The sequence below is a fragment of the Pleurodeles waltl genome, chromosome 8 (assembly GCF_031143425.1).
Source record: "Pleurodeles waltl isolate 20211129_DDA chromosome 8, aPleWal1.hap1.20221129, whole genome shotgun sequence".
In the NCBI taxonomy this organism is placed as follows: Eukaryota; Metazoa; Chordata; class Amphibia; order Caudata; family Salamandridae; genus Pleurodeles; species Pleurodeles waltl.
Genome location: NC_090447.1, coordinates 89,063,912 through 89,135,702, shown reverse-complemented (window position 1 = coordinate 89,135,702; position 71,791 = coordinate 89,063,912). Strand labels below are relative to the sequence as shown.

General features: G+C 48.2%; 1 protein-coding gene and 1 long non-coding RNA gene across 2 annotated transcripts; both read right to left on the bottom strand.

Annotated features, from left to right (window-relative positions):
• Nucleotides 1–19,023: 19,023 nt before the first annotated feature.
• Nucleotides 19,024–20,763, bottom strand: LOC138249486 (cylicin-2-like). Its single transcript, XM_069203445.1, has 2 exons — nt 20,383–20,763; nt 19,024–19,566 (listed from the first exon to the last, which is right to left on the bottom strand). Exons 1-2 carry the CDS (start codon nt 20,761–20,763, stop codon nt 19,024–19,026), a joined length of 924 nt encoding a protein of 307 aa, XP_069059546.1.
• A 15,630-nt stretch (nt 20,764–36,393) lies between these two features.
• On the bottom strand, nt 36,394–47,105 carry LOC138249066 (uncharacterized). Its single transcript, XR_011194693.1, has 3 exons — nt 46,935–47,105; nt 39,587–39,701; nt 36,394–36,638 (listed from the first exon to the last, which is right to left on the bottom strand). It is a non-coding gene; the product is annotated as an uncharacterized lncRNA (long non-coding RNA).
• Between the last annotated feature and the right edge of the window lie 24,686 nt (nt 47,106–71,791).

Sequence of the window (71,791 nt, the reverse complement as noted above, 5' to 3'; positions counted from 1 at the left end):
CAGACCTGAAAAAATGTTTTGAAGACATGTATCGATTTCTTATGTTCCCTTTGTTTGGTGTTGCAACAACGAAGCTAGCTTCATCTGCATTCCAATGTTGAGCTAAATTCTAAAACGTATGCACCTTTGAAGATGCGTGCTATTAATAAATGTATATATCTCACCATGTATTCTGAGTACATGAAGCAGTAGCATTGTTAGTTTGCTGATTTTTTTTCAATTTGAACAATTGCTTTTCATTTGAAAGCTGCACACAGCATCTCTTTGCAATTGCTGTGATAGGGTAAGTGGAAGCTCTGCACAAGTTGAAGTCTGTTAAGCAGGGCAAGTTCTAGGATTTTTGGGGTACCGGGCAGAAAGGGAATGTGCGAGGACCCTCTAATTTGTATACAGCCCTGCACATTCAGGGCCGTTTGCATCTCTGTGGATGACCCTGCTGCAGAATCTGCTCGTGTAGACGCAGTGGCGGCCGGCAGCTTTGGGAGGGGGGCAGGCGGGGCACACACACACAGACACGCACCAAATATTCAATTTAAAACATAACACACATACATACACACACACACACACACTTACCTTTAGCCTCCAGGTCCCAGGAGGGTGGGGACTGCTGCCTTCCTTAATTGGCTGACCCTAGATCAGCCAATGAGGGAAGGCAGCAGTCCCAGCCTCGTCACAGAGTGGGATGGGGTCAGTGAGACTGCTGACCCCACCCCACTCTGAGACGAAGTGTCACTGATTGACACTCGCCCTGGGCGTTTCAGGGCTTAAACTGAAACGCCCAGGGAGAGTGTCAATAGGTGACGCTTTCCTCGTCACCCAGGGGAGGGCCTCAAGGCACCTTTGCTGGGCTGAAGAGGTCACGCCCATAGGAGCTGTGATCTCCTCAGCCCAGCAAAGTTCAGCTCCGGCAGCCAGGAGTCTGCGCAAATCACGCATGTCTGCTCCTGGCTGCCTGAGCTTAACATGGAGAGTGTCTGTCAGGCTGACCTTTGTTCAGCCTGACAGACACTCTTCATGAGGGGCAAAAGGTGGGGGGGCATGGCCCCTCCGCCCTAAAGGACGGGCCGCCACTGTTAGACCTCTCCTGTGCTGTAGCTGTTCTCTCGCGGCCACCTACAAGCACCCCCTTCACAGCTCACAAAGGGCGGAAGGGGTGAGAGTTGCTTATCATCTTAGAGGGTTAAACCTGGGGAAGCTGACCTGCTGGACAATGACGCCCAGTGGTGTCTCTGCACCGGCCTGATTGCACGACAAACCTGCAGAATGTGTCTCCCTGAACTGAGACCGTAGGAGGTCCTCCCCTGCATCCCCCGACCCTGAGAGTTGCAATGAGAGCCACCTTGCTCTCAATGAGGGGGCCCGCGGGAAGCATAGAGCAACGCTCTAGTCTTCCCCGCGGGACGGTTCGGGGAAAGGAAGTGACGGCGGGACAGGGGATTGGGAGTAAGGTAAGTGGGGGTGGGTCTTAGGGGTGGGAATAAAAAGGGGTGGGGGTGGAGGGACCGGCCTCTTTCCGCGCGGACCCATCGTGCGGATAGTTTGGCCGGTCCCTGTGGGTGCATTTTTATAAAGGTAGTGTGGGGTCTCGGCGGTGCGGTCGGTGGGGCGCGCGGCAACCGGGGCTGGGCACACGCTATCCCCCGTGGGCGGGAATTAACAGGGGGCGGCAAGCGCTCCTCCGCGGGCGGCCGTTCCCCCTTTCCAGGCTGCACGTGTGGTTTGGCAGCCGGCCAGGCCGCGCCGCGGCTCCGCGGCCGGGAAAAAAGATCGGGTTGCGGTAGCAACCAGAATTAGACAGAAATAACCGGGACCAGAAAGGAACCGGTCGGGCACTACTATTAAAAAAAAAAAAAAAAAAAAAAAAAAAAAAAAAATATACATAAATATATATGTATTTCTTTTAAATAACTGGGAACACAACTTAGAAGGACACACACAGGGCAGAGAGTTTTTTCCCCCCGCACTCGGTAGGGGAGCCCCCCCCCCCCCCCAAAAAAAATAAATAAAAAAATAAATAAATAAATAAATAGATATTTATATAGTTAAAAATAATAAGGGATTTTTAACATAGAGCCCTTGTCTTCGTTTCCCACCGAGTACAGGAGGCCCGGACACAAAAAAAAAAAAAAAAAAAAAGGGGAGGCCCGCCCCTGCGCCATGGCAGCCAGCCACGGCGCGGAGGCGGTACGGGCCGCGCTTCGCGTACTTGGCGAAGCGGGTCGGGCTGACCTCCTCAGGCCTGGGGTTTTAGAACAGGCTTGGGTGGGTATGGTGCGGCCGACGCGTGCCGCGTCAAGCGGAGTAGCGGCGGCCGTAGCCGCATGCACATCCCCCGAGAGGCCCAAGAAACCCAAAAAAGCGGCGGTGGAAAGGGCGCATGGCGTACCCTCTCCCACCAGCCAATCAGGTGACGGGGAAGGTCCAGTGGTCGAGCCAGGCCCATCAGACGAGGGCACGGCACCAGCGCGCCAGGTGGGGGGCATAGATCCGCCCCAGGATCAGTTTTTAGAGACAGACGCCCCCGTGCAGGATGAGTTAGTGCGCGAGCATCCCGCACCCCCCACTGACCCCATGCCCATGGACCTGTCTCTGCCTAAGGGCGGGGCTAACAACAACACCAAAAAGAAAGGCAAGGGGCCCAGACTCACGGGCGGGTTGGGCAAGGGTAGGGCCGGTAAGGGGCAGTCCCATGAGACGCGAGGGCAGGCAGGGGAGTCGACGCCCCCCGGCCCCTGGCCTGGCAGGCTAGATATGGACGAGGCTTGGGACCTAGAGGCCAGGATTAAGGAACAGCGCCGCATAGTGGCAGAAACGGAGGACAGGTGGGCCCAATTGTGCTTGGAGAGGGACATGTCCGTGCCACACGGCCGGCAGCTAAAAAGACCAGCAGATAGCGTAGGCAGCACAGGAACCAGGCCGCAAGACGCCGGGAAAGGTAGTTGGGTATGGGTCCCGAGCGACAGGGGCCAGGAAACAGGGATGGATAGCGGTCTAGGCAGCGCGGTGGGTACCAGTGGCGCATGCGGCCAGACTGGGCGCGGAAGGTCAATGCCAAGGCAAGAGGTTGGCAGAAAGAAGGCGATGCCAACGGGGCGCAACACGGCCCCTGCACGTTGGTCCGAAGCGCTAGAGGGGTCTTCGGCGGCCTTCTCTACTCCGCAGGATCGGGGACAATACAGAGGTGGCGGACGCCACGAGGGCCATGAGGATAACCCTGCTAACTATATGATGATGAGCGGGAACGCTAGTAAACAGATGGATGTGTGTGAGGATGATGTGCTGGAACTGGATTATGAGGAGGAGCTGGAGGAATGGGAAGAGGGGGAGATCAGGGAGACAGAGATACTCAGCTTAAGGGGGAGGGGAAGAGGACGCAGGAGCGGCGCAACCCCCCTCTCCGTTTCTATTTTTCAGGAACGGGACTACGGCAGTGGTCCACAAGGAAAGAGGCAAGAGCAAGCACGGGGCCGAGGGGCCCGGAAGGTTTCGCGGCCTGTGGCTACACAAGGAGGAGGTAAAGGGCAATGGTGGTCGGTCTGGGGGGATGGCGGAAAAGGGGATGATGCGCCAATTTACAAGTCTGTAGGAGTAGGTGATGGTTCGATACTTGACCCAGTACCAGCTAAGGATAAACAGGGCGGGGAAAAAGGTACAGAGACACAAGCCAGAGCCACGACCGAGGGCGAGGGTGGAGACAAGGCAACAGGGGAGAAGTCAGGCGCAGAAGCAAAAGAAGGGGGTGAACACAAGAAGAGGCTACCCTATATGGGATTGGCGATGCCTTTGGGCTCACATGTGGCGGAGAAAACGAAAGCCAGAATATGGAGACACGAGTATGTGGACGTTTTTAAGTTATTACATAGGGACATACAAGCCAAGGAAGGGTCTAAGGAGGAGGAATGGGAGCTGGCCCGTAGGCCGAGGGTCCCAATCAATATGGATAACTGGACATCGGCGTTTCTGATTTTTGCGAGTATTTATTGTGAGAAATACCCTGACAGAGCTATAGCGCTATTTAAATACATGGACATTATTAGGAAAGCGCAGATGCATTTTGGGGGTTTTGCCTGGCTGAGTTACGACGAAGAGTTCAGAGCCCGAGTGAGCATTAACCCAGATAAGCCATGGGGGGATGTCGACCCAGAATTATGGATGCAATGGATGGCGTCATCGCAATCCACGGCATCAACTCATACAGCGAGTGGTTTACCGGTGATCTATAAGCCATTTCAGGCACGTCCCGCTCCGGGGGGGGCGGGTGTGGGACAGAAAACAACACCTAGCACGACAGGAGCGTGCTGGAATTTCAACAAGGGTTTCTGCTCCAGACATCCTTGTAAATTTAAACACGACTGCTCCAAGTGCGGGGGCCGTCATCCGGTCACACAATGTTTTTCACTTTCCAGCCCCTCCGAGCAATGGAGGGCCTCAAAAGGCAGAGGGACCCAGGGCGCTCCTGCTCCAAAGGGGACCTACTCCAGTTAGGGTAGATTTTATCTTGCCATGGCTTCACAGATACCCGGATGAGGCAGCTGCGTTGAAGTTAGCTGTAGGTTTTCAAGAGGGGTTCAGGGTCAGCTATCAAGGCCCGCGGGAGAGGCGCTGGGCAGACAACTTGCGGTCTGCGAAGGAACTACCTCAAGTGGTTAGGAAGAAGCTGGACAAGGAGCTGTCATTAGGTAGAATTGCGGGCCCATTCTATGAGTGGCCAAGTCAGAATTTAATGATCTCCCCATTGGGAGTCGTGCCGAAGAAGGCCCCGGGTGAGTTCAGGTTGATTCATCACCTATCATGGCCGGAGGGCACATCGGTTAACGATTTCATTGCGGCAGAAGATACCAGAGTGGAGTATGCGTCGGTGGATGATGCTATTAAATTGGTCAGGGGGTGTGGCAATGGCGCAGAACTGGCAAAATGCGACATACAATCTGCCTTCCGGTTGCTACCAATACACCCTGGGGACTTTGATTTGCTGGGGATGCAGTTTGAAGGGGCCATCTATGTGGACAGGGTTCTGCCCATGGGTTGCGCAATTTCATGCGCTTTGTTCGAAGCATTTAGCACCTTCATGCAGTGGGTGTTTGTAAAAAGTAGTGGGCACTATGCGGTGACCCATTATTTGGATGATTTCCTGTTCGTAGGGAAAAAGAATTCAGGTGAATGCCAGAGGGCCCTGACAATCTTTCAGGAGACGGCACAACAGATGGGGGTGCCTTTGGCACCCGAAAAAACTGAAGGCCCCGCAGCGGTACTAACTTTTCTGGGTATTGAGTTGGACTCCAATACTATGACGGCCAGATTACCAGCACAGAAGGTAACGGAGATACTGGTTTTCTTGGGTCTTGTGAAAGAGGCACGAAAAATCGACTTGCGGACAGCCCAGAAGCTGTTGGGGTATCTCAATTTTGCTTGCAGGGTAGTTAGGGGGGGAAGGACTTTCTGTAGGCGATTGGGTTTGTCCATGTCGGGTGCAGTTTTGCCACACCACAGAATAAGAGTGTCGACGGGACTTAGAGAAGATGTGAGAGTGTGGGAAGCATTTTTGAAACAATTCAATGGGGTATCTATGTGGTTCTGTGAAGAAGAGACAGTGTGGCAGGTGCAGATTTTTTCGGATGCGGCGGGAGCGCATGGCTTTGGGATTTTCTGGGACGGCCGGTGGTGCGCGGAGGCGTGGCCAACATTATGGTTAAAACAGGGAAGAAGTATTGCCTTTTTGGAATTTTTTCCCCTCCTGGTGGCCATGGCGGTATGGGGACAGGAATTGGCAAACAGGACAGTTTTATTCAGAATCGACAATATGGCGGTTGTCGAGCTGGTGAACAGACAGAAGGCGAGGGATGTGAGGGTGTTGCGCTTGTTGCGCCGTTTTATGTTGCAATGTTTATCTTTGAATGTGATATTTAAAGCTGTACATATTCCAGGAGTTTTCAACGAGATTGCGGATTCCCTGTCTCGTTCACAGTGGCAGCGTTTCAGCAACCTGGCGCCAGGAGCAGAACAGAACAAGACACCGGTCCCGGCAGACATTTGGGAATGGGGGGCATGATCACAGGGCTGGTGGAGATGTCCTTAGCGGAATCTACTCGGCGAAGTTACCGGCTGGCTTGGTTGGATTTTCAGTTTTTTGAACGGTTTATAGGAAGTTTTTGGGGACAAAGCAAAGGACAGTTAGAGCATCGGGCGTTGCGTTTTGTGCTGCATATGATTCAGAAAGGGCTGTCAGCAGCCACTATCGGGGGAAAATTGGCAGGGGTATCGTTTTATGGGAAATTGTTTTTTGATCACGACCCGGCAAGAAACGATCTGCTGGGAAGGATGCTGAAAGGTTGGGGCAGGATTAGATCGGTAGAGGGTAGAGCGGCCAGGGAGCCCATTGATTTTGATTTATTACTGGAGTTGTTACACGTACTGCCGGTATGTTGCGCAGACGATTACGAATTGGCACTTTTTCGACTATGCATGGTGTGGATGTTTTTTGGAGCTTTCCGAGTGTCAGAGTTGCTGGGGGTTGGCAGGGCGGTGGGGGTACGCTACAAGGATGTGTGCGCGCACGGTGGCCGTTTAGGGATTTGGCTTAGACGATCAAAAACCGATCAACTAGGCAGGGGTAAGTGGGTATGGTTAGAAAAAGGGGGCAACGTGTTGGCCTGCCCTGTTGCGGAATGGAGTAAGTGGCAATTTTCAGGCAGGTTGAAAAAAGAAGAAGGGGTTTTCACACACAGGTCAGGCTCCAAGCTCACCAGTTTTCAGTTCCTGCGAGTATTAAGGATGGCTTTAGGACGTGTGGGCCGTCAGGCCATGGATTTTGGCACGCATTCATTCAGAATTGGGGCGGCCACGGCTGCAGCGCATTTGGGTTGGGACTGGGCAAAGATTAGGGCAATAGGCCGCTGGAGATCAAGGTGTTGTGAACGATACGTTAGACCCTGAGATGTGAGGAGGGATAGCTTCAAAGTTTTTGGTTGAGGGGGGGGGGGGGTTTTGGATGTTCAAAAACACATGTTACAGTTATTTTTCCGTTGCAGGAGATGCGATTGGTCCATCGCAGGGCAAGACGGTGACATGGCTGGTCGGCCATTCATTTGTACATTGGGCAGCGAAGTTCGCCGAGAAGCAGATATATGGTCGGGCCTTGGGACTATCCAGCAGACGGCACGAGGTGCTATGGTGGGGGAAGAGCGGAATGCGGTGGGGTAACCTGCTTCCTTTCATCACTACTAACTTATCGAACTGGGGATGTCCCGATTTGTTGATCATTCATTTGGGAGAGAATGATTTGGTAAAATTATCAGGACTCACGCTACTGCAGCACATGCAGAGGGACTTGGAGATTCTCAAGGAAAAACTGCATGGTACATGCTTGGTTTGGACAGAGCTTGTTCCACGTAGAGTGTGGAGAGGGGCAGTAAAGTACGGAGCCATGGAACGGGCTCGAAGGAAACTTAACAGAGCAATGAGAGTGTTCTGCTGGGCTCAGGGGATAAAGATACTTAAGCATGAAAATATTACGGAGCAGGAGGCAGCTTTATTCAGAGATGATGGGGTCCACTTGTCCACACTAGGGAATGCGTATTATTTGACAGATCTGAGACTGCTGGTTGAAGAGTTGTGGGGAGAGAATTTGTGGATTACAAACAAGAAATGAGTAGCGCGGGGTGCAGTAGCGTGTCTGGGGGGGGGTGGGGCAGCACAACGCCAAGTGGGTTGGTGCTGGTTGGCAGTAGATGGGGGAGGGTGGTGAGCCAGATGCGGGCTTGGCCACCCTTCCAGGGAATAAACAAGCAGGTGAAGGCTCTGAGTGGGGGTACGCACGAACCAAATGGGGCATGAAAGGAAAAGGGGAGTGCGTAGGGGAATGGAAACGAAATAAGGGTTTGAAGGGGAAGGATGAGCGAGGCAGATGTTAAAGGGAGGGCGTTAATAAAGTTACGGTTTACGTTATAAAAGTTAAGGTTATTTTGCTTATGCAACCCTGTCCTAATAAATGACCTTTTACACTAAGAATACAGCTGTCACTGAGTTATTTCCCGATGAGGGGGCCCGCGGGAAGCATAGAGCAACGCTCTAGTCTTCCCCGCGGGACGGTTCGGGGAAAGGAAGTGACGGCGGGACAGGGGATTGGGAGTAAGGTAAGTGGGGGTGGGTCTTAGGGGTGGGAATAAAAAGGGGTGGGGGTGGAGGGACCGGCCTCTTTCCGCGCGGACCCATCGTGCGGATAGTTTGGCCTCCCACCCACCCGGCAATTGGAAGAAGAGTTTTGAAGGATGGAAGTTAGAGGTAGGGCAAAAAAAGGGGGAGGTTTACTTGTCAGTTAGGGCAGGTTGCAGCAGAGAGCGAGCAGTAGATGGGGGAGGGTGGTGAGCCAGATGCGGGCTTGGCCACCCTTCCAGGGAATAAACAAGCAGGTGAAGGCTCTGAGTGGGGGTACGCACGAACCAAATGGGGCATGAAAGGAAAAGGGGAGTGCGTAGGGGAATGGAAACGAAATAAGGGTTTGAAGGGGAAGGATGAGCGAGGCAGATGTTAAAGGGAGGGCGTTAATAAAGTTACGGTTTACGTTATAAAAGTTAAGGTTATTTTGCTTATGCAACCCTGTCCTAATAAATGACCTTTTACACTAAGAATACAGCTGTCACTGAGTTATTTCCCGATTAGAGGGGCGGAAGAGGACTGGTGTGCTTTGGCATACTGGTGTCCGGGGGCTACACGTTGGTGGGCTGAGTGCGGGAACCCTGGGTAGTTGTTGGCCCTGCTTATAAGTGTGTATTTAAGAAGGCCAAGAAAGAGGTCTTTGGCATAGTCCAATCTAGCGCCTACGTATGCTTGTATAACAGGAAAAAGTGCTGATTTTGTAAAGAGGGGAATATTTATTTTATTTTTTAAATGGCACACACTTCCACAGTATCTGAGGGAAAAGAGCGCCTCTCATCAGAAGTGATTTCCAGATTTCTCTCGGTGTGGACCGGTGTCCGAGAAGGTCTGGCCACCAGTGGGGAGTCCACCACGACGAAGAACCCACCGCTACTGTGCTGCGGCTTACTGTGTGTCCTGTGTGAAAATCTGCTGCTTCAGTGTTGGAACACGCCTGGCCCCCTAAAGCCACTGCCAGGCCTTTTTTAAATTACCCTAAACCACAACATGTCGGGGATCCTTTCCTGAATGGACGACATGAGAAGGGAAAATGCGGGTGTGTATGGAGAAAACAAGGTGATATGCTTCTCCAGTTCGGTCAGCAAAGCAACAAGGGATATTTTTAAAATACAATGCCAATGTTTGTTCGTTCTGGAATTTCACAATGCATGCCATTCAGATTTTTCTGGACACTAGGTCCAGCAGGTGGCAGTAGAGTGTTAGATGTGGATTGCGTTGTTTTTAGGCAGTATACTTTTGAAGGTTTGTCTCCTGTGTTCCCTTCCTTTACATATCCCAGCGATGAAAGTGCTATCCATTATAAATTGTGTGAAGCATTCAGATACTTCCGGGGGACAGTTTTGCTGTGGTTTTAGTAATTACTTCTGTTAGAATCGACAGTTCTCACATACAAACCCTTTGAATTGGGTCTAGAAAGACAATCTCTCACGTTGATAAGGCCGGCCTGCTCAACAAAGGCAAACTCTCCAAATGGATAGACCAGTATGCTTAAAAGGTAGATAAATCAACAGTCACATCTATGAGCAAGCACCGCCTCTGCAGACCAGCTGTCTCCACTCATTCATGCAAGCCTACATCACAAAAAGGTGGGGTAAAACACCTGTACATTTCTAAAGCAAGGTTTGTTTTACTGTGGCAGTAGTTTTTGTGAACACAGTTACTGGAGATTGCACAGTGCTGGATTACTCTAGCTCTGAAGGAACCTTCTGGAAAATTACTCACAGATATCGCCAAGCTTCATCTGTGCGCAGACAAAAAGGCAGTCTAAGTACAATTCTTTACCACTAACAACAGTTACTAAGCCAACCCCATCTTAAACAGGTGCTGGGTGTCTAGTGCTTGCCTAAAACTCATGCAACCCAAGTTAGAATTCCTCCAGTTGGCCAATAGAAAGAACAAACCCAAACCTGGCGTGCCAAAATGAACAAGAGCAGATCCATCCCCTGACACCAAATGCAAAAGGGCTTGAGTTCACCCAGGTTACGAAGTTCACATTCTCTCCTTTACACAACACATTACCAAGGCAATGAAGACAGCATCGTATAAATTCACTGCTGAAAAAAGTGAACTTGTCCTCCCGAAAACCGGCGTCAGATCATCAGCCCAAGCCCATGGCCTCTCATACCATGTTGTAGGCAAAGGCACCTGTCTGAACCTGGTTCTCTTTTGGCATTTTAAATGATTGTTCAAATTTACAGGTGAAACCCATTTGGTCCCACAAAAAATTACAGACTAAGCCTAAACCTCAAAGGTTTATTTTCAGATTTTTTTGTCCTACAATATATCAAATAGTATAGCCGAATCAATAGATCAGATTGTATAACTGAGTCAGAATACAAAATCAATCAGACAACTTAGTAGTTCAGGACAACAAAATAGGGAGTATAAAATGAAAGGGCAAGCCGAGAGGGATTTGCCTCCTAGGGTCAGGAAGAAAAGAGCCCTTACACCTCCAAAAATTCTGAACTTTTATAAAGTTCTGAACAAAGGATTTCACACACTCAACACAGTTGTACATGGTTCCACTGTGTGGGCCAATCAGATTTAAGCAAAGTGAAATAGTTGCAGAAGAATACATTTCAAAAGCCTCTCATAATTCTATAACATGGATCGTCTCATGAACTCTACTTGTATTAGAATAAATAAGTTTAAATTTTTATATAACTTTAGCAAGACAGTTAAGTTTAGACCTTTGACACATACAATTTTGCCGAAACAACAAATTAACTTTCTTGGTAAAATCATTGTCTTGCCTGGGAAAGATGCATTCAGCATTACTCTAGTGAGACTTGAATATTCAAATGCGGGAAGAACGGCCGGGGTAGGTGCTTATAATACGGACGGCTGTACATACAACAGCCCCAGTCTTAGGCCTCCTCTTCCCAGGGAATCTTGTCCTAAAAGTTGGGATGGGTGACCGTATGTTTAGTTGACCGGACGGACAATAGACTTCAATGTAAGTTACTTGAAAGGTAACCTAACCTTTTTTTGTCCTTTCATAGAAACCTACAGGGTTTTTCCAAATATTTCTCAGGTGAAGGTTTTTTCTCTTTTTGGGCCTGATGAAGCGTCATTGGATCCTTTCGGACCACTAGACGCGAAACATGTTGACCCTTGTCTAGAGGCCTAGTGAGAATTCTTTTGCCCTCACTTATTTTCAGAAAGTGGTTGAGCATTATATCTCACATGGACACTTTCACATTGTTTTTAATCTTGGTCTAGACCTCTGATTTCCGTTAGTAAATTACCTAGACATTGAGGTTTAGTACTAATTTTAATTTTCTCTCCTGTTTTTTGATGCGAGTCTGCCTAGACACCTTTCGCTTGGCGACCTGTACAAAAGATCTCCGGCAAAGAGCCCCCTTACTGGGGAGCCCGTCAGACATTGCAGTGCCGGTCTGACGAGGAGCATCTCCCAATGATGAAGCATGACACCCTATTGGGTGTGTGAGGGCTCTTGCTCCTGAACCCTTTGGTTCCCTGTAACCACAACCCCCCCTCCCTTCTCTGGAACAGTGCACTCTACTTGTTATTGATATTCAAATTTACCCACATAAATTAAACATTGGCAATAAATAGGTCACAGACAAGATGGAGTCTAAGGCCTATGCTCTTTAAGTTAGCATGAGTTTCAGTTTTATCAGCGCAATGCATTTAATTTTTGAAAAACTGTGACACCACATACTTGGCTAAGTAAGTGACTGTTTGAGAAGGCAGCTTCACACTAGGATATTGTCAGATTGGAAATACAAAATGCAAAGAAAAAGGGGAAAACAGACCTACATCTTCTGTCCCAGGACTTGGAATAAGATTCCCCTTAACATCATACCTGGTCCACCCTTTCTCTGATTCGGAAAGTAGCTGACAACTAACCTCTACAGTGAAGACCGCATCTCCATATGTTAGAACTCACCACCCACAAACAAGTTGCTTCAATATGAACAATCCAGTATAGCATCCCAGTGCTAAGACCTCTTCCCTCCCCTGCCCTGCTTATAAGGACACACGCAGAGGTGATTTTCAAATCAAAGAAGATTTACTTGGATGACAAACGGATCCATAAAATCATCATCATATACAAACTAAAAGCTCTCATGTGCACAAGGGATGTGATTTTCAAGTCATGATTTTGCACTTTGGGGAAACGGAAACAAATCTAAGAGGATTCTAGACTCCAGAAGTATGATGAGCTATACAGATCATAGAAATGTGGTATACAAATGCTGATAACAAACACAACTTAAAAATAAATGTAATGTTTTTGGGGGATGTCAATATGATATAATCTTTATTCGATTCATGACAAATAATCATAAAAGAGCAAAAATATACTTTAATAAAAAATACTATTATTAAATGGAACATGCAAAGATTACAAATAATAATGTGACAACTAAAAACAAAATCATTAAAAACATTAAAAATCATTTAATTCATTGGTACATTTTATGTTAAGAATAAGTCATGCTAAAAATCTGCTGTGTTTTGTGAGATGTCCCTAAAAGGTGTATTGTTGTATTTCACTTTAGCTAGTGGGGCCGCTGCCTCCGAGGTGTCATGGAAGGACGTCCTCAGGATTACAAAGCACGGTTCTTGCTGAGTGCTGACTACTGACACCATTTAATAATGCATTGTTTGGGTATGGATGAGTTGGCCGTTTTGTTTCTTGAGTTTGCTGCATTGTACTGGTGCAGAAACTTCCTTGAGTGCTTCTTCAGCCCGTGAAGTTTGGGGATGAGTGGTCCTGTAAATTACTAACGTGAAGGCCGCAAGCTACTTTAGATATGGTTTTGAGATTTGTTCTTAGACCAATTACCCATACCTGTTTCCCACCCTGTGATCACACCCAGGTCTGCCCACTGCTAACATGAGGATCTGTCTCTGGTATCTGTCTGCCAACCTCCCACATCATCCTCTCTGCTGCCTTTTCTGCTGAGAAATTAGCTAAGGAGGCACCTGAGAGGCACTGTACTCTGAACTGAATGGATCATACTGTAGGTGATGCTCTGTCTAACTGCATCCATATGTACAGCTGTAGTTCAAGCACAGGGTAATTTAGTTAGTTGTTACTAGTGAAGACAAAGAAAGTGGTGAGACTTGTGAAGCAACTTGTTCTCCCAGAATTGTGCTGCTTTCCTGAAGACTAGTAAGCAGTAGTTGTAGCCATGACACAGAAAAAAACACAGTTGGGAGGCTTTGACGTTTTCTGTGTAAATATGGATTCACTTCACTTGCCACGTATTTACCACCTGTTGCTTATTTTATAGATTTTAACAAAATAATTGTTTCTAGCTCAAAAAACAAATGTTTGTAAACTAACACATCATGCATTGTGGCAGTACTTTGTAAATAATACCGGCCACCTTTCACTTGTTGATTGCTATATTCAGGTACTAAACTGGTACCAAAGAAAGTAAACTGTTGTCCAGACCTTGTTAATGTCCCCAACTGACAGTGGAGTGTATTTTGTCTTCGTCATGAAATCATTATTTGTTGCTAATATTTTCAGTACCTTCTGTTGAATGTTTATACGTTTCTTTCTTAGGAACCTTTGTATTTTCACAGCATTGAAACAACTCTGTCAATGTGTCTAAAAATGACAAAATAGTGAGTGAACACTGAATTTGCTGTGTACTTTGCCTTTTCTTTCAGCACAATTCATGTCAATGGCTGGTCTTTTTCAAGCATACCTTACTCTGTGAGTTCTTCATTTCGAAGAATGGGAGATTCCTTTCGCCCGCCACCTTACCCACTGAAACTAGGGAAACTTCTGTCTGAAAGTGAAAGTGAAAGGAAAACACTTCTGGTGGAGGAAAAGGTTGATGGCACCGAAAGACCTTAAAACTTAAACTTAAAACTTAAAACCTAAGACCTCCAGGTGAAGGGCAGAAGAGGGTTGAATCAAGAAGAGTGATGCATGGACCATAAGTCCAGATCCCTTTTGAGCAGGCCAAGACTCAATTTTCTGCCTGATCATCTGCATATCTGCCTTGATGTAGATGCCATCTGTCCTTATCTTTCAAAGAACCTGTGAGTGTCAAATCATCTAGATAAGGACATTGCTAAGATAGCTAGTGCGACATCTGTTTGGGACAAGTGCCTTGTTATCTATATTTCAAGGTCAGGTAGTGAAAATAACAATGCAGTCTGAATTTGCAGATTTTACCATATTAGTTTATAATAGTGCATTTAAAGACTAACATATTGATGGATACAGGTTATGTCAGAAATTCCTCAGATATTCACCATGTGAGATAAGATCGGTGGTAAACAGTATAAAAAGCTCATCAAAGGGCCGACTTAGGTAGGGAGGTCCTTCACCTAGGTTATCGTACAAGATACTGCCAGAGAACCTGAAAAAGACCTCTATATTGCCGTATTGCTGCAGCATCCAATCCTACAATGAAAGCTGATATTGTGCCAACTCTGGCAGGAGAGGAGCAGAGTCCAGCTGGTTGTTTTTCTTTGGCGGGCACACACTCTGGCTACTGATAATTACAGCTTCTTGCTTTAAACAGGTATGGAGTATGCAGAATCCTAAGAAACCCTAGATGCAGGCTAAGCTACTCCAGGCTCTCATGCTATAGTGCATTGAAGTAGTCTTTAAGGTGTTAGTTTGCCAAACGACATTTACAACCATGTTTGAAATATTCATCTTATTCTCTTCGTTAGTATCATGCATCAGTGCTGTTTTAATAATGGTCTGTGTGGTTAAGCAATAGGAAGAGGCTGTTGAAATAAAACACTTTTAAATATAAAGGGCCTGATTACGATCTTGGCGGATGGGATACTCCATCACAAACGTGACGGACATCCCGCCCGCCGTTTTACAATTTCCATAGGCTATAATGGAACTTGTAATACCGCTGGCGGGATATCCGTCACGTTTATGACAAAGTATCCCATCGCCAGGGTCGTAATCAGGCCCTTTAAACTTAAAACTGTTTTATTTGTGTTTAAAATGGTTCAAGCATGCAATGGTAATTCATATGCAATTCTGTTCTTCACAATATCACACACAAGGTCTGCACAAGACACTTTGGACCTGATTACGACCTTGGCAGATGGGATACTCCATCACAAACATGATGAATATCCCTCCTGACGTTGTACAAGTTCCATAGGCTATATTGGAACTAGTAATATGGCGGGTGGGATATCCGCCACATTTGTGATGGAGAATCCCATCCGCCAAGGACATAATCATGCCCAAAGTGTCTTTTCTCTTAGTGCAGAACTTGTGTGTGATATTGTGAAAAACAGAATTGTATTTGAATACCGACTGAGTCCCTGATCATCCCTTTCATGCTCAAGCATTGGCACACCAAATTAAGTTCAGGCACCTGTGGTTGGGAAAGTCAAACCTTGTAGAGCTAATCAAAGCCTTAGTTTGCACAACAAGGGGATACAAGAGACCAGAACTAGGGAATCCTGAACTGACAAAGAGGGACAACTGGTTAACAAGCAGTAAATAATACCACTAGTAACACAGGAGTGTCCTATGAGCAATTCCTAATTACATGACATACTCTTCTGCTGGTCTACCTCCCTTATACACAAAAATGTAACCAAGAAGAGTAAGCATAGCCACAGGAAGGAGACTGGTCACTATGCTTCTTTGTAAAGCTATTGTGTGAGAGCAGGGAGACACCATCTTGGACTAGGACCCATAAATAAAATCCAATATGGCACCTGCACTGCCCTAGACACCGGAACACAGAAGGACACACCTTCCTTGCTGCCCGTTGACACCGAACAGCAGCTTTCCCGCTTGGGACAGCTGACCTGAAATGTTCCCAAGAGCAGCCTCCCTCAAACTCCAGGTGAATTCTGCACAAGCTCCCCGGTGTGCACACTTCACCCTCATTTAAAACCCGGGCGGACTACAAGTGCGGGCCATGCTTCATAATTTGATCCTCCATTGACAGGTAATTCCAGTGTCCCAGGATATAGCCAATGTTAATGGGTAATTTCTTCAGTGGAGAAACTGTAGTCGTAGAGGACAGTGTTGTTTTTTAGGCTTTTTTTGGCATTTTGGCAGTACTGCTCTTATACAAGAGGGCATTGGAAGCTAGTAAGTTAGTTCAGTGGGTTACTGAAACTATTGCATGGCACTTTCTGTAAACTTCTGTTCACAGGTTCAAATCCTGCAACAACTTATTTGATAAAACCTGGGATATACTACTAACTTGGTACAATAAAATAAGTACTGCCAGAGTTTAAGAGTGGTAGTCTCTGCTATGTACGGTGCAAGGATGCTGTCATAATGGTCGCCTGCAAAACAATAACTGATTATTTATATGAAAGGGCAAGCAGGGCTTTGGGCACCCCAAAAAACCTTACTGTTATATGTCTCCATTGAGCATCATGTTTTTTTGAGTGCCTAATACAGAGTGGATTGTATAAATGCTAAATGTGACTAACCTGGTTCAGTTTCCTTGGCATGCAGAGGTGAGTAGTGGGCTTCTAAAGCTTAATCTCTCTGTCTGACAGCAGTACATGTGACAGATTGATGTAAATGACAAGTTGGGGTTTGGGGGTCCAAACCTACATTTACTAAAAACGCAAAGGTAATATTTATCCTAAAAGTGGCAACATTTTATTTGGGGGTTGGATTTATTTATCCAAAAGAAAAGTTTGCAGCTGTTGTTTACAAAATGTGTGTATTTTCAGAGAGTTAATAGGCAGACCTTCTAGGGACAATCATTGCGCGAGTTTTAGAATATATTTAAAGCAGAGGAAATCGGAATTGACTTAGTCTGCGCTTCCTGTGTTGCTTTAGCTGCCAACTGTCTGCCTCACACGCGCTACACCAGCCTGATCTATATTGGCTCAGCGGCACCTCCTGGTCATCGGGGTCTGTTGACCGCTGGGGATCGCCGCTCCCCTCCTCCTCGGGCTGCTGCCGCCGCTGCTCAGGGCTGTCTGCCCGCTGTCGGCCTCGACTTGTGCCAGGCTTTGGGCAGGGTGCTCCTCTGTTTCTGGGCCTGGCCAGCTGCCCAGGCCCCGCAACGTCCCTGCGGTTTGGGAGTGGCAAGCCCTCGCCTGCTGCTGTGTCTTGTGGTGGTTGTTGTTGTCGGTTCTGCTTCCTCATTCACAAGATCTGTCTGTGAATGTGACGCGGCTGCAGGATTCAGGAAGTCACAGTTGGAAGTGAATAGTGCTGTGAACATAGAAGAAGGAAATTTTTTAGGTGAACTGCTCTGCTCTCTCTAATCTGGCGACCATCTTAGAAAGGCAAAGTTTCATAGTCTTTTAAAACTTTCACAGAAGATCCAAGTTTGGCAGCCCCTGGTGGGGCCAGCGAGGGCCCTGGGCAGGGTCATACATCCCACGACGGATGACGCTGGGTGGAAGCACTAAGAGAACTCCTGAGAGAATTCCTGGTTGCAGTCTATTTCGATCCTCCTAGGACTCCCAAAACTGCCCAGGACCGGAATTCATAGAGGACGGCGGCCTAAGACAAGTGCACAGCATTCTGCAAGCAGGGTCAAGGTGTTGGGGCTCCAATAAATTGAAGCTAGGCTGCAGGCAACCTGTCTTGACGGAAGCGGCTGGCGTTAGGCCAGCGCGGCTTGTCTGGACCGTGTTGCCGTGCTTCTCCTGCTCCCCCTGTCTCTCCTGCTCAATCCAACTTAACGGGTCTCTACTATTCCTTCTCTTTCACCATAAGCTACAAGTCTTCAAATGGAGTACTGACACCCCTCAAAAGGGCTACAAGCGTTTCAAGAACTTATTACGCTGAGTCACATCTCCTTTTGACCTGAGCTTTGCCAGACAAGGACTTCTGGAGTCTGCTTTAACATGAGGTCTGGTAAAGTAAGGAATGAGCACCCAAACCCTCATAAACGCAAGAAATGCCGCCGCAGTAATGCTATTTTGCATTTGCCACCGACCCCTGAAAAGTGGACTTATCCTCTTACCTACTGCAATTACAGCGGCCACTTCTCCACTGGCTGCCGATCCGTCCAACCCAGTCACTTTGAAGTCTCAACTCTCCGTTGTTCACACACCGCATCCATACCCCTCAAAACTTCGTGAATCTTTGCTTCTGGATTATTTCAAGAAAATACCTAGGCAGGAACCTCCAGTAAACACTGCGGAGAATGCACTGGTGCCAGGCTGGGGTGTCTCTTCGGAATCTGCTGTCATTGATGCCCTACCTATGGCTTGTGGTTATTCTACAACAGTGGCTCAAGAGGGAGAGACGTAGAACGCGAGCTCCATACCAGTCTGGTACCTTTCGTGCTAGCAGTCGGCGAACAGAAGATATTCCATCCGAAGCCCCTCCAACTCCCCCTGAAGAACCCATGCAGATAGATCTGGTTCGTGGGCCATTAACGGAGTGAGAAAGGGAGGAACGACGACAAAAGGGACTTTGTCTGTACTGTGGTAAGGCTGGCCACCTGATCCGTAGTTGTCCGGTACATCCCTCAAGACCTGCGGGAAACGCCAGCTCCCGTCCCCTGGAAGGAGGAAGGAGATGTGAGGAGCTCAAGTACCATCAATATGTTCCTCCAAAGAAAGCATGTCCAGCCTGTTTATCCTCTCGGTCAAGTTACAAAGTTCACAAGATCAAGAAGAACACCTTCTGGCACTCCTTGATTGTGGAGCCAGTGGACTCTATCTGGGGTAGGTCGCTTCCCCGCCACCGCAGCTCCACCTGCCCAGGCCCCTGCCACTGGTCTGGTAAGTCCTAGGCTCCTCTTCTGCTCCACTCCCGTCCGTCTCCTTGTCTGTGCTTTTTCCCTTCTCTGTGCTCTTCCTCGCTCCGTTTTCTTCTCCTGCTGTGCTCTTCCTCGCTCCATTTACCTTGCCTATTGTGCTATCTTCGCCCTCCCTTTTCTTCTCCTGCTGTGCTCTTCTTCACTCCGTTTTCTCCTCCTGCTGTGCTCTTCTTCGCTTCGTTAACCTCTCCTGTTGTGCCCTCTTCGCTCTGTTTTTCTTCACCTGTTGTGCCCTCTTCGCTGCGTTTGTCTTCACCTGTTGTGCCCTCTTCGCTCTGTTTTTCTTCACCTGTTGTGCCCTCTTCGCTCTGCTTTTCTTCACCTGTTGTGCCCTCTTCACTCCGTTCTTCTTCACCTGTTGTGCCCTATTCGCTCCGTTCTTCTTCACCTGTTGTGCCCTCTTCGCTCCGCTTTTCTTCACCTGTTGTGCCCTCTTCGCTCCGTTCTTCTTCACCTGTTGTGCCCTCTTCGCTCCGCTTTTCTTCACCTGTTGTGCCCTCTTTGCTCCGTTCTTCTTCACCTGTTGGCCCTCTTCGCTTTTCTTCACCTGTTGTGCCCTCTTTGCTCCATTTTCTTCTCCTGTTGTGCCCTCTTCGCTCCGCTTTTGTTCACATGTTGTGCTCTTCTTCGCTCCTTTTACCTCTCCTGTTGTGCTATCTTCGCTTTCCCTCTTTCTCTCCTGCTGCACGTTATCTCTTTTTTTTCCATCTATTCTGTGGTCCTTTTTCCTTTCCCGCCCGTTTCCGGTCTCCGGACACCCCCTGTCCCCCACTCTCTCCCCTCCCGCTTTCCCGCCGCTGCCTCCCGTGCGCCCCCCGCTTCCATTCGCTACTCCGCCTCCCAGCTGACCCCGCCTCCCCCCCTTCCCTCTTATGGCGGCCGCTGCGCGGCAGAGACAGCAACCCTTGACCCTGGGGTAGGTCGCTTCCCCGCCACCGCAGCTCCACCTGCCCAGGCCCCTGCCACTGGTCTGGTAAGTCCTAGGCTCCTCTTCTGCTCCGCTCCCGTCCGTCTCCTTGTCTGTGCTTTTTCCCTTCTCTGTGCTCTTCCTCGCTCCGTTTTCTTCTCCTGCTGTGCTCTTCCTCGCTCCATTTACCTCGCCTGTTGTGCTATCTTCGCCCTCCATTTTCTTCTCCTGCTGTGCTCTTCTTCATTCCGTTTTCTCCTCCTGCTGTGCTCTTCTTCGCTTCATTAACCTCTCCTGTTGTGCCCTCTTCGCTCTGTTTTTCTTCACCTGTTGTGCCCTCTTCGCTGCGTTTGTCTTCACCTGTTGTGCCCTCTTCACTCTGTTTTTCTTCACCTGTTGTGCCCTCTTCGCTCTGCTTTTCTTCACCTGTTGTGCCCTCTTCGCTCCGTTCTTCTTCACCTGTTGTGCCCTATTCGCTCCGTTCTTCTTCACCTGTTGTGCCCTCTTCGCTCCGCTTTTCTTCACCTGTTGTGCCCTCTTCGCTCCGTTCTTCTTCACCTGTTGTGCCCTCTTCGCTCCGTTCTTCTTCACCTGTTGTGCCCTCTTCGCTCCGCTTTTCTTCACCTGTTGTGCCCTCTTTGCTCCGTTCTTCTTCACCTGTTGGCCCTCTTCGCTTTTCTTTACCTGTTGTGCCCTCTTTGCTCCGTTTTCTTCTCCTGTTGTGCCCTCTTCGCTCCACTTTTGTTCACCTGTTGTGCTCTTCTTCGCTCCTTTTACCTCTCCTGTTGTGCTATCTTCGCTTTCCCTCTTTCTCTCCTGCTGCACGTTATCTCTTTTTTTTCTCCATCTATTCTGTGGTCCTTTTTCCTTTCCCGCCCGTTTCCGCTCTCCGGACACCCCCTGTCCCCCACTCTCCCCCCTCCCGCCTTCCCGCTTTCCCGCCGCTGCCTCCCGTGCGCCCCCCGCTTCCATTCGCTACTCCGCCTCCCAGCTGACTCCGCCTCCCCCCCCTTCCCTCTTATGGCGGCCGCTGCGCGGCAGAGACAGCGACCCTTGACCCTGGGGTAGGTCGCTTCCCCGCCACCGCAGCTCCACCTGCCCAGGCCCCTGCCACTGGTCTGGTAAGTCCTAGGCTCCTCTTCTGCTCCGCTCCGCTCCCGTCCGTCTCCTTGTCTGTGCTTTTTCCCTTCTCTGTGCTCTTCCTCGCTCCGTTTTCTTCTCCTGCTGTGCTCTTCCTCGCTCCATTTACCTCGCTTGTTGTGCTATCTTCACCCTCCCTTTTCTTATCCTGCTGTGCTCTTCTTCACTCCGTTTTCTCCTCCTGCTGTGCTCTTCTTCGCTTCATTAACCTCTCCTGTTGTGCCCTCTTCGCTCCGTTTTTCTTCACCTGTTGTGCCCTCTTCGCTCCGTTTGTCTTCACCTGTTGTGCCCTCTTTGCTCCGTTCTTCTTCACCTGTTGGCCCTCTTCGCTTTTCTTCACCTGTTGTGCCCTCTTTGCTCCATTTTCTTCTCCTGTTGTGCCCTCTTCGCTCCGCTTTTGTTCACATGTTGTGCTCTTCTTCGCTCCTTTTACCTCTCCTGTTGTGCTATCTTCGCTTTCCCTCTTTCTCTCCTGCTGCACGTTATCTCTTTTTTTTCCATCTATTCTGTGGTCCTTTTTCCTTTCCCGCCCGTTTCCGGTCTCCGGACACCCCCTGTCCCCCACTCTCTCCCCTCCCGCTTTCCCGCCGCTGCCTCCCGTGCGCCCCCCGCTTCCATTCGCTACTCCGCCTCCCAGCTGACCCCGCCTCCCCCCCTTCCCTCTTATGGCGGCCGCTGCGCGGCAGAGACAGCAACCCTTGACCCTGGGGTAGGTCGCTTCCCCGCCACCGCAGCTCAACCTGCCCAGGCCCCTGCCACTGGTCTGGTAAGTCCTAGGCTCCTCTTCTGCTCCGCTCCCGTCCGTCTCCTTGTCTGTGCTTTTTCCCTTCTCTGTGCTCTTCCTCGCTCCGTTTTCTTCTCCTGCTGTGCTCTTCCTCGCTCCATTTACCTCGCCTGTTGTGCTATCTTCGCCCTCCATTTTCTTCTCCTGCTGTGCTCTTCTTCATTCCGTTTTCTCCTCCTGCTGTGCTCTTCTTCGCTTCATTAACCTCTCCTGTTGTGCCCTCTTCGCTCTGTTTTTCTTCACCTGTTGTGCCCTCTTCGCTGCGTTTGTCTTCACCTGTTGTGCCCTCTTCACTCCGTTTTTCTAAACCTGTTGTGCCCTCTTCGCTCTGCTTTTCTTCACCTGTTGTGCCCTCTTCGCTCCGTTCTTCTTCACCTGTTGTGCCCTATTCGCTCCGTTCTTCTTCACCTGTTGTGCCCTCTTCGCTCCGCTTTTCTTCACCTGTTGTGCCCTCTTCGCTCCGTTCTTCTTCACCTGTTGTGCCCTCTTCGCTCCGTTCTTCTTCACCTGTTGTGCCCTCTTCGCTCCGCTTTTCTTCACCTGTTGTGCCCTCTTTGCTCCGTTCTTCTTCACCTGTTGGCCCTCTTCGCTTTTCTTCACCTGTTGTGCCCTCTTTGCTCCGTTTTCTTCTCCTGTTGTGCCCTCTTCGCTCCACTTTTGTTCACCTGTTGTGCTCTTCTTCGCTCCTTTTACCTCTCCTGTTGTGCTATCTTCGCTTTCCCTCTTTCTCTCCTGCTGCACGTTATCTCTTTTTTTTTCCATCTATTCTGTGGTCCTTTTTCCTTTCCCGCCCGTTTCCGCTCTCCGGACACCCCCTGTCCCCCGCTCTCCCCCCTCCCGCCTTCCCGCTTTCCCGCCGCTGCCTCCCGTGCGCCCCCCGCTTCCATTCGCTACTCCGCCTCCCAGCTGACCCCGCCTCCCCCCCTTCCCTCTTATGGCGGCCGCTGCGCGGCAGAGACAGCGACCCTTGACCCTGGGGTAGGTCGCTTCCCCGCCACCGCAGCTCCACCTGCCCAGGCCCCTGCCACTGGTCTGGTAAGTCCTAGGCTCCTCTTCTGGTCCGCTCCGCTCCCGTCTGTCTCCTTGTCTGTGCTTTTTCCCTTCTCTGTGCTCTTCCTCGCTCCGTTTTCTTCTCCTGCTGTACTCTTCCTCGCTCCATTTACCTCGCCTGTTGTGCTATCTTCACCCTCCCTTTTCTTATCCTGCTGTGCTCTTCTTCACTCCGTTTTCTCCTCCTGCTGTGCTCTTCTTCGCTTCATTAACCTCTTCTGTTGTGCACTCTTCGCTCCGTTTTTCTTCACCTGTTGTGCCCTCTTCGCTTCGTTTGTCTTCACCTGTTGTGCCCTCTTCGCTCCGTTTTTCTTCACCTGTTGTGCCCTCTTCGCTCCGCTTTTCTTCACCTGTTGTGCCCTCTTCGCTCTGTTCTTCTTCACCTGTTGTGCCCTCTTCGCTCCGTTTTCTTCTCCTGTTGTGCCCTCTTCGCTCCGCTTTTCTTCACCTGTTGTGCCCTCTTCGCTCCGTTCTTCTTCACCTGTTGTGCCCTCTTTGCTCCGTTTTCTTCTCCTGTTGTGCCCTCTTCGCTCCACTTTTGTTCACCTGTTGTGCTCTTCTTCGCTCCTTTTACCTCTCCTGTTGTGCTATCTTCGCTTTCCCTCTTTCTCTCCTGCTGCACGTTATCTCTTTTTTTTTCCATCTATTCTGTGGTCCTTTTTCCTTTCCCGCCCGTTTCCGCTCTCCGGACACCCCCTGTCCCCCGCTCTCCCCCCTCCCGCCTTCCCGCTTTCCCGCCGCTGCCTCCCGTGCGCCCCCCCGCTTCCATTCGCTACTCCGCCTCCCAGCTGACTCCGCCTCCCCCCCCCTTCCCTCTTATGGAGGCCGCTGCGCGGCAGAGACAGCGACCCTTGACCCTGGGGTAGGTCGCTTCCCCGCCACCGCAGCTCCACCTGCCCAGGCCCCTGCCACTGGTCTGGTAAGTCCTAGGCTCCTCTTCTGCTCCGCTCCGCTCCCGTCCGTCTCCTTGTCTGTGCTTTTTCCCTTCTCTGTGCTCTTCCTCGCTCCGTTTTCTTCTCCTGCTGTGCTCTTCCTCGCTCCATTTACCTCGCTTATTGTGCTATCTTCACCCTCCCTTTTCTTATCCTGCTGTGCTCTTCTTCACTCCGTTTTCTCCTCCTGCTGTGCTCTTCTTCGCTTCATTAACCTCTCCTGTTGTGCCCTCTTCGCTCCGTTTTTCTTCACCTGTTGTGCCCTCTTCGCTCCGTTTGTCTTCACCTGTTGTGCCCTCTTTGCTCCGTTCTTCTTCACCTGTTGGCCCTCTTCGCTTTTCTTCACCTGTTGTGCCCTCTTTGCTCCATTTTCTTCTCCTGTTGTGCCCTCTTCGCTCCGCTTTTGTTCACATGTTGTGCTCTTCTTCGCTCCTTTTACCTCTCCTGTTGTGCTATCTTCGCTTTCCCTCTTTCTCTCCTGCTGCACGTTATCTCTTTTTTTTCCATCTATTCTGTGGTCCTTTTTCCTTTCCCGCCCGTTTCCGGTCTCCGGACACCCCCTGTCCCCCACTCTCTCCCCTCCCGCTTTCCCGCCGCTGCCTCCCGTGCGCCCCCCGCTTCCATTCGCTACTCCGCCTCCCAGCTGACCCCGCCTCCCCCCCCTTCCCTCTTATGGCGGCCGCTGCGCGGCAGAGACAGCAACCCTTGACCCTGGGGTAGGTCGCTTCCCCGCCACCGCAGCTCCACCTGCCCAGGCCCCTGCCACTGGTCTGGTAAGTCCTAGGCTCCTCTTCTGCTCCGCTCCCGTCCGTCTCCTTGTCTGTGCTTTTTCCCTTCTCTGTGCTCTTCCTCGCTCCGTTTTCTTCTCCTGCTGTGCTCTTCCTCGCTCCATTTACCTCGCCTGTTGTGCTATCTTCGCCCTCCATTTTCTTCTCCTGCTGTGCTCTTCTTCATTCCGTTTTCTCCTCCTGCTGTGCTCTTCTTCGCTTCATTAACCTCTCCTGTTGTGCCCTCTTCGCTCTGTTTTTCTTCACCTGTTGTGCCCTCTTCGCTGCGTTTGTCTTCACCTGTTGTGCCCTCTTCACTCCGTTTTTCTTCACCTGTTGTGCCCTCTTCGCTCTGCTTTTCTTCACCTGTTGTGCCCTCTTCGCTCCGTTCTTCTTCACCTGTTGTGCCCTATTCGCTCCGTTCTTCTTCACCTGTTGTGCCCTCTTCGCTCCGCTTTTCTTCACCTGTTGTGCCCTCTTCGCTCCGTTCTTCTTCACCTGTTGTGCCCTCTTCGCTCCGTTCTTCTTCACCTGTTGTGCCCTCTTCGCTCCGCTTTTCTTCACCTGTTGTGCCCTCTTTGCTCCGTTCTTCTTCACCTGTTGGCCCTCTTCGCTTTTCTTCACCTGTTGTGCCCTCTTTGCTCCGTTTTCTTCTCCTGTTGTGCCCTCTTCGCTCCACTTTTGTTCACCTGTTGTGCTCTTCTTCGCTCCTTTTACCTCTCCTGTTGTGCTATCTTCGCTTTCCCTCTTTCTCTCCTGCTGCACGTTATCTCTTTTTTTTCCCATCTATTCTGTGGTCCTTTTTCCTTTCCCGCCCGTTTCCGCTCTCGGGACACCCCCTGTCCCCCGCTCTCCCCCCTCCCGCCTTCCCGCTTTCCCGCCGCTGCCTCCCGTGCGCCCCCCGCTTCCATTCGCTACTCCGCCTCCCAGCTGACCCCGCCTCCCCCCCTTCCCTCTTATGGCGGCCGCTGCGCGGCAGAGACAGCGACCCTTGACCCTGGGGTAGGTCGCTTCCCCGCCACCGCAGCTCCACCTGCCCAGGCCCCTGCCACTGGTCTGGTAAGTCCTAGGCTCCTCTTCTGCTCCGCTCCGCTCCCGTCTGTCTCCTTGTCTGTGCTTTTTCCCTTCTCTGTGCTCTTCCTCGCTCCGTTTTCTTCTCCTGCTGTGCTCTTCCTCGCTCCATTTACCTCGCCTGTTGTGCTATCTTCACCCTCCCTTTTCTTATCCTGCTGTGCTCTTCTTCACTCCGTTTTCTCCTCCTGCTGTGCTCTTCTTCGCTTCATTAACCTCTTCTGTTGTGCACTCTTCGCTCCGTTTTTCTTCACCTGTTGTGCCCTCTTCGCTTCGTTTGTCTTCACCTGTTGTGCCCTCTTCGCTCCGTTTTTCTTCACCTGTTGTGCCCTCTTCGCTCCGCTTTTCTTCACCTGTTGTGCCCTCTTCGCTCTGTTCTTCTTCACCTGTTGTGCCCTCTTCGCTCCGTTTTCTTCTCCTGTTGTGCCCTCTTCGCTCCGCTTTTCTTCACCTGTTGTGCCCTCTTCGCTCCGTTCTTCTTCACCTGTTGTGCCCTCTTTGCTCCGTTCTTCTTCACCTGTTGGCCCTCTTCGCTTTTCTTCACCTGTTGTGCCCTCTTTGCTCCATTTTCTTCTCCTGTTGTGCCCTCTTCGCTCCGCTTTTGTTCACCTGTTGTGCTCTTCTTCGCTCCTTTTACCTCTCCTGTTGTGCTATCTTCGCTTTCCCTCTTTCTCTCCTGCTGCACGTTATCTCTTTTTTTTCCATCTATTCTGTGGTCCTTTTTCCTTTCCCGCCCGTTTCCGCTCTCCGGACACCCCCTGTCCCCCGCTCTCCCCCCTCCCGCCTTCCCGCTTTCCCGCCGCTGCCTCCCGTGCGCCCCCCGCTTCCATTCGCTACTCCGCCTCCCAGCTGACTCCGCCTCCCCCCCCTTCCCTCTTATGGCGGCCGCTGCGCGGCAGAGACAGCGACCCTTGACCCTGGGGTAGGTCGCTTCCCCGCCACCGCAGCTCCACCTGCCCAGGCCCCTGCCACTGGTCTGGTAAGTCCTAGGCTCCTCTTCTGCTCCGCTCCGCTCCCGTCCGTCTCCTTGTCTGTGCTTTTTCCCTTCTCTGTGCTCTTCCTCGCTCCGTTTTCTTCTCCTGCTGTGCTCTTCCTCGCTCCATTTACCTCGCTTGTTGTGCTATCTTCACCCTCCCTTTTCTTATCCTGCTGTGCTCTTCTTCACTCCGTTTTCTCCTCCTGCTGTGCTCTTCTTCGCTTCATTAACCTCTCCTGTTGTGCCCTCTTCGCTCCGTTTTTCTTCACCTGTTGTGCCCTCTTCGCTCCGTTTGTCTTTACCTGTTGTGCCCTCTTCGCTCCGTTTTTCTTCACCTGTTGTGCCCTCTTCGCTCCGCTTTTCTTCACCTGTTGTGCCCTCTTCGCTCTGTTCTTCTTCACCTGTTGTGCCCTCTTCGCTCCGTTTTCTTCTCCTGTTTTGCCCTCTTCGCTCCGCTTTTCTTCACCTGTTGTGCTCTTCTTCGCTCCATTTACCTCTTCTGTTGTGCTGTCTTCGCTTTCCCTCTTTCTCTCCTGCTGCACGTTATCTCTTTTTTTTTCCATCTATTCTGTGGTCCTTTTTCCTTTCCCGCCTGTTTCTGCTCTCCAGACACCCCCTGTCCCCCGCTCTCCCCCCTTCCCGCCGCTGCCTCCCGTGCGGCCCCGCCCCGCTTCCATTTGCTACTCTGCCTCCCACCTCCCAGCTGACCCCGCCTCCCCCCTTCCCTCTTATGGCGCTAGCTGTGCAGCCGCGCCGCTGGCGCGAGCCCCTCTGCGCCCATCCGCGCCTGGACCGCGCCCAGCGCCAGAGCCCCTGGCCCCCGGCTCTCCCAAAACCCCCAGCTTTGCTACGCCGCCGCCTCCCTCAACGCACTCAACCCCGAAAGAACTACCACTTGCTACCAAGCCAGCCCGAAACGCACCCATGGACCCTTCGCCTGTCATACATGCAAGCATACCTTCCACCGCAACTGCAATCCGTCCTCCAGCCCACACTCCAACAATCACCTCAAGTGCATCCTCATCAACGCACGCTCCGTCCACAAGCACGCCATTGAACTATGGGACCTCTTGGACTCAGCTGCACCAGGCGTCGGCTTCATCACTGAGACCTGGATGAACGCCTCATCGGCCCCCGACATCACCCTAGCCATCCCTGACGGCTACAAGATCGCCAGGAAAGACCACACCAACCAAATCGGAGGAGGAATCGCCATCGTCTACAAGAACTCCATCAACGTCACTACCACCACCGAAGACACACTCCTCGCAGCCGAACACATGCACTTCCTGATCCACACCGACCCCAGGACCACCCTCAGAGGAACTCTTGTCTACAGGCCCCTGGCCCACACGCCCAATTCTGCAAATCAATCACAGACTTCATCTCCCCGCACGCCCTAGCCTCGCCAGACTACATCCTCCTCGAGACCTAAACTTCCACCTGGAGAAGAACAATGACACCAACACCACCATCCTGCTCGACAATCTCGCCAACCTCGGACTCAAGCAACTGGTGAACACCCCCACCCACACCGCTGGACACACGCTCGACCCCATCTTCTCCGCCAGTGACCACGTATCCTTCAGCCACTCCTCTGAGATACACTGGACTGACCACAGATGTGTCCACTTCACCTTCAGACGCAAGACCCACCACCTTCGCACACAACCTACCACCCGCAGACCCTGGAACAAAATCTCCACAGAACAGCTACACTCCACTCTCAACCATAACCAACCTGCCATCACCTCCGACGCCAACAACGCAGCCTCACACAGTGGATCACCAACTGCGCCGACAACCTCGCCCCCCTCAGAAGCCACCCAAGACAGACCAACATCATGAAACCTCCTTGGTTCACAGACGCCCTCTGAGAATCCAAGAAAACCTGCCGTACCCTGGAAAAAACCTGGCGCAACACCGCAGAAAATATGTCAGCCCTCAAAATCGCCACCCGCGAACACCACCAGCTGATCCGCTCCACCAAAAGAGCATCCTTCAAAGTGAGCCTGGACAAGAACACCCACAACAGCAAAGAACTCTTCAACATCTTCAAAGAGCTCTCCAATCCCAATGCCAGCTCCAACTCCATCACGCCCTCACAAGAACTCTGCAACTCCCTCGCTACCTTCTTCCACCGAAAGATCACCGACCTACATGACAGCTTCGGACCACAGATCCCACCGATCACCAAGGAACTCACAGCCCCAACCATCACCCTCAACGCCTGGACACCCATCAGCACCGAAGAGACTAGAACCACCATGACAACCATCCACTCCGGCGCCCCCTCGGACCCGTGCCCACATCACATCTTCAACAAAGCCGATGCCATCATCGCCCCATACCTCCAGAGCATCATCAACAGCTCGTTTACATCTGCCACTTTCCCTGAGAGCTGGAAACACGTGGAAGTCAAAGCTCTCCTGAAAAAACCTACGGCAGACCCCAATGACCTGAAGAACTTCCGCCCCATCTCGCTCCTCCCCTTCCCGGCCAAGGTCATTGAGAAGGCCGTCAACAAGCAACTGACCAACTTCCTCGAAGACAACAACCTGCTCGACCCCTCCCAGTCCGGCTTTCGAGCCAACCACAGCACGGAAACCGCCCTCATCGCAGTCACCGACGACATCCGAACCCTGCTGGACAACGGAGAAACAACCACCCTCATCCTCCTTGACTTCTCGGCTGCCTTCGACACCGTCTGCCACCGCACCCTAATAACCCGCCTCCGCTCCACCGGTATACAAGGACAGGCCCTGGACTGGATCATCTCTTTCCTCTCGGACTGATCCCAAAGAGTCTACCTCCCGCACTTCCGCTCGGAACCCACCGAGATCATCTGCGGCGTCCCTCAAGGCTCCTCGCTCAGCCCTACGCTCTTCAATGTCTACATGAGCCCCCTCGCCGACATCGCTCGCAAACACAACATCAACATCATCTCCTACGCCGAGGACACCCAGCTGATACTCTCCCTCACCAAAGACCCAGCCACTGCCAAAGCCAACCTACAGGATGGAATGAGAGACGTCGCAGAATGGATGAAGCTCAACCGCCTGAAGCTGAACTCAGACAAGACGGAAGTCCTCATCCTCGGAAACTCAACGTCCGCCTGGGACGACTCTTGGTGGCCCACGGCCCTGGGCACCGCACCGACCCCTTCAGACCACGCACGCAACCTCGGATTCATCCTGGACCCCCTTCTCACCATGACCAAGCAAGTCAACGCCGTCTCGTCCTCTTGCTTCCACACACTTCGCATGCTCCGAAAGATCTTCCGCTGGATCCCTGCCGACACCAGAAAAACTGTGACCCACGCCCTCATCACAAGCCGCCTGGACTACGGAAACACCCTATACGCAGGAACCACCGCAAAACTTCAGAAACGTCTTCAGCGCATACAGAACGCTTCTGCACGCCTGGCTACCCGTCAACAAATGGATCACCTTTAGGCTCCTCACCCACGCACACAAAGCCCTCCACAACAAAGGCCCCGAATACCTAAACAGCCGCCTCGCCTTCTACACGCCCACCCGTCAACTTCGCTCTACCAGCCTCGCCCTCGCCGCCATCCCTCGCATCCGCCGAACCAACACTGGAGGGAAATCCTTCTCCTACCTGGCAACCAAGACGTGGAATTCCCTCCCTACCCACCTCAGGACTACCCAGGACCACCTCGCCTTCAGGAAGCGCCTCAAGACCTGGCTCTTCGAGCAGCAGTGACCCCTCCCCCCCAGCGCCTTGAGACCCTCACGGGTGAGTAGCGCGCTCTATAAATACCATGATTGATTGATTGATTGATTGATGAGACCTGGGCTACGAGTAAAGGAATTCCCCGCATTCTTAAAGAGACTCCTGAGCAGGTTCACACGGTGGATGGTTCTCCGTTAACCTCAGGACCTGTGGTGGCCTCAACTCCTACTCTTTCTATTAACGGACAGCCTGAGTATGAAGTCCAGGAAATCTGTGACTCAAGAATTTTTCGATGTAAACGACAGTTTTTGGTCCATTGGAATGGATACCCTCTCAGTGATTGTTCTTGAGAGGATGCTTCCTCCGTCCATGCTCCCCGTTTGGTCCGCCTGTTTTTTGACAGTCCTCCTGACAAACCTGGTGCCTTGGGGAGAGGACCTACTGTAACGCCGTGCTCAGATGCGGCGTCTCTTTCTGTCCTCGCGGATGGAACGCGCTAACGATACTCAGAGCGCCGTTCCCCGTGTTTTTTGACTACACATTCTGGGAAGCATATATTTAGCTCCCGGTCGCGCTACACTTACCTGTAGCCCTTTTTTCTTCTTTTTTGTTGTTTGTGGGTTTGTCTGGTCTTTTTAACTGTCTCTGTCCATGTTGTGTCCATCTTGTTTTCTTCGTGTTTTTGTCCCAGCATGCTCTGTTTTTCATTTATACTACTTTATTTTTCATATACTGGTCTATGGGGTCTTCCCATTTGAGACAGTCAGTCTTGTTCCACCTTGCGTTGCAAACACTTCCTTCTGGTTGTGCTGTTCACTCCTGTTCTTTGTTCCTGTTTTTTGCCTTGGGAGATTTGTGCCTGTTCTTTGTTCCTGTTTTTAGCCTTGGGAGATTTTTGCCTGTTCTTTGTTCCTGCTTTTTGCCTCGGGAGATTTTTTGCCTATTTTTGTTTCCTGTTGTTTAGTCCTGTTTTTTCTTGTTTTTCTTCAGGAGTTCCTGTTTGAGTTTTTTTCCCCAGTGTTGGGGTTTTTTCCCTCTGGGACTCCTTCTGGAGGGTACGGTCTGCTTTGGCGTAGCCTGTCAAGCGGCACTGTGGCTACTAGAAGGGGTTTCCCTTATCTGGGAGTATCCATAACCTGTAGAAGACTTGGTGTATTCGCCAACCCGGTATCCAGAGGTGAGAAGTCCAGCGCAGTACGTAACAGGCGGCCTTCGACCGGGTCCCCCGGAGCACTTTGTGGGCTAAACTGCAGAATTGGGGTATCCCCCCAGTACTCCTTGGTGCCATCATAGATCTTCATACAAATACGTGGGTTCGTATTAAGCTCGGTGATGGGTGTTCTCTTTCTAGAAAAATCCCCAGCTTTTGTGTTGTGAAACAGGGCTGTGTGCTTGCTCCTCTTCTTTTTAATTTGTTTTTGCAGATCTATCAACATCTCTCGATGTTGTTAATTCTCATTCCCCTAAGATTGGTGGCCTTAGGCTCAGTCATCTGCTTTATGCTGATGACCTTGTACTATTTAGTTATACTAAGATTGGCCTTCAACGGCTGCTTAATCAACTTGCATCTTATACTTCCGAGAATCAACTGGAAGTTAATTTGCTTAAAACCAAAGTGATTTCCTTTGGAAGGAAAAAACATTCAGGTTTCAGTTGGTATTATAAAAGCTGTAAACTTGTCTCCGACCAGTTTTACAAATATTTAGGGGTGCATTTTGATTCTAGGGGCAGTTTTGTTAAACACAAGTAGGCGATCGAACTCAAAGCTGTGGCATTGCAGGTGGCCTTATCCAAATTATCCAAAGCTTTAAGGGGGCTGACCTTTCTTCCCTTAATGGAAATTATGAGAGTAAAGATTATCCCTTCATTGGTCTATGGTCAAGAAATTCTGTTGGGCTAAGGTTCCTGCCTACTAAATAGGCTGGTTAATAAAATCTATCAGAGTGTCTTCTATGTTCCGCGCCTTGCCTCACATGCTCAGGTACGGTTGGAATTTGGGCTTCCAGATTTGGCAGCAGCTGGTGCCGGTGCTTTTTTGAAAATCTGTCATAAGCTGCGCAGTGCCACAGATGGCTGTTCAGAGGCAGTCCTGCGGCAAGAAATCAGTGAGTCCAAATCGTAGGGATCATACTTCCATTTTTTGGCCTAATGCAAATGTCGACTTGGCGTTGATGATCTCTGGGAAAGTAAGCCCTCCCATTCTCTGTTCAAATTAGGTGTAAAAAGGCTTGTTCAACAGTATTCGTATCACTCAGATCGTTCCCTCGTTGTTCAACTGAAGCATGGCTGGTCAGTAATTAATTCCTTCAAGCCAGGCATGCATTCTAGCTTCTTTTCCTGTTCTTATGGGTTTCGGTTGAAAAGGGACTTTTTGGCCTTAAGGATGAGTGATTGTTTTTTTTTTAAACATCTACCTCAATGGCGGCTATCCTCTGGGGAAGGGTGATATGCAGAGGCTGTAATAATGCGGAGGAGACTCTAAATCATGTGGTCTGTCTGTTTCCAGCTTTACTTAATGAGCGTAGATCTTTGCTTCACCGCAAATGGAATGAATTGGGAATTCGCTCCTGTCGACAGGCTATTATTCAGTCTATGGACCCTGCTAACTCAATGCTAAATGTGTTACTGATTAAATTTGTTAAAATTGCTCAATCTATATTTAGTGGCACTGCGAGCAAAGGATAGGCAGGATTGGAATTTGCTCTTGCCACGCCGTTGCTGTTGGTTAAGTTGTGGATTTTAATGGCATATGCTGGCACTCATTGTAGTCTTTTTTTGTACTTTGAACTTTAGGGCCTGAGCTCATGTATTTTATTTTGTTATGCATTATGTAGAGTTCCGGGCTGGTGGTTTATTCTATTTTTATACTTAGGACTGTTTTTAAATTTTTAGGTAGGAATGCTTTCTTCTTATTATTATGTGTGTTCTAATTATGATGTGTTTTAGTATGTATTTAGCTTCCGCTTGTATTTGCATTTATTTTTCCTTCTGTCCTATTGTGTTGGATTTTTTTATTTGTACAATAAATATGCTTACATCACTACAATACATTTAAAGCAGATATTAAAGTTATAATTCATGCTCATTTTGGGAGACTCGTTGCTGTTGTGTCCTTGATGCCAGAGGACTCTTGCTCCTGAGTATGATTTCGTGACATTTAGAGACATTTTATCTCTGTTGGTAAAGCTTTTAATTACATTATCAATACTGCTGTCTGAGGTATGTGCCTGTAATGTTGGAGTAGGTCACCCTTTATCTTACCTTGTAAGTCCTGTGTATCGTGGTTTGCAGCACTGCTGCATGTGAGTTCTGTCTATGTATGCTATATCTGTTTTGGAATTGTGGGATTTGTTTTTCTTAATTTTAACCTTCCTTCTGAGGTGATTCTAATTTTTAATGTATGACTTAGAATCTACTTGAGTGAGTTAAGATGAGAAAGAAGTGTTGAAGTGAGTATGTATAGCATTTGCATTATATAAAATGGTAGACCAGGTGAAATGACACATCTGTATTTTTTGGAATTGCTTGTAACATCTATGAACTTTTAGACAATCCTTTGGAAAATTGGATAGAAAGTGCACCCTTTTACCACCCGGTATTCAAAAATATAAAAGTTTACTTGTATAAAGCGTGAAACAACATCATGCCTGGCAGATGTGAAGGATCAAATATTGTTTGGACTATGCCACAAGTCCTTTTTTCTAAGAGGTTATATCTTTTAAGCCAATGTATCTGAATGGTGTAATGTAAAATGTACTAATTGGCCTTATTTTTCAAAATATCTGCTCCAAATTAATCGGAAGGAAATCCAACAAATCACATCAGTTGCTCGCTACCAATATGGTAGGTAATTATGGCCCACAGTGTCAAAGTTTATTAGCTCCCACGGCAGACAGAGTAAGGGAGGCAGACCACAGTCTAGATGGCTCTAAGTCTGTCCGGAACACAAATAATACTAGTATCCTCGAGGGGGTTTAAAGCACAAATGTAAAATAAAAAGTTATAGTGCTTGACAGCTAAAATTAAAGTACCCGAACTGAGAATGTAGTGGTAAAAGTGGAACTATGTAACGTTAAAAACAGAAGTAGTGTCACTTAGTTCCATTAAGTACAAGCTTCAGTCTTGTCCAGTGAGTAGGAATCTGCAATCATCGAGATACCATGGGACTGCATCAGGTATATAGCAGTGTGGGAAGATGGAAATGTGTGGGTCATAGTCTTGTGGTGAACACATACACCAGGTTGATGCTTTCAACAAGTTCCTGAGATTTACAGCACAGCAGCTAGTAAGCCTAGTTAAATTGTGTCCATTGCTCCCAGTGCCAATCCCTTTCTCTGATGTTCCATGTGTTCCTGGTGACTTTTTGTGGAATCATTTGTGGCATCCCAAAAACTAATGAGCAATTTACGAAAAGCATTTCTGGTTGTATAGAGTACATATTCACAATAGTGACTGTTTTGATAAGTTGAAATTGGTGGATGCTTATACTCTAGTTCAAGACAAGTTATGTGTTTAGGACTGTCAGCCCAACTTAATTAGAAAACCACGAGAAGAGTAACAGCACCAAATTCAAATGCTAAGGACACTTAAAAATCAAAGAGTAGAACAAAGTGTAAATCAGATGACTCCCATGTCACAAAGAGTGCTCTGCTCCACCCCTGGGTGTTTATTTAACATCCTACTGCCTTCTGGGACATAACTGTGGTAAACTGTATTCCTATTTAGATCCTGCCTACTGAGAGCTTTTATCTCTCTCTTCTTGAAAATCAATTGTGGAAAATACCAATTTTACCGAGGGCTTTTGATCAGCCCATTGCCTGCTATTGGCTTTGTTTCCGTGTGTATCTTGTTTGCTTGTATCCTCCTTAGTGGCTTTCCCCTTGTGTTTGTCCCTCCACTGGAGCATAGCTTCTTTGCCACCCTTGTTCTTGCAGCTCTACGTGGGCTTGTATACGTTTTCTTGCTCTCGCCATTGTATGTTTCTTTCCCTCACATCAATACCCTCAAGCTTGCTGTGGCCCTCCCCCACCTCATTTATTGGATTCCCTACCGCTCACTGTCCCAATCAGATTTTTTTGTATTTAAACACTCCTCATCCAGATCCTGTTTTGCTCCTTCCCTTAAAGCTTGCGCCGCTTGTCAGTGTTGGCTTTTCTCTCTCATCTCCACCCACATCACCGTTGCTCCCTTCCCCATTGCCTTTTTTGAGCATCCAATAGCTGCAATGTGTTGCCGAGCTTGCTCCTTTCCCCAAAAAATAAATAAAAAGCTCTTTTGTGCACATTTTGTATTTTTTTAATTTGCCGCTCCATGGGGGGCATAAGTCTTCTTTGAACTGTATTTGGGGTTTTTGCAGTTTTATTTATAGCGCAAACTTGACCCAAATGTATTTGAGCACTTTACTTGAGCAAAAGTTACATCACAAAAGGTCACATTTATATTTGGCCCTAACACCACATCCAAAATGACCACTGCATCCTGTTCGATGGGCAAGCATGTGTGGTGACATATGCATGCGTAGTCACCATGACACTTGTTTTGAAATTGTTGATGCAGTTCCATATCAGCTAACAAGCATTTTTTCTTCTTTTTGCAGAGGTGGAACAGCATTGGCCAAAAGCATTGGCAGAGCCAAAAGTTCAAGTAATATCATTGAATGATGAGAACTATTGGTTTCAACTATGCTTGTTTTTCTTAGCTTTCTCTGCTTACACAACCCTAGGAGCTTGGTAACTGTATGGAAGCCTGCTCATGTTTGGATGTTGTGTTCACTATCCAAACATGCAATGAGTTGTGATTTGAAGAGACTTCCATGATTTCTCATCTCAGTCTTTGGCAGGCGATCAACCCTCACAACATATCTCAGAATCGATATCCCCGGTTATTCCTCTGCCATTAATTGCTTCTGTATTCTTAATATCACTGACATAACACAGTCTCGTAGTGCCTCGGTTATTACCATTGTCACTGGCCATGTCAATTTAATAAAAAAGTTTACATAATCAGTGCACTCCGTATCGCAAGCGCGTTCATTGCAGGGCTTAAAAATGGCGTCTGTTTTGGCAAATTTAGATGCAAACATGTGACCTACCTTCTTGAATAAATGGGGTCAGTGGTTGGAAAAAGCATGTATGAACATAAAGGAAAGACCTCTAAGATCCACAATGTCACGAGTCATTTTCATAGTTGATCATTAGCGATAGCTCATATTTTATTTTGCAGTAGTGAACATTGGATTACATTTGACTTGAGGCCCCATTGGTTGCTTCTGAAGATGATGCTTGATTAGAAACTAGAGCATTCGCTTTTGCAAATGTTTCTCTCACGTCTTTTCCTTCCTGACTGAGGCAGATAAATAGATTCCATTCACTCTGACCCCTCTCCAGCTCTTCTTCGATTACATGAATCTAAAAGTGCTTGGCACACAACATCTGTGGAACAAAAACACAAAACAAGGAAAACATGTTAACTAGAATGAACCAGACATGTCAGTTACTAGTAACTTCCTGGTGCAGCTTGTGAGCAGTGCGCATTGTCTTGTGAACATTCGTTAAGGTCTTCCAGCACGTAGTGGACATTTTACGCGAAAACTCTTCGGCGACACTGGCGAGACACCAGGCGCACCTTACAGCCCCTCCGCAGATGTTTCAAAGACACTTCAGAGACACTGGGAGGACAGTAGGTCGAAACCTCAGAGACACTGGGCCAACACTTCAGACACACTGGGGAGACACTTAGAAAACACTTCATAGACACTGAGCAGACACTTCAGGGACACTGGGATACACTGGGCCAACACTTCAGAGACACTGGGAGGACTGTAGGTCGAAACCTCAGAGACACTGGGCAGACACTGGGGAGACATTTAAGAGGCACTGGGGAGACACTTCATTGACACTGAGCAGATACTTCAGGGACACTGGGCCAACACGTCAGAGATACCAGGGAGACACTTAAGAGACACTTCAGAGACACCGGGGCTACACTTCAGACATCGGGGAGACACTTCTGGGAAACCGGGGAGGCACTTCAGAGGCACTGGGGGGGACACTTCGGAGACACTGGGCCAACACTTCAAAAACACTGAGAAGGCACTTCAGAGACACTGAAGATACACTTCAGAGACACTGGGGAGACACTGTGCAGACACTTCAGAGACACTGGGAAGATGCTTAGGGACGCTGGGCAGACATTTGAGAGACACTGGGGAGATGCTTCAGAGACATTGGGCAGACATTTCAGAGACACTGGGGAGACATCAGAAAGAAGCTTCAGAGACACTGAGGAGACACTAGAGAGGTAGCTTAGAGACTCTAGAGACACCCGATCAGATACTTAAGAGACAGTGGCTGGGCAGTTAGAAGACAATGGGAAGACACCAGGCAGAAACTTCAGAGACACTGGGGAGACAGGGAGCAGATGCTTCAGAGGTAATGGAGAGACACTAAGAGAAGCTTAAGAGACAACAGAGAGACACTGTGAATATGCTTCACTTCAGAGACACTGGAGAGACATCGGCCAGAAACTTCAAATACAAAAAATGAAACTTAGTGGACTGTTCATAGACATGTGAAAACCATGCATTAACACTTCAAGAACACTGAGAAGAGATATTGGAGGAGCTGGAGAGACAGGGCAGGCACTTCAGAGACACTCGGGAGACACGGCTGACATTGCACAGACACTATGTAGGCATTGTAGAGGCACTGGGGAGACTGTTCAGATACATTACCCGACATTACACAGACAATGGCTAACACTGGGCAGACACTTCAGAGGCAGAATGAGACCATGGATTGACACTTCCAAGGCACTAAGTAACATTTCAGAGACACTTGGAGAAAAAACTGGCACTAAGAGACATTAGGCAGGAAGTTCAGAGACACTGGCCAGGTACTGAACAGGCACTTCAGAGCATGGGGGAAGTACCGGGCGGATACTGAACAGATACTTCTGGGACACTGGGGAGACATTCCAGTGACACTTAGGAAACAGCAGAAAAATACTTCAGAGACACTAGGCAGACATGGCAGAGTCAATAGGGAGACACTGGAGAGACAGTTCTGATCCAATGGGGATACACCTTGCAGATGCTAGATGCTTCCGATACAATGGGGAGCCACCTCGCAGATGTTTCCGATACAATGGGGAGCCACCTCGCAGATGCTTCCAATACAATGTGGAGCCACCTCGCAGATGCTTCCGATCCAGTGGGGAGACGCCTCGCAGATGCTTCCGATACAATGTGGAGACACCTTGCAGATGCTAGATGCTTCTGATACAATGGGATTATAGCCCATAAGAACCATAATCTGTAAAACTGAAGCGCAAACTCAGAGCTCTTGAGTTGCCCACTGTTTGGCACGAGAGGCTCCTCTAATTCTGTTTTTCTCACCTACTAGACAGCTCATGCGCTGTCAGTTGTGAGAAATATTGTGAGCCTGTAGTGTGCTTGTGGCCCACCCATTGCTTACCATTGGTTGGCTTCATTGTCACTTTCCTTTATTTTCTTCTTATTTGTTAGCACGAGTGGACCTTCAATTCTGTTCTGGTGTTTGTCTCGCCCATGCAGAATGGATGTATTACTATGTCTTTACACTGCATGCCTTTTGAGGCATGTTGTATGTTTTTTCCAGCTGTCTCTATACTGTGCTTTTCTTCCCTTCTCTGCTTTGCTTCATCCCCTGGTATTAATTCTGCACTCCCTGTCTGTGTTGTTCCCCCCCCACCTGCTTTGCCCCCATATTTTTTCTGCATCCCCTTCTGTGTTGCTTTACCACCACTTACTTTAAAAAAACAACAACCTTGCTTTCTCTCATTTTTACTTTCTATTTGCCCAGCCATGTTGGATCGGTAAATAAAATGAAAAGGGCCTGCATCGTTTTGTAGGCACACATTTGTGGTGTGCGTGTCGACAAAATGTCAGGATAGGCTTTATTTTTAATTTAGCCATGCTGCACAGTATTGGGGATGTTGTACATCATAGCTAAAAAACAGTAACAAAGCTAGTAGCTCCCAAAGGCGAAAATATTGGCTTTGCCAATGCTTGGTTCTTTTGGCATTATGGTTTGTGCAGTCCTGTTTTTATATTAACAGAAGCAAACCTACAAGTAATGGAAGGGAGATAAAAAAAAACACAGGAGTGGATAACCCACTACTTAGGGGACAGCCAAACCAGGAATAGATAGCCCACTACCTATTGGACAGCCAAAGATCTCTACAAGAGGGTCAAGTCGAGAAAAGCAAGAAGTGCCGGTGTGTGGATAAACCAGGGCCTTTCTTGTCAGCAGTTAATCTTGTTCTGTTAATAAATTCTGCATTCACATTTGAAGATTGCATTTTGTATAAAGCATTTGATACAATAGAAAGGTGTACGTACATGTAGCCCTCTGTACACCCCTTTGGTCCCAAGGAATATTCAAAAGCGAAGCAGGCGGCTCGGCAGAATCCTCTGTAATCAGCGCAGCCCCAAACTGCAAAGTGCACCCCCTGACCTGAGAAAAGCAAAACAGAAATCAAAAAAGCCCACCCACAAAGTTAGACAGACAGTATCTTTTTCACAAACCTCCCAACTTTGCCCTTTCAGAAGAAATTCTCAATTCAGAATCCTAAGATTAGCCACATAATACCTGTTATTTATTTATTTGGTAGATTCCTTGCCATGGAGCCCTACCAACAGGCCCAAAAGCTCTGACAACTACCATGGCCCAACAGATTCCCCTGATTAAAGGTTCATACAAGGCTCTAGTCCGAAACTTGACATCTAAAATGGGCCTTATGGTGAAAGACATCACAAAACCAGTGGCATAGCAATAGCCCCTGCAGTCCCTGTGGTGCGGGGGGGGCAAGCTCCAGGGGCCCCCCTTCGGCACTGTGCATGGACAGAGGGCCTGTGGCCTGAGAGCTCCTGACTGAGCCTGGAGCTTGGGGGGCCCCCTCCATGTACTTTGCAGGTGGGGGCTTCCTCAAGGATGGTTAAGCCATTGCACAGTACATCTCAAAACCCAAGCGGATGCCACCAAACAAAGCAACGTTCTAGAGTGCTTCTTGGTGATTGTTAGAGATCCAAGACTGGAGAAAGAATAGCTTTGTTCTCTGCACTCAGTGGCTCCTTCCAGCCAAGCCTCTATGAAGGAGACCATAAGCCACTTTTTCTGAGGGACTAACATTTCCTGCTTCAAATATAGTTAGGACCCTTTCAGCTAGGTTCGGGGCTGCTACATATCACTCCCCCACACTCTAGTTATCAAGGCTCACTTGCTTCGCCATGAACTGAGGGCTGCTGTGGCCCGTGCACAATGCACCTGGGATATACACATATACAAAGACACACACCATCAACTACTTCTCTGGACCGCACACAATACACCTATGCATATACGCATACACAACCACACACACACACCATCAAGCACTTCTCTGGCCCGCACACACTGCACTTACACATATACACATATATATCCACACACACCATCAAGCACTTCTCTGGCCTGCACACATTGCACCTACGCATATATACAACCACACACCATCAAGCACTTCTCTGGCCCACACACACTGCACCTACGCACATACACATACACACACACCATCAAGCACTTCTCTGGCCCACACACACTGCATGTGCGCATATACACAACCACATACACCGTCAAGCACTTCTCTGGCTCACACACACTGCCTCTATGCATACACATCCACACACCATCAAGCACTTGTCTGGCCCGCACACAGTGCACCTATGCGTAGACACATGCACATCCACACACCATCAAGCACTTCTCTGGCCTCCACACATGTCACCTACGCATTCACATCCACACACTATCAAGCACTTCTTCTGGCTCGCACACACTGCACCTACGCATAAACACATTTATATAACCACACACACCATCTGGCATGTCTCTGCCCCACACACACTGTACTACCACCCACACCAACACAATTCACTGCTCATGCATATATGCTGCCCCCTTCTGGCTCTGGACCCTATCTGGAGCCTTTCTGCCCACTTGGTCTACTACAGGCAGGAAAAACAACAAGCATTTTCAATGCAACGGGTCTCGCATTTGCTCGAGTTAGAGCTATTAGTGTTGTGAAGAAAAAAAAATGCAGCGCAATCGCACTATGTAAAATGCAGCACGATAGCGCTGCGTGGAAAATAAACAGATAAAGGAGTCCGGATCCCAGGCTGAAAACATCAAGCCTCGTATGTTTTTAGTAGTTTACCGGTGCTGTGTAGGTGGGCTAAACACCAGAAAAGGCATGACGTATGCATGCCTTTCACAAATGAAAGTAAGCGGATTTTAAAAGGCAAGCCCACAAACCAATGTAAGTGACTGACGTGATATGGGCGTGGTTTGAAGCCCAAAGAGAGATTACAGAATGGACGGAACGCTTTGCGCATCCCCATAAAAAGTGAGGAATTAGAAGGCTTGAATTAATTTCAGCCAATGACTTTGTGCCAGACAGTCCAGCCCAAATACAGTACTTGTCTGTGGCTGAAATTAATACCTTCATTCCACACGCCATTTATTTAAACGATCAGAACACATCTATGTCCTTTGCCAGCTGCACCCACCACACACTTTGTTCCCAGATTCATCTACTTTTACTCAGTTGGTGTGTCTCATGTATGCCCTCGCCTTCACACCCTGCACATGCACTTTTATTCTGATCCTTCAGCACCAGAAAGGACCTCAGAGTCACTATCATGCTTTGGAACCTCCATTTATTAATTCATTCATTAAACAGCCCTTCTTAGCAAATCCTGCCACATTGTTTTTTTAGCATCACGTTGGCATGACCAGAGCACATTGCAGTCAACATCCACATAGGTTGAACAAGCATTCCTCCCAGCTTGTGCTTCCTATGAACAGCACGGCAACACCAGACCATTGGTAGCAATGTGCTACATAAGTGCAATGAAACTGTGGTGGAATGTCGAGCCTGCCCTTCAAGCGCCCCCTGCTGCACCTGTTTCTGCATGTCGAGGAAGCTTGCACTGCTGCTGCTACACCTGCTCTCTGTGTCATTAAAAGGCTTGAGTTGTTGCTGCCTATTCTGTACCTATTCAGTGTCAGAGGAGTACCTGCACTGTGGCTGCAGGTGCTACTCCTGGTCTGTGCGAGAGAAGCTTGCACTGATGCTACCTACACGTGATATCACAGCTAAAGAAAATAATTTGAAACATAATAGAGAGGATGTGTTTGCTTTACAATTTTCTGTTAAATCCTGATCACAGATTCCAAATAACACGTTTTATTTGCATCTCCGTCGGCCACATCTGATCTTTTTAGTACACAGAATATTGCATTCTCCTATTGGTACTCACATTTACTGTTATAAATATAGACTTAAAACTACTAACAGGCAAAAAGGGTGACTGCCTAAAACTCAGGTCCTGCTTGAAGTTTTGCCCTTTTGCACGTCACATTGTGCAGCACTATACGTCACTCCGTGCCCCCATAGTTTGGGCAGCAGTGTTGTGAACTGTACCACGTTCAATGCTCCACTAATGCACAACTTCTAGTGCTCCACTGCTGCACCCCACCCAATGCTTCTGCGAGGCACACCACCCAGTCCTCTCCAGAGCAACATCAGCCGCTGAGGCACATCACCCAGTGCTCCCATGGTGCACATCACACAGTGGTTCAGCGAGGCACACCACCCAGTCCTCTCCAGAGCAACATCAGCCGCTGAGGCACATCACCCAGTGCTCCCATGGTGCACATCACACAGTGGTTCAGCGAGGCACACCACCCAGTCCTCTCCAGAGCAACATCAGCCGCTGAGGCACATCACCCAGTGCTCCCATGGTGCACATCACACAGTGGTTCAGCGAGGCACATCACCCAGTCCTCTTCGTAGTGACATCATCTGTTGCTCCCATGGTGTACATGGCCCACTGCTCCCATGGTGCTCCTCACCCAATACCCCCATGCTGCATATCACCCAGTGATATCCTGAGGCACATCACCCAGTGCTCCCATGGTGCACATCACCCAGTGATATCCTGAGGCACACCACCCAGTGCTCCCATGATGCATATTACCCATTGCTCTAATGGCGCACATCACCCAGTGACTTCCCTAGTGCGCCCATAGTGCACATCACCTTACCATTCCCTGCTGTGAGTCCACCATTCCCCCACCACACAACATCCTGTGCTCACTGATGTACAGGATTATGAATGGGTGGGGGTCATTGGTGCCTGTATGTTTATTTACCTGTGTGCATTGGTGCCTGTATGTTTATTTACCTGTGTACATTGGTGCCTGTATGTTTATTTACCTGTGTGCATTGGTGCCTGTATGTTTATTTACCTGTGTGCATTGGTGCCTGTATGTTTATTTACCTGTGTGCATTGGTGCCTGTATGTTTATTTACCTGTGTACATTGGTGCCTGTATGTTTATTTACCTGTGTGCATTGGTGCCTGTATGTTTGTTGGATTCCCTGTTAGACAGGCAGAAAAATATTGCAAATTCGATTTACTCTCTTTTTTATACCAGTGCCAAGTTTCTGTAATACAGCTCCTATTGCTTTGCTGTAGATGGGAAATTAATTAAAATGGAAACTATCATTTAGATAATCCCTTTACAAAGTACATGATGCTGAATGGCCAGTCAGAGACTTCTGCCTTGTAAAAGAAAATGCATATTTTGAAACGTACATTAAAATTAAGCAAAAGATAATCACAACCCTAAAGCTATAATTGTTTTTGAGATATCACTGCCTATTAGCACATGCATTACCGCTACCTTTCAATGGTCAGTAAAACATTAATGTTTTGCCACCTGATTTCGGTCACAAAATATTGATACAGCCCCCTGCGATTCAGTATTTGGAAAGGACGCCGTAAACACGACCCTTTTAAGTACCGAAATTGTGTGAAGTCACAAACCCAAATTGCAATTCGATAACTTATTACCAAAATACCGTTTTGAGGTCGCAAACGGGGCGTTTGTAAACCCCAAAAGGCTTGGTACATCTGTCAATATTTCTTTTACAAAGTAAATTTCATAGGTCAAAGGACAGTGGCTTGACTGACTCAAACCAGCTAGTCTTTGAATGATTCGAACCAGTATGAACCATGGCTTGAGTTGGGCACCCTGTAAACATGCGGTGCTGGCGGCCTGCGCCTTCCTCCGTCAAAAGGTTAAATGCTTGAATAATTGGGATGGAGTTCTTCCAAGACATCTGCCATGCGAATTTACTGAGCAATCAGATTTGAAATGGGGCCACTTCACAGTCAGTACCCACAATACGCTTGGTGTAAAATAAGTTAAAGCAAGTACAAAAAAATGAAACGCCCAAAAGGCACGCTTTTAAGCAATGTATCCTCAAGTTACATAAGCAAGTGATTGACGATTAGTGCTTCTTGTTTTTTTTTTGTTATTTTTAAATTACTCCGCCAGAGCCACTGACACCTCGTGTGTGAAACCTTCCCCCGATACTGACATTTAAGAAACACATTCGCACGTTTTGAGATTGGTAGTTTCACTTTTAGCATTGCACCTACAGGCTCATTAATGGAATGCACAGCAGAGTCTCCCTCCACATGTGATCGGTTTCTCTTCTTTTTGTATCGCAGGAAGTTTCTAGAGAATCTGCCCAAAGTCACACAGAGGTTTCAGCAGCAAAGAGAGAATGTTAACCTACACCTGATGTTAAATGCTTTAGCCTCCCTGCTCCCTCTTGCTGCAACTAACGTGGCAACACCACAAGAGGGCAGCAAATACTGTTTTTAGCAGCTGAATCAGAAACCAAAGAGAGTTTTGGTTCACCACCACTGCTTCAGCTCCAAAACCCCCAATACAGGCAGGAGAAACTGCACAGACCACAGGGCAGTATCTGAGCAGAAGTCTAAGCCACTCAGACCAATCCTGATGCTGCTCTCATGCCAGGTTTAGCATGAGAGCAGCACCAGGATTACTAAGGAACCTGTGCTAGTGTCTCAGTGAATGCTTGGCCACCAGAACAGCAGAGGAGCAAGGCGGCAGGAGACGACGGCAGAAAGTGGGAGTGTTTTTTTTTTCATTATTTCTTCTGCACATCCCCATTGTCCCCCCAGTCCTCCCTTTACGTTTGTGGCAGCCGCCGCTGGCTAGAGGCCCCACTAACTCAAATGGAACAGGGCAATCCACTAACCCACCAGAAACATGGGTAATAGGATGCAAAAAGAACAGTTACTTCAAATTGGATAGACATGATTAGACTGTCTAAAAGCAGTCTGTACAGTAACAATTAATGCTAATGCCGGAAGGATAAAAAAATTGGATAATGTATTTCAAAGAAAGACAGATATTTGAAGCAAACAATATGTTGAATTATTATTTGAATGGTGACATAAAAGGGCGGATGATGCAGTTATAAAGTAACTATAGCGCTCGGTCACTCTATCACCACACCGTTTGTTGTTAGTGGAAAAAATTTACTCAGGCAACCCATAAATTGTGGGTCAAGTTGTGGCAGCACAAAGGGGCCGCAAACCTGGCAGTATTTTTGTTATGCCTTACTTAAGTGGTCAAAACACAGTCTATTTAAAATATCTTACGGATGCTGTAGAGATCTTTGTGTGCCTAACAATTTTCATGCTGTACTAATAACGATAATATGGCTAATGCAATTGTTGGAGAGTTCTGTGTTTTGTCCACTCACAGTTTTGACCCATCATAAAGGAGCATTGAGGGTTATTAAGTGTAGAATACAGTTCACAGATTTGTGTCTTATGCACATAGCTCAGTGGGCTGCTGCTTTTGTCGCAGAGATCCTTCTATTACTTCAGTTCATAAGGTATAATCCTCCTAATGTAGCACAGTGAACTATGAACTGGCATCAAGAGGCAACATGTACACTGCAAGGCATAGAATGATAACCCTATTATTTTTGTAATCAATCTTTCATTATTTTAAGATTGCTAAAAAGGGTTCAGTTGGATAGTAATTGTCTTATTAGTACAAGCAATTACAACCGCTGTGTTAAATTTTAAATCCCGACTTGGTGTATCTCCAGAGCCAGCACTTAATATATATAATATCTTCCACTATCAATGATATGTGACTCCTACACCTTGTAGACTATCATTGTCCTGTATAACATTTCCTGTGCATTGATTTACACTCTAGTGTCATTCATTGTATCTGTATGACGTAAAGAGCTCTCACGCCATACACTCAGATGATGAGCACTATAAAATAAATTAAATAAAAAAATGGGTAAGTGCTATTTAAATTATTATTAGTATAATTACTCATACAGACAGATACAACAGGCATTCTTACAGTGCATGCATATCTCTTACACACAGGAGCTGAACAAAGTCATATACCTGCCTCTAAACCATAGTTTCTCTTAAGTGCTTGTGAAATAATAACAAGCCAAGTGCCTTTGTTTTCCTCTATTGCACTAGCATTTATGTGTTAGGCCTAGATGGCTCCAAGTCAGGCAGAGACTCTAATAAAAGGTGGGCTGATGGCCCCATGAGTGATGCCTTTGTGCAGGGCCGAGCTGTAGGCTAAGGTACGAAATCCCCTCACTCCCTGCATGTTATTGCTGAGAACAGAAAGCAGGCAACGTGCAGGCGCTGCTGAATGTGTCAGCAAATAACACTTTGACAAATTCAGCTTTTTTCACTGGATCACAATAATAGCTGTGTGCTTCCCCTCATTTCCCGCACTGCCTGTCTAACATTGTACGTTACAACAATGAAAAAAAACTCACTGCCATTTACAGCCATGGCCACCAGCACAAGCACCACGAATGCCTGACCGATCATGATGTCTGAAGACCCCAACTATTCCTGGACTGCTCTCAGGGACACAACTTCTTCATCTTCAAAGCAGGAGTGTCATTCTCACGGGAGGGTGATCACTGGACTGGGCTTTGCGTCCATGCAGCCTATTTATGGCTCTTCGTATGAAGGGTCAAATGGGTGATTCTGATAATGACATTGTCGGAGAGGATGTCACAATTACTTACACACACAGAGGCCTTATATCCCTTGTGGAACATTTATTAGATCTTGTTGGACATGCATCTCAAATTAGTACTGAAAGAACTTTGTTGGTTCTGATCTGAGGAGGATGACTTTCATTAATGAACTCCACGCGGAAGGGGGTATGGAGTGAGCTGCTGACCAGGGGCTACAAGTGGGCTATTGTCCACTGATACCAAAAGACCGAGCGAGTGACTGTACTACTCTGGTGGGAGGGTAATTCTGTAATAGGAACTGGATCAGTTTAAGGGTAGACCTGCAGCAAAAACTGGATTGATGCCTGAAATTCAAGGCCATATCTAGGAGGCAGTCAACTTTTTCTGTGTCAAATGTACTTGTTTGTCTATAGTTATGCATCCTCATCCCCACTGCATTGCAAAACTTTGGTGCAAATATGAATACCAGAGCTATCAAATGTGCCCAAGACCCTACTCCCCCTCGCACTAATACTCATAGGGCTTTTGTATTTTACCTCTTCTTTTGTGAGCGATCTCAAGTGAAATAAGGTTAAGCAACATCCCAACCTGAATTTGGCAACAAAATCTGTAACTTAAGTGGACCACAAAATATGACCACACCTTATAAGAATCCATGTGGTGACAACACCCTAAATCGAACTAGAAAATGAAACCTCAAAAATACTTTTAAAATCAGTGAATAACTCAACAAATATTAAGTAAGGTTCATGTCTCCTGGGATTTCTTTCTGTGGGGGACTTATACGCAGAAGGAAAACATTCTTTAAATGACAATAATGTGTATTTCTGTTGCACAAAATGCACTTTTTGATTCTTTTAACTAGATACAATACACTCAGGCCAGATTTTCCTAAAAAGTAGTTACCTACTTATATAGGTTAGCCTCCATTTGTGGATTGGAATTATACTTCAATTTCAGTTTCTCAAAGAATTTCAGAGGTACTTCTAGGAAACCGCAACAGTTGCAGTTTTCTCAGATGAAATCTAGGGCCTGATGTATCATAGAGTTTTCCCCATTCTGTGTCTATGGAGAAATGTGTTGTTACATGAGGGCCCAAAGGCCTAAGCATTTACACATGTGTAAATATACATGTACGCACCATTTGTGCATAGTCTTAGAATCACACTCTACAAGTAGCATGCTAAAGCATACTTACCAGGTGCTTTATTGCTGTACATGCACAGGCACATGCATGTGATTCTTAGCTCAGTAAAAATGCACAAGTGTGGAATCTAGTACAAATTCAAACATTTCTGTGAACTTCTTTAATATCAAAATTTACTTGGCTGTGCCTGCATTCAGAAGCTCTGGTCATTGAAGTACTTTACAGAGAATTTTATTAGATATGTATGGTAAAATGTTGCTGTGTGGTGATGCTCATGTGTCCTGGGTGTTTTTGTAAGTATCAGGTTTCATGCAGGAACGTCAATCAGGGGAGGCAGAGTCAGTAGCCGCTTTCGCTGGTACCCCTGGCACTGCCCATGTTGGCCTTGTCTCAGGTGTTACAAAGGCAGTGACTGGATTACGAGGTAACCAGAGCAATAATTGCAGGTGAAAATATAACTACACAAATCTTCTTTTCCATAAACTTGACTGTCCAATCTCAAGCTTATATAAATATCATTCTACAAAAATTTCAACCTGTACATAATTTTTAGGTTCGGCCAAATTCACTTGCCACATATTTTACAGAGATGCTGATTTACTATTCTAACTCCAGTCCTAGCATATTTGTACAGCGTATTTTATAATGGGGTTCGGTTCAGGTCTGTATTTTTTTTATGAGATATTTATGTAAGGTCAGGACTTTGGTGATTTCTAGGTGGAGTCAACATTTTAAAAAGGATTTTTTGCAGAGTATATTTTCACATTTTATCCTATGTGGCCTGTCACTTCCTGTAGGTTTCACTCCTCTACCCTCTTGGTGGCAAAAGAGAGGCCGTTGAAGTGCTCAGAGTGGGACACAGACTCAGCCCTCTGATGTCACATGAGGACACTTTCATTACCGAAGCATTTTGGTGAATTGACAAGCATGGTTTAATGAGTTCTTCTGAGTGACATTGGTTAGCCGTCAGAGAGGCTAGTGGAGTCCATCTTTGTCTGTGACTAGACAGTCACTGAATATGAAGTACTGTAGCTCTTGGTAGCCAATTGTCAAAAAATGGGTTATTAGGTTGGTAAAGAGGTACATCTACCAACTCAATAAACACACTCTGGTTAGGCCAAAACACAGTTCTGAAAGAAGCTCTGCATAAAATATGCAATTAAAATTATCTACCATTTCACGTGCAAATCTATGGATACATCAACCAATCCAAGACTGTGTACATTCATTGGTTCCTTAATTGTGAGTATTCATGCCAGGGCACTCATATCTTTGCATATTTGTGCAGACTCCTTCTAGCCCGGTAAACTTCTGTCTCCATGAGGGCACAATTACCTATCCCCATCCTCCCTTCCTGGAGTCTTGGTGTTTCTGTAGAGCTCCACCTACGAGCTATATCTCTTTTTGCACCTACACATCTGTAAGAATGAGCAGCTACTACTAGGCTCACCCTCCTTCTCCAGTACACCCAAGAGGGCTACTTTAGGTGTTAGCTAGAACAGTCGTCCCAGTGAAGCCACTGTAGCTCATTCCACCTGAGACAAGAACTGCCAGAAGGTCGGGCATTCCCATACCATATGAAAGAAAGTACCTGCCTCCTCAGAGAAGTAAGTACATCTGGCATCTGGTCTGCTGTCTGGCTTCCAAAGCTTTTCTGCAGTATAGTAAACCATGTGTAAATATTTAAGTTGGAAAAAGTGGAGGCGACTCCAGGCAGCAAAGATGGGGGGGGGGCAGCAAACTGAGTTGCGCAGTGCGAATTATCTCTTGAGCTCTTTGTAGGACTTCATGTATCTGTCTGAACAAACGTCCCGTGGCTTTGAGATCCCTCTGTGGTCCGATCCCATGAACTCTTGGGCACTGTCAGCGCTTGCCAACCAATCCCCTGCCAACAGTGGCTTCTTCTGTATGGGTGTTTAGCGCAATTCAATGTATTTCAGCGCCTCTGCCAAGCTTGCAGTGTTGATTTAGTGGCCTCAAGGTGGAATCTGAGTTAGACACAAAATGCAAACCACTCTTTTCTCTAAACCGCTCTAGTTCCAGCTGGTAAGCTGGGTTGCTCTGATCTCCAAAGAACAAGTTGTTGCTTACTGTCAGGTGTGCTGCCCAATAATACAGGACAATGTCAGTTGCAGCCAGCCCTTCCTTGTATATGTTCAATGTGCATCTAACAAAAGACATCCTTTGACCCTGCTTCTGCAGGCAGGTCGCCTTCCGCTCCGCCATCCGCGCCACTTCCACTCCGTTTTTTCACTCCTTTTTTCCCCGTCGCTGCGTCCCCTGCGGCCCCTCCCGCCTCCCCCTCCTCCTCACCGTCCTTGTTTGCCTTTTTCCCCGACGCTGCGTCCCCTGCGTCCCCTCCCGCCTCCCCCCTCCTCTTCACTGTCCTTGTTTGCCTTTTTTCCCGCCGCTGCGTCCCCTGCGGCCCCACCCCCCAGCCCTCTCATTCGTCAAGCCCTCCATCCTCCCAGCTGCCACTCCCACCCTCCCCTCCTCTAATGGCAGCCGTGGCGCGGTAACAGGGAGCAACCTTTGAGCCTGCTCCTGCAGGCAGGTCGCTCCCCGCTGCGCCATCCGCGCCACCTCCACTCCGTTTTTTCACTCTTTTTTTCCCCGCTGCTGTGTCACCTGCGGCCCCTCCCGCCTCCCCCCTCCTCCTCACCGTCCTTGGTTGCCTTTTTTACCGCCGCTGCGTCCCCACCCCCCCAGCCCTCTCATTCGTCAAGCCCTCCCTCCTCCCAGCTGCCACTCCCACCCTCCCCTCCTCTTATGGCAGCTGCGGCGCGGTAACAGGGAACAACCTTTGACCCTGCTTCTGCAGGCAGGTTGCTCCCCACTCCGCCATCCGCGCCACCTCCACTCAGTTTTTTCACTCCTTTTTTCCCCGCCGCTGTGTCCCCTGCGGCCCCTCCTGCCTCCCCCCTCCTCCTCACTGTCCTTGTTTGCCTTTTTTCCCACCGCTGCATCCCCTGCAGCCCCTCCCGCCTTCCCCCTCCTCCTCACCGTCCTTGTTTGCCTTTTTTCCCGCCGCTGCGTCCCCTGCGGTCCCACCCCCCAGCCCTCTCATTCGTCAAGCCCTCCCTCCTCCCAGCTGCCACTCCCACCCTCCCCTCCTCTTATGGCAGCCGTGGCGCGGTAACAGGGAGCAACCTTTGACCCTGCTTCTGCAGGCAGGTCGCTCCCCGCTCCGCCATCCACGCCACCTCCACTCCGTTTTTTCACTCCTTTTTTCCCCGCCGCTGCGTCCCCTGCGGCCCCTCCGGCCTCCCCCCTCCTCCTCACCGTCCTTGTTTACCTTTTTTCCCGCCGCTGCGTCCCCACCCCCCCAGCCCTCTCATTCGTCAAGCCCTCCCTCCTCCCAGCTGCCACTCCCACCCTCCCCTCCTCTTTATGGCAGCTGCGGCGTGGCTGCGCAGCAGGTATGCCGCTGGGCAAGCCCGTCTGCGCCCGTCCAAGCCAAGACCGCACCCAACGCCAGTCCCCCTGGTCCTCTCAGACACACCTACTCCCCCCTCACCCTCCACTCTCTCAACCCAGGCCCCCGCCCCACGTGCACCCCATCTAGCCCCACACACACTCATGGCCCCTTCACCTGCCACACCTGTCATTTCTCCCGCTCCTCATCCCTCACACCACACACCAACCATAGCGACCCCTCCTTCAACAAACACAACACCCCCAACGCAAGACTCACCCGCTCTGCCCCCACCAACCAACCCGCCGCACACCAGCCCACAAACAGAACACACCCTGCAACAACACCCACCACAACCACCTCAACTGCCTGCTCCTCAACACCTGCTTCCTTCACAAACATGCCATAGAACTCTGGGACCTCATCACATCAGACTCACCTGACATCGCCTTCCTCACGGAAACCTGGACCAACCCCTCCACAGAACCCGACATAGCCATCGCCACCCCCAAGGGATACAAACTCCAACGCAAAGACCGCCTCAACAGGGCAGGTGGCGGCATCGCCATCCTACACAGGGACACCATCAAAGTCACCACCAGCTCCCAAGACACTATCGACAACACAGAACACATGCAATTCCAAATCCACATTAACAACAACTCCACCCTCAGAGGTACACTAATCTACAGACCACGCCCCGCCTTCTGCGACACCATCGCCAACAGCATCAGCTCGCACGCCCTCACCTCCACAGACTACATCCTCCTCGGTGATTTCAACTTTCACTTAGAAAACCTACAAGACCACAACTCTACCTCCCTCTTAGACAACCTCACCAACCTCGGACTCAAACAACTGGTCACCGCACCCACCCACTTAGCAGGACACACGCTTGATGCAATTTTCACCACAAGCCAGCACATAGCCTACACCCACACCACCGAACTCCTCTGGACTGACCACCACTGCGTCCACTTCTCCTTCACCAAACCCCCCACACTACCATCAACACACCACACCCTACTGCCTGTGGGACAAGATCCCCACAGAACGACTAAACTCCCAACTGGCCCATACCCCCCCCACGCCAACAACCCCAACACAGGAGCACACAACCTCTCCAAATGGATCACCACCTGTGCAGACACACTAGCCCCCCTCAGAAAACACATCGCCACCCGCAACATCAAGATCGCCCCATGGTTCACCCCTGAACTCCAAAACTCTAAGTGCAAATGCCGCCAAGCTGAAAAAATATGGTGACTAGAACCTTCAACAACCAACTTCTCCACCCTCAAAACCACCATTCGCACCCATCAACTCATACACACCGCCAAAAGAGATCACTACACGACAAGCCTTGACAACAACTCTCCAAACAGCAAAGAACTCTTCACCATCATTAATGAACTTGCCAAACCCAAAGCCAGCAACACAGACCCCACACATACACAGCCCCTATGTGACGCCCTTTCCAACCACTTCCTCCACAAAATCCTGGACATCCACAACAGCTTCATACCACACACACTAACCACACACACCCCTCACTCACCCAACCCAACCCCCACTCTTGACCCCCCTACCACACTCTCCACCTGGACCCCCACCACACACAAAGAAACCGAAAAAAACATGAACTCCATCCACTCCGGATCCCCCTCCGACCCATGCCCACATTGCATCTACAACAAAGCCAGCCCAACCATCGCCCCCATACTCTACAACATAATCAACTCCTCTTTCAACTCCACCACCTACCCAGACCCCTGGAAGCACGCGGAAATCACCGCTCTCCTAAACAAAAACAAGCCGACCCGGAGATCCTCTTCAACTATCGCCCCATCTCCCTCCTCCCTTTCCCCGCCAAGGTTGCAGAGAAATTAGTCAACGCCCGCCTATCCCACTTCCTCGAAGCAAACAACACTCTTGACCCCTCACAATCTGGGTTCCGCAAGAACCACAGCACGGAAACCGCCCTCATCGCATGCACTGACGACATCAGGACAAAAGTCGACAAAGGCGAGACCGTCGCACTCATCCTCCTAGACCTCTCCGCAGCCTTTGACACCGTCTGCCACCACACACTCCGCACACGCCTCCACAACACCTCCTTCCTCACTGACCGGACCCAGACAGTCCGTCTTCCACCCTTCCACTTCAACACTACCAAGATCACCTGCGGAGTCCCCCAAGGGTCCTCCCTCAGCCCCACACTCTTCAACATGTATATGATCCCCCTAGCCAACATCCTCCGAGCACACAGAATCGCTATCCTCTCCTATGCAGATGACACCCAACTCATCCTCTCCCTCACCCGCAACCCCACCACTCCAAAACCAACCTACACGTTGCTCTCCTCGACACCGCCAAATGGATGACCACTAACCACCTCAAGATCAACTCAAACAAAACCGAGATCATCATCTTCGGCCCCAACAAAACCACATGGGACGACTCCTGGTGGCCCACTGCCCTAGGCCCCGCACCCACCACCGCAAACCACGCACGCAACCTCTGCATCATCCTGGACCCCTCCCTCTCCATGACACAGCAAATCAATGCTCTAACCTCCTCCTGCTTCACACACTTTGCACTCTAAAAAAATCCTTCAAATGGATTCCCCCAGAAACCAGGAAGACAGTCACCCACACACTCATCAGCAGCAGACTGGACTACGGTAACGCCCTCTACGCCGGCACCACACTCAAACGCAAACTCCAGAGAATCCAGAACATAGCCGCACACCTCATCCTTGGCCTCCACCACCACAAACGAATCTCACCACACCTCAAATCCCTTCACTGGCTCCCCATAGACAAGAGAATCACATTCAAGATCCTCATCCATGCACACAAATCCCTCCACAACACCGGCCCAACCTACCTCAATGAAAGAGTGAACTTCCACACTCCCACACGCAACCTCCGATCAGCCGACCTCGCCCTAGCCACAGTCCCCCGCATCCAACGCACCACCACAGGAGGCAGGTCCTTCCCCTACCTCGCCCCCAAAACCTGGAACTCCCTCCCCACCAACCTTCGCAAAACCAAAGACCTCCTGCTCTTCAGAAAGAACCTCAAAACATGGTTGTTCGATCAGTGACCCTCCCTGCCCCCCCTTGACTCCCCCCACCCCAGCACCTTGAGACCCTCACGGGTGAGTAGCGCGCTCTACACATTTTTTTGATTGATTGATTGATTGATCCTAAGTTGTCTGCCTGACTAAAGGAAAGTCCAGTAGGATGTTTTGATTCTTTGAAAGATTGCTATTGGTATCTCAAGTGGAAGGTTTTGAAGAATGTATCACATCTGGGTAAGTGTGATCATTTTTTTATAGGTAACAGATATGAATTTTTAAAGATTTAAGGCACAAGGTGCATAGAAAATTTCAAGCAATGGAAAACCAGCAGTTCATGGTAGACCAGGATCTAGGTGCAATTTCTGACCATGACTGAGCGTGATTGAACATTAGCCAGATACGCCAAGGGGGTTGTCATGGTCAAAGATTTTTAATTTTAGATTAAGGGCCTCATTATGAGTTTGGCGGTCCGAGGTCTACCAAACCCATGGTAGCGGTAGGTCCACCGAACACCAGGTGGTCCCACCGCCCCATTACGACCCTGGCAGTCAGATTGCCAGGGGACCGCTGCCACTGACAGGATCATGGATCCTGACAGGGTGGCGGTGGTCAGAGTTGTGCTCAGCCACAGCGGTGCTCAGTTCAGTGCCGCTGTGCTGCTCACAAGTCCTCTTTCCGCCAGCCTTTTCATGGCGGGCTTCCTGCCATAGAAAGGCTGGTGGAAAGCCAGTGCTGGGGGACACAGGGTGGACCATACACTGCCCGTGCCAATTGCATGGGGAGTGCAGGGCCCCCCCCAAGCACCCTCAGAACACTGTCCAGACAGCGCGCATTCCGACGGTGCTGTGGTGCCACGGCATTGGCCTTGGTTCCCTTAAGGGTGCCGCGGCCAATGCTCTGGCATTGTTTCCATCTATCTAACCGGCGGAAACATTGCAATACGACGTTTCCGCCGGTCAGCCCCTTGTCGCCAACTGGTGGGAAAGCTTCTTCTAGTCAGTCCTGCAGCCCTTGGCTACTCAGATCAGGCTTGTGGATCTCTTTTACTTTGGACCCCGTTGAGGTGAGAATTAGGCTGTAAGCGTGAGTGTCGCTTTGATGAATGTGTGACTACAAGCACCCCCCCTCTCGGAGGATCTAAGAGCGAATAGCATGGACACTAAAAGTTTGTCCAGCAGAACATTGATACCACGATACCAATGGGTATTATTTCATTATAGTTGTATATATTAAACCACACCACAGAGCATGTAGTAATAGTGCTTTCATTAGTGGTAGGTGTACAAGGAGTGACACTAGGGAGTTTACCTTGGTCCTGATGAGGAGTCTAGGGGTAGACTCCGAAACATGTAGACCACTTACGAGGTAAGGTCCATAACATACCCCCCCCTCCACCACCTCTTTTTAACCATACCACCCCTGTGAGACATATTAAATTAGTAATACCATCCAGAGGGCGGTATTTTTAACTCACCAAGACCCCACAACTCCTTTCCCTTTTAGCATTCACAACGTTGAAACCATCAGTGCTCCCACGTATTCTGTCAGTCGCAGCATGCCTCGTTCTGTAGCAGAACGGGAGGAAATCCAATGATGAAGCATGCCACCAAGGGGTAACACAGGTGGATGAGGGTTTTTCATAGAAGAAAACGTTTTCTCTCCCTGTGGAAGTCCCTTCGGACTGGGCCTTTTTGTACAATTGCAATCTCTCTCCAGCCAGGTCTCCTGCAGGATCCATTCCTCTTTAGTCAGCTGGGCCCCTGGGAGTCTGGAGTCCTCTGCTTCTTGTATCCCTGAAGCAGTTTACAGGACGCCAACAACTTGACCCATGGGGAGCAGCTCCTGTCCATGGTTGCCAGCAGAATTCAGGAGTCCTACAGAATTTATGTGAGTCCTCTTAGCTGGAGACAAGTCAGGATTCTTCTTCTAGCAGGACTTCTTCATATGAAATCCTTCTAGGTCCAGGAATGGTCTGAGCAGGTGGTGGTTGAGGTGCCAGATTTATCCTGTGCACAAGCCAGTGACTGGAGAAAATGTATCACTCAATCCTATTTTCTTGCAGTCCCTCCACTGCTATTTGCTGAACTTCCTCTTTGTCATATTGTAAAATTACCCCAACTTCTTGTTTAACGTGGCAAGACCGTGCTACGAACAGGCAGGCCTGTCTTCAACTTCTTGGCCACTTTCCTACCTGACAGGGTCAAAACTAGTTTTCCGCCTACTGTGAGTAGAGACAATCTGTCTAGGAGGGTCGTGGGGATTAAAAAGAGAATCCCTCCCTTGCTTCTCCAAGCCAAAAGAGGCAGCACTTAAGCTATCAACTGTTCCTGTCCACTCCCGGAGAGCTATTCCCTGCTAAGTGGTCTGAAGTTAACATTGGCCTTTCCAGGTCCCAGAAGCAAACCATCATCCTCTCAACCACAGACGTTAACTCACTCAGACAAGGATGTGTCTTCCAGCTCTGGAGGTGTGACATGTCGCTGATTAAGACAGGTCTGGCTCAGTCCGCATAAAGTATATTTTTACAAAGTTTGTTTTCTGATTAAGATATCAAAATCTGATATTGCCATTAAGTCATATATTAAAAACAAGGCAGATAATAACTTTGAAGCATATTTCTAGTCCTTTCCTGAGCAGAGGTGAAAAATAAAGATTTTAATCCCCCCCAGGCCTATGAGGGAAATATCTAGCCAGGCCTACACTGCAAAATATCTTTTGGGGTTTTCATTTACAGTGTGTGAACACATACCCCCATGTGCAGTGTGCTCAAGTATTTTATATTAACACTGCCATGTGAGCTTACAAGGCACACTTTAGAGGCAATTTATAAATATATATATATAAAATAGGCTTTTTCTACATGACAAAGGCAATGCCCCTCCCATATTTCACTGGAGCGCATTTAAATCACAGCCTAGCCAGAGCACAGTGGTGCTCCTAGCAAAAATATATTTTTGTCACATATGTGGGTGGAGCACCCTAGATATGACATTTCCATTTCCATGCCCTACCCTACATATGACATTTAAATTTCCATACTTTAGCATCAAGGCATCGTTTAGAGTGGATTTATAGGGAAGGTAAATAGGCTAAACAGGGAGTTCCAATGTACAGTACATGTTTGGGAAGAGAAGCACAGACACTCTACTACTTTTTAGCAGTGATAAAATGCACATAGTCATAAACCTAACACAAATAGGCACGAAAATCTGGGGTGCCTAAGCAGAAAAGGCACACTTCCTGCACTCCCTCATTCTAGGATGCTGTATCTTTCTCTAATGTAGTTCAATTTTTGTCCTAGCCAGATTTTCCAATCCCTTCATTTGTACGTGTAACTCACTCTTAATATGTGTAATCAAACTTGTAATTATGCCGTTTCATCTTGTTGCTTTGCTCAAGAAGTGCATCATTAGAAGTGCTATGGTAGTACAAAAAGCTCCATTCTCATTTCTGTATTGCAACATATTTTAGTATAAGTACACATTTAGACTAATGATCTAATAACACACAACATCATTAAATTATTGTCAATGGTTTTCGCTTGAAAACATTTGGTGGAAACTAAGCTTGAGTCATCCGTCATTCAGTTGCACAAAACAATTAGGCCCTGTTTTAGATGTTGTCAGTAATGGTCCTGCAGTTGATTTTTCGAATAAAAACCTGTCTGCTGCCATGACGGTCCGCCCGCTAGATTTAGATGTTGGTGGTCCTATAGGCAAGTGCCCACAAGAAACTCCACCCATGTCGATGGTGCCATAGTAAATAGTGGCTTTCGGCGGGACTCCAGCCACCTTTAACACCATGCAGATTTGGATGTGCCTTACCGCCGAGCAAAATCTGGCAGGCCGACCTCCAAACTTGAGTTGGCGGGTTGGGAGGGAAATGAGGTAAAAACTTACCCTTTCCCCTGAATCAACTTCCCTTTCTGACTGGACAAGACCTTCTGTCACTGCCGCCACTGTCCTGAAGAGAAAACACAACCTTTCCCATTGCCGGATTCGAAGGTGGGGAACCCGCATTGCCAGTGTACATTGGGTGCAGGTGAGGTCAGGATCACTGCAGGCATAGACATTTCAAAGTAATTTTTTTAATTTACAGTTACATGCATATGTCGGGATCATGATTGTGTCACCTGTGCATGTGTGCACACTGCAAGGGGACCTGTACCGGTAAGGTTATGCCGCCTGTTGTGTGTACTTGTCAGTACATATATATATGTATGTGTGCGATTGGATTGGCTGGTTGAGGTGGAGAGAGGTGGCGCGAATAATGTGGTTGTGTCTGTCTGTGTGGCACTTGCATTTGGTGTTGGCTGGGTGACACATTCAGGTGAGTGTTGTTGTTGTGTGGTGGTCGTCGTGATATGTGTAGTTGTGGCACGTATGAATGTGTTTGTGTAGCAGAGTGTGTAGTTGTGTTGGTTGTTTTGGTTGTGTTGTGTGTGGGTGCAGTGTCAATGGTGTGTGTGTGTGTGTGTGTGTTGGGTCTTAGATGTATGGCAATTGGTGTGTTCGGCATGTATGGGTTGTGTGGTTTTTGAATGACAATCGCTGATGGTACGTGCGTGGTATGTTGTGTCATGTGTTGTGCATGGGGACGTATATGGGTAAGGTAGAGTGTGTGTGTGTGTGTGTGTGTGTGTGAGACTTACCTGTATTCCATAGCCATTGTACGATATCAATTGGGTCCAGTGACGGGATCCCTCTGTCAGAAATCCGCCGGTATGACACTGCCTGCACAAATGAAACATTTAAATATGGTCGGCAGGAACCTGCCTGACTGGCGTCTACAAAGGGTGTGCTGCTGTGGCAGTGTTTAGCTCAGCTGCAATACATCTAACCATGGCGGGGGGAGCACTGTGGACTTGATAGTCTATTCAGGTCCGCTGCTGACGTGGCTTGGCGGTAACACTGTAAAGATCTAAATCAGGCCCTAAATGTAGAGGTAACACTAACTGGCAATGCAATTATCACTGTTGAGGACTTCATAGAGACCAATAAGAGTGAGAATCAGGATTATTGAAAACCAGCACTGCAATGACCATACCATTTCCCAGCATAAGCATCTGAATGGTAGACTAGCAAAAGAGTCATGCACCACCTCCTTTGGCAGCTGCAGTAAAGCAAGGTGTTTTGCTCTGGCCAATGGTTTCGTCATATTAAATTATTTAATTGCTATTTATGGCGTCCTTAACTTTGATTGGAGTCTCAAAGAACACTGCATAGAAGCTCATATATATCCTGAAATGAAAGAACATAGCAGAGCTGAGGAATTGGACCAATAGGTTGCAAAGAATAAAAACACAGAGGTCATGAGAGAGAGTTTGGAAAAGCAAATGTTAGAAGGGAGAAAGAAGAGAAAGTGTGAGAATGACAAAGGAAAGAAAACGAGAAAAGATGGAACATAATAAATAATGAAAGATTATAATAAATATGGAATGGAGTAGAAAAATGAAGGAACAAAAAAGGAAAGCCAGGAGTATAGAATAACAGAAAAGAAAATAGAAGGAAATGGAATGAAAGAAGCAAACAATAAGGTAAGAAAGACAGCTGCAAATAAACAGCAGGAAGAAAGAAGGAAGAAAGAAAGAAGGAAAGGCAGTTGAAATGAAAGAAAGGGCAAGAGGAAAGAAAGGAAGATGTAAAGGAAAGACAGATGGAAACATACAATGAAAGAACACAGAGAAATAAAGATTGGAAGAAGGAAAGACAGATGGGGAAATGGAAAGAAACCTGGAAAGGAAAGAAAATTGGGGAAAATTAGAGTATGAATCTGAGAGAAAGAAGAACGCCGAAACAAAGAAAGAAACCCTGAATGTTTGGGAGCGGGCCTTACTGAGGTTGCTCAGTTGAAAGCGTGATATAGTTCAAAGTGGCGGATGTTTATTTTTTTCCGTCCAGTTCCCTGTGGACCGGTGGTAAAGCTTGTGGCGGGAAGTTCGTTAAACGCAAGTTCTCATGGCAGCTCGTGACGAGGGCACCAGGTGCGCCCCTGGGCTCAAGGGCGGGAAAGGAGCGGAGTCGTTTCCCCGTCTGAGGAAACGGCACGCGCCGCGGCGGACGCTCGGACGTAACGCGGGTGACGCAGGTGATGAGAATGCTCCCTCCCTCGCGCTCACACAGCAGTTACTCGCGCTCGCTGAGGAGCCCCGTCCGCCCGGTCGCACGCGCGCAGGTTCGCTTCCTTTTCCGACTGCTGTTTATATATCGCGTCGGAGCGTTTCCTGCGTTGAAGAATGCCGCTGGCACCGCTCTCCCCCTCGGCTTACGGAAGGAGTTAACCGTCTTAAATATTCCTCGTCGCGAGAAAGAAAGGAGGAAAAACAGACTGCGGTCATCCTTTTTCCCCATCCTCCCTCCTGCGCGTTTTGTTTCCTGTTATTAGCCCGGTACCTCGAAGACTTCCTGTTCTTCGTAAATATTTTAGGACGCTTGTTCCTCGGCTGTGTTTTCTTCCTTGTTTGGTCCACTTCTCTTGCGTCTTGGACATTACGCTGCTGATGTCAGAGTCACAGTTGTTTGTGGACAATTTTTTTTTAATCATCCTTAGACCTTGTTTTTTTTGGGTATCCGATTAAAACAAATCTTATCAAAATATTGAGCATCCGGTAAAGTTAATGCTTTCAATCAGACTTGCGTCAGCAACGAGAGTAGCTGAGAGGCAAGAAATCATCACTTGACAGCCTGCCAGAGCATCTAGGCCAAAACCAAACCACAACAGTGGTCCACAAGAATTGGCAAAGCGAGTAGGTCTGGCTTACAGCCGAAACTGCTTGGATGCTTCCATCCATGCAGTTACTCATCCATCTTTCCATCACCTTTCCATGCTTTCAGTCATCATCGAAAACACTCAGTCACTCATCCTTGCACTCACCCATCTCCTAATCACCCATTAAATCATTCTTGCTTGTACCCACCCGTCCATTCACAATAACACACACAAACTCACCAGTCAGTGAAAAGGCACTTTTAGGTATTGAACTGTCCTACTAATGTTGCTGCTTGTTTGCACGGTGTGTGACAGCTTTTCGTATTGTGAGACTAACATGCGAGGGGTGTGAGAGTGGTTCAAGTAGTGTCACACTGCTGGTCTGTGAAGCAGAGCCAGCTCAAGATAAAGAGGGACACATTATAAATCAATGCATGAGCCCCACTGAATATATCTGGGCCGCATTCCAATGTAGTCACCCATCCATCTGTCCGTGCACCCATTCACAATAACTAACACACACACTGTGGAAAGTCATTTTCATTTATCAAGCAGTCCTGTTAGTGTTGCTGCTTATTTGTGAACGGTATGAGAGTGTTTCCAGTATTGGGTGACTGCTAGTCTGTGAATGGTGCAAGAGAGCTCCTGATAGTGTATGGCTGCTAGTCTGTGAGACAGAGCCAGCTGATAATAAATAGGGGCCTATTATAGTTAAATGGATGCCCCACATTCCAATTGGAGGCACGCACCACAATAATATCACTAAATTGATATAACATTACAAAAACCCTGCAAAATGCAAGAAAACCAAGCTGTGAATTATTAGCACAGTGTGACCACCTGGAATGGGGAGCAAAGCATCACTTGAATGTTCCTGCCTGTCCTTAGCTGAAGTTGCAGCCTTCAAGCTCTCTCCCTCATGGGGAATGTCCCCACTGGGGTAACTGGGGACCCTTTTAGATTAAAGGGATGACATTCCCTGATGTTAGCACTGCTGTGAGGGTTGAGAGAATGTTGTGAGGTAGCTACTATATTAGGAGTCTGAGAGTGCTTTCAGCAGTGTGTAAGTGCCAGTTTTTGAGGGTGTTATTGTTGAGCGAGATTGCAATTGTGGGTTGGGGAGTGAGAATGTGGTCAGTTGTGTCAACTTGCCACTTTGAGGTGTGTAATGAAAGTATATGAATACCAGCCTGTGTGGGGTGTGGAAACGCTTCTTGAGTGCTCGATTGCTACTCGGAGGGGTGTGTGAGTCCACTCTATAGGGTATGTGTAAGTATGTGAGTGTTCTTTCCAGTAGTGTCTGAGGGGTGTGAGTGCTGTTGGTATTTACGGGTTGTTTTGTTTTCCCATCATAAGTACTATAACACTCCCCCTCTAGGAGAAGACGCTTTATGCACTTGTATAAGGATGGGTGAGTTTTTACTCTTTAAACAGCACTCTAGCAATCAACCTTAAGAGGAGTCCTTCTCCTCTGGTGAACATTGACAGTCTGCTTTGTAAACGATTCTCTCCAAACTTTGGATTGGGACATTTGTGTCTCACACTGTCCATTTATTTACTGATCTCTGGCTCGCCATACCCATCCAACTTGAATAGCTTCTAGATGGAAATCAATAAATCAATAATCCATATTGACACATGCAGATTTAAAATAGTTTCCTTTATTTACCTATTGAATGACAAATAAAGATTTGATTTCTCATTTTATGGCAAAAGAAGTGTATACATTACATTTTTCACAAATAAATCAATATTAAAACCCACAATATATGGTTGCAAACCCCACATCCATATCTGAACTATGCATATCATGCCCACCTCTCATTCATTCCTAGCACTTCATACACCATACAAAGATTTCTTTTAACCCCAGATTGGAGAATGCAAATATCATTATTTCACATGACCAGGTGATAGGCTTGTGGTTTTTCCCCTGAAAATGGCATCAACAAAGGGTTTGCGGTGCTAAACTCAGCAGCTTCCCAGCTTTTAGGAACAGGCAGACTTGAATCCGAAAACCCAATTTTTCAACACAATTTTGGCATTTTACTGGGGCATACCCCATTTGTGCAATTTTTTGTGCTTTCAGCCTCCTTCCAGTCAGTGACCGGAATGGTCATGAAACCAATGCTGGATCCCAGAAACCTAAACATTTCTGAAAAGTAGACAAAATTCTGAATTCAGCAAGGGGTCATTTGTGTAGATCCTACAAGGGTTTCCTACAGAAAATAACAGCTGAAAAAGAAAAATATTGAAATTGAGGTGAAAAAAACATCAATTTTTCTCTACTTTTTACTCTGTAACTTTTCCCTGCAATGTCAGATTATCGAAAGCAATATACCGTTACGTCTGCTGGACTCCTCTGGTTGCGGGGATATATAGGGTTTGTAGGTTCATCAAGAACCCGAGGAACCCAGAGCCAATAAATGAGCTGCACCCTGCAGTGCGTTTTCATTCTATACCGGGTATACAGTAATTCATTTGCTGAAATATAAGGAGTAAAAAATAGCTATCAAGAAAACCTTTGCATTTCCAAAAAGGGCACAAGATAAGGTGTTGAGGAGCAGTGGTTATTTGCACATCTCTGAATTCCGGGGTGACCATAGTAGCACGTGAATTACATGGAATTTCTCAAATAGATGTCTTTTTTACACACACCCCTATATTTGGAAGGAATAAATGTAGAGAAAGACAAGGGGCAATAACACTTGTTTTGCTATTCTATGTTCCCCCAAGTCTCCCGATAAAAATGATACCTCACTTGTTTGGGTAGGCCTAGCGCCCGCGACAGGATATGCCCCAAAACACAACGTGGACACATCACAGAAAACAGAGCTGTTTTTAGCAAAGTGACTACCTGTAGATTTTGGCCTCTAGCTCAGCCGCCACCTAGGGAAACCTACCAAACCTGTGCATTTCTGAAAACTAGAGACCTAGGGGAATCCAAGGAGGGGTGACTTGTGTGGCTCGGACCAGGTTCTGTTACCCAGAATCCTTTGCAAACCTCAAAATTTGGCTAAAAAAACACATGTTCCTCACATTTCTGTGGCAGAAAGTTCTGGAATCTGAGAGGAGCGACAAATTTCCTTCCACCCAGCATTCCCCCACGTCTCCCGATAAAAATGATACCTCACTTGTGTGGGTAGGCCTAGCGCCCGCGACAGGATATGCCCCAAAACACAACCTGGACACATCACAGAAAACAGAGCTGTTTTTAGCAAAGTGACTACCTGTAGATTTTGGCCTCTAGCTCAGCCGCCACCGAGGGAAACCTACCAAACCTGTGCATTTCTGAAAACTAGAGACCTAGGGGAATCCAAGGAGGGGTGACTTGTGTGGCTCGGACCAGGTTCGGTTACCCAGAATCCTTTGCAAACCTCAAAATTTGGCTAAAAAAACACATGTTCCTCACATTTCTGTGGCAGAAAGTTCTGGAATCTGAGAGGAGCCACAAATTTCCTTCCACCTAGCGTTCCCCCACGTCTCCTGATAAAAATGATACCTCACTTGTGTGGGTAGGCCTAGCGCCCGCGACAGGATATGCCCCAAAACACAACGTGGACATATCACAGAAAACAGAGCTGTTTTTAGCAAAGTGACTACCTGTAGATTTTGGCCTCTAGCTCAGCCGCCACCTAGGGAAACCTACCAAACCTGTGCATTTCTGAAAACTAGAGACCTAGGGGGATCCAAGGAGGGGTGACTTGCGGGGCTCGGACCAGGTTCTGTTACCCAGAATCCTTTGCAAACCTCAAAATTTGGCTAAAAAAACACATGTTCCTCACATTTCTGTGGCAGAAAGTTCTGGAATCTGAGAGGAGCCACAAATTTCCTTCCACCCAGCGTTCCCCCACTTCTCCCGATAAAAATGATACCTCACTTGTGTGGGTAGGCCTAGCGCCCGCGACAGGATATGCCCCAAAACACAACGTGGACATATCACAGAGAACAGAGCTGTTTTTAGCAAAGTGACTACCTGTAGATTTTGGCCTCTAGCTCAGCCGCCACCTAGGGAAACCTACCAAACCTATGCATTTCTGAAAACTAGAGACCTAGGGGAATCCAAGGAGGGGTGACTTGTGTGGCTCGGACCAGGTTCTGTTACCCAGAATCCTTTGCAAACCTCAAAATTTTTTAACCCCAGATTGGAGAATGCAAATATCATTATTTCACATGACCAGGTGATAGTCCTTAACCCCTTCGCTGCCAGGCCTTTTCCCCCTCCTGTGCCAGGCATTTTTTTGCCTATTTGGGGCAGTTCGCGCTTAGGCCCTCATAACTTTTTGTCCACATAAGCTAACCAAGCCAAATTTGCGTCCTTTTTTTCCAACATCCTAGGGATTCTAAAGGTACCCAGACTTCGTGGGTTCCCCTGAAGGAGGCCAAGAAATTGGCCAAAATACAGTGAAAATTTCGTTTTTTTCAAAAAAATTGGAAAAAGGGGCTGCAGAAGAAGGCTTGTGGTTTTTCCCCTGAAAATGGCATCAACAAAGGGTTTGCGGTGCTAAACTCAGCAGCTTCCCAGCTTTTAGGAACAGGCAGACTTGAATCCGAAAACCCAATTTTTCAACACAATTTTGGCATTTTACTGGGGCATACCCCATTTGTGCAATTTTTTGTGCTTTCAGCCTCCTTCCAGTCAGTGACCGGAATGGTCATGAAACCAATGCTGGATCCCAGAAACCTAAACATTTCTGAAAAGTAGACAAAATTCTGAATTCAGCAAGGGGTCATTTGTGTAGATCCTACAAGGGTTTCCTACAGAAAATAACAGCTGAAAAAGAAAAATATTGAAATTGAGGTGAAAAAAACATCAATTTTTCTCTACTTTTTACTCTGTAACTTTTCCCTGCAATGTCAGATTATCGAAAGCAATATACCGTTACGTCTGCTGGACTCCTCTGGTTGCGGGGATATATAGGGTTTGTAGGTTCATCAAGAACCCGAGGAACCCAGAGCCAATAAATGAGCTGCACCCTGCAGTGCGTTTTCATTCTATACCGGGTATACAGTAATTCATTTGCTGAAATATAAGGAGTAAAAAATAGCTATCAAGAAAACCTTTGCATTTCCAAAAAGGGCACAAGATAAGGTGTTGAGGAGCAGTGGTTATTTGCACATCTCTGAATTCCGGGGTGACCATAGTAGCACGTGAATTACATGGAATTTCTCAAATAGATGTCTTTTTTACACACACCCCTATATTTGGAAGGAATAAATGTAGAGAAAGACAAGGGGCAATAACACTTGTTTTGCTATTCTATGTTCCCCCAAGTCTCCCGATAAAAATGATACCTCACTTGTTTGGGTAGGCCTAGCGCCCGCGACAGGATATGCCCCAAAACACAACGTGGACACATCACAGAAAACAGAGCTGTTTTTAGCAAAGTGACTACCTGTAGATTTTGGCCTCTAGCTCAGCCGCCACCTAGGGAAACCTACCAAACCTGTGCATTTCTGAAAACTAGAGACCTAGGGGAATCCAAGGAGGGGTGACTTGTGTGGCTCGGACCAGGTTCTGTTACCCAGAATCCTTTGCAAACCTCAAAATTTGGCTAAAAAAACACATGTTCCTCACATTTCTGTGGCAGAAAGTTCTGGAATCTGAGAGGAGCGACAAATTTCCTTCCACCCAGCATTCCCCCACGTCTCCCGATAAAAATGATACCTCACTTGTGTGGGTAGGCCTAGCGCCCGCGACAGGATATGCCCCAAAACACAACCTGGACACATCACAGAAAACAGAGCTGTTTTTAGCAAAGTGACTACCTGTAGATTTTGGCCTCTAGCTCAGCCGCCACCGAGGGAAACCTACCAAACCTGTGCATTTCTGAAAACTAGAGACCTAGGGGAATCCAAGGAGGGGTGACTTGTGTGGCTCGGACCAGGTTCGGTTACCCAGAATCCTTTGCAAACCTCAAAATTTGGCTATAAAAACACATGTTCCTCACATTTCTGTGGCAGAAAGTTCTGGAATCTGAGAGGAGCCACAAATTTCCTTCCACCTAGCGTTCCCCCACGTCTCCCGATAAAAATGATACCTCACTTGTGTGGGTAGGCCTAGCGCCCGCGACAGGATATGCCCCAAAACACAACGTGGACCTATCACAGAAAACAGAGCTGTTTTTAGCAAAGTGACTACCTGTAGATTTTGGCCTCTAGCTCAGCCGCCACCTAGGGAAACCTACCAAACCTGTGCATTTCTGAAAACTAGAGACCTAGGGGGATCCAAGGAGGGGTGACTTGCGGGGCTCGGACCAGGTTCTGTTACCCAGAATCCTTTGCAAACCTCAAAATTTGGCTAAAAAAACACATGTTCCTCACATTTCTGTGGCAGAAAGTTCTGGAATCTGAGAGGAGCCACAAATTTCCTTCCACCCAGCGTTCCCCCACGTCTCCCGATAAAAATGATACCTCACTTGTGTGGGTAGGCCTAGCGCCCGCGACAGGATATGCCCCAAAACACAACGTGGACATATCACAGAGAACAGAGCTGTTTTTAGCAAAGTGACTACCTGTAGATTTTGGCCTCTAGCTCAGCCGCCACCTAGGGAAACCTACCAAACCTATGCATTTCTGAAAACTAGAGACCTAGGGGAATCCAAGGAGGGGTGACTTGTGTGGCTCGGACCAGGTTCTGTTACCCAGAATCCTTTGCAAACCTCAAAATTTGGCTAAAAAAACACATGTTCCTCACATTTCTGTGGCAGAAAGTTCTGGAATCTGAGAGGAGCCACAAATTTCCTTCCACCCAGCGTTCCCCAACGTCTCCCGATAAAAATGATACCTCACTTGTGTGGGTAGGCCTAGCGCCGGCGACAGGAAACACCCCAAAGCGCAACGTGGACACATCCTAAATTTTGGAAAAAAACAGAGGTGTTTTTTGCGAAGTGCCTACCTGTAGATTTTGGCCTCTAGCTCAGCCGGCACCTAGGGAAACCTACCAAACCTGTGCATTTCTGAAAACTAGAGACCTAGGGGAATCCAAGGAGGGGTGACTTGCGGGGCTCGGACCAGGTTCTGTTACCCAGAATCCTTTGCAAACCTCAAAATTTGGCTAAAAATACACATGTTACTCACATTTCTGTGGCAGAAAGTTCTGGAATCTGAGAGGAGCCACAAATTTCCTTCTACCCAGCGTTCCCCCAAGTCTCCCGATAAAAATGATACCTCACTTGTGTGGGTAGGACTAGCGCCCACGAAAGGAAAGGGCCCAAAACACAACGTGGACACATCACATTTTTTTATAAAAAGCAGTGCCTACCTGTGGATTTTGGCCTGTAGCTCAGCCGACACCTGAGGAAACCTAGCAAACCAGTGCATTTTTGAAAACTAGAAACCCAGGGGAATCCAAGATGGGGTGACTTACGGGGCTCTGACCAGGTTATGTTACCCAGAATCCTTTGCAAACATCAAAATTTGGCCCAAAAAACACTTTTTCCTCTCATTTCGGTGACAGAAAGTTCTGGAATCTGAGAGGAGCCACAAATTTCCTTCCACCCAGCGTTCCCCTAAGTCTCTCGATAAAAATGGTACATCACTTCTGTGGGTAGGCCTAGCGCCCACAAAAGGAAATGGCCCAAAACACAACGTGGACACAACATATTTTTTCACAGAAAACAGAGGTGTTTTTTGCAAGGTGCCTACCTGTGGTGTTTGGCCTGTAGCTCAGCCGGCCCCAGGGGTGGGGGGGCAGAAATGGCCTAAAATAAATTTGCCCCCCCAACCACCCCCCCCCCCCCCCCGGGAGCGACCCTTGCCTACGGGGTCGCTCCCCCTGCGTGACATTGGCGCCAAAAAACAAATCCCCGGTGCCTAGTGGTTTCTGCCCCCTTGGGGGCAGATTGACCTAAAATTGGCCAATCTGCCCCCAGGGGGGCAGAAATGGTCTAAATACAATTTGCCCCCCCAGGGGAGCGACCCTTGCCTGATGGGTCGCTCCCCATCTCTAAAAAAAGAAACAACAAAAAATAAAAACACAAAAAAAAATTGCCCTGGCGCCTAGAGTGTTCTGCCCCCCCCGGGGGCAGTTCGGCCTAATAATAGGCCGATCTGTCCCCCGGGGGGGCAGAAATGGCCTAAAATAAATTTGCCCCCCCAACACCCACCCCCCCCCCCCCCGGGAGCGACCCTTGCCTACGGGGTCGCTCCCCCTGCGTGACATTGGCGCCAAAAAACAAATCCCCGGTGCCTAGTGGTTTCTGCCCCCTTGGGGGCAGATTGACCTAAAATTGGCCAATCTGCCCCCAGGGGGGCAGAAATGGTCTAAATACAATTTGCCCCCCCAGGGGAGCGACCCTTGCCTGATGGGTCGCTCCCCATCTCTTAAAAAAGAAACAAACAAAAAAAAAAAACACAAAAAAAAAATTGCCCTGGCGCCTAGAGTGTTCTGCCCCCCCCCCGGGGGCAGTTCGGCCTAATAATAGGCCGATCTGTCCCCCGGGGGGGCAGAAATGGCCTAAAATAAATTTGCCCCCCACCACCCCCCCCGCCCCGGGAGCGACCCTTGCCTACGGGGTCGCTCCCCCTGCGTGACATTGGCGCCAAAAAACAAATCCCCGGTGCCTAGTGGTTTCTGCCCCCTTGGGGGCAGATTGACCTAAAATCGGCCAATCTGCCCCCAGGGGGGCAGAAATGGTCTAAATACAATTTGCCCCCCAGGGGAGCGACCCTTGCCTGATGGGTCGCTCGCCATCTCTAAAAAAAAGAAAGAACAAAAAAAAAAAACACAAAAAAAAAATTTGCCCTGGCGCCTAGAGGTTTCTTCCCCCCCTGGGGGCAGAAATGGCCTAAAATAAATTGCCCTCCCCCCCAGGGAGCGACCCTTGCCTAAGGGGTCGCTCCCTTTGCGTGAAATTCACGCAAAGAAAAAACTCCCTGGTGTCTAGTGGTTTCTACCCCCCTTGGGGGCAGATTGGCCTCATCAAAATAGGCCAATCTGCCCCCAAGGGGGGCAGAAATGGGCAAAATATAATTTTCCCCCAAGGGGAGCGACCCTTGCCTAAGGGGTCGCTCCCCACCAAAAAAAAAAAAAATGGTCCCTGGTGCCTAGAGGTTTCTGCCCCCCCTGGGGGCAGATCGGCCTAATAGTAGGCCGATCTGCCCCAATGGGGGGGCAGAAAAGGCCTTCCCGAAAATATGCCCCCCCTGGGAGCGACCCTTGCCCAAGGGGTCGCTCCCTTTTGTCAATAACAATAAAAAAATAAAAAAATCCCTGGTGTCTAGTGGTTTCTACCCCCCTTGGGGGCAGATTGGCCTCATCAAAATAGGCCAATCTGCCCCCAAGGGGGGCAGAAATGGCCAAAATATAATTTTCCCCCAAGGGGAGCGACCCTTGCCTAAGGGGTCGCTCCCCACCTCAATAAAAAAAAATGAAAAAAATGGTCCCTGGTGCCTAGAGGTTTCTGCCCCCAGGGGGGGCAGAAAAGGCCTTTTCAAAAAAATGCCCCCCCTGGGAGCGACCCTTGCCCAAGGGGTCGCTCCCTTTTGTCAATTTCAATTTAAAAAAAAAAAATCCCTGGTGTCTAGTGGGGTTTCAAAAGCCGGATTGCAAGCAATCCGGCTTTTGAAACCCTCGGAGGGACTTCAAAGGGAAGGAAATACTTTTCCTTCCCTTTGAAGCCCCTCCGGACCTCCCAAGTGATTGAAAAAGAAATGCTTTTGCATTTCTTTTTCAATCGCGCTGGAAGCAGAGCTTCCAGCGCGACGAGGGAGGCCCCTGTGACACATCAACGCGCGCGCGCGCGCTGTCACAGGGGGGGGTGGGGGGGGTCGGGGGTGGAAGGGGAAGGTCTTCCCCTTCCATCCCCGACTTGGGAACTGTAGCCTTGGACGAGATCATCTCGTCCAAGGCACAGAAGCGGTTAAACCACATTAAAAAACTGTTGAACCGTGTTTCGGTGGCTTAATTTTTGAGTCACCTTCTTCAGGACCAGTAGGTTTTTAAAAGGATTTCTTCTATTGTTGGAAAGGAGGGGCTTGCAACATCTATGCTGTTTCTTCATATGACATGCAGTTATCTATTATTATTTTCTTCCTCATATTCCCATGTTGTTTTTTTGTTTTGACCAAATCACTATTTACGAGGTCTCCATATTTTGTCACTGTTTCCAGCAGAAACTAATTGGTTCACAAGTTCCATTAAAACAGGTCTTGTTAAGTTACTCTTTTAGATATTCTTTGCCTTCTTTAGATGTTCTTTGCCTTGAAGAGTTTGGAGTTACTTGCAGAGCACTGAGACCTGAATTTTCAAGCTCCGCAGGATTGCTATACATCCATGCCATTAGCTTTACT

Bases quoted from the DNA above. Each gene is read 5' to 3' on its own strand.
- LOC138249486 (XM_069203445.1), bottom strand. From the start codon at position 20,763: ATGGAAGCGGGGGGCGCACGGGAGGCAGCGGCGGGAAAGCGGGAAGGC. The intron at 19,567-20,382 runs GTGAAGAAGAAC...GATAACGTGCAG, and splicing joins GAGCGAAGAGGGCACAACAG to CAGGAGAGAAAGAGGGAAAG.